The sequence below is a fragment of the Phaseolus vulgaris genome, chromosome 8 (assembly GCF_051622355.1).
Source record: "Phaseolus vulgaris cultivar YP4 chromosome 8, ASM5162235v1, whole genome shotgun sequence".
NCBI lineage: Eukaryota > Viridiplantae > Streptophyta > Magnoliopsida > Fabales > Fabaceae > Phaseolus > Phaseolus vulgaris.
The window spans coordinates 46,714,848-46,786,936 of record NC_143505.1 but is presented as its reverse complement, the minus strand read 5'-3'; the positions used below and the strand labels follow the sequence as shown (position 1 = coordinate 46,786,936).

The window sequence follows — 72,089 nt, the reverse complement described above, 5'->3', positions numbered from 1 at the left end:
GGTCAGTGGACCTTTTATACCTATGCAAGTTGTCAAAGAAGAAACTGTGAAGAAGCCTTGGTCTGAATGGAATGAAACTGAAAGGAAGAAGGCTCACTCCTTAGCCAAGAACATCATCACCTCTGCACTGAATATCGATGAATTCTTTAGAGTGTCCCAATGAAACTCAGCTAAGGAGATGTGGGAAGTACTGGAGGTAACTCATAAAGGCACAGATGATGTGAAACGAGCAAGGAAGCATTCACTCATTCAGGAATTCGAACTGTTCAGAATGCAATCAGAAGAGAGTATTGCAGATGTGTAGAAACGATTTACACATATTGTAAATCACCTCACCGGTCTTGGTAAATTCTTTGACAAGGAAGAGCTCAACATAAAGGTGCTGTAATGCCTTGATAGAAGCTGACAGCCTAAGGTAACAACAATCTCAGAATCCAGAGATTTATCCAAGATGTCCACTACGACACTCTTTGGAAAGCTGATGGAGCATGAACTAGAGCTGAAAAGATTGAAAGAACAAGAAACTGAGGAGAAGAGAGCCAAAGGAATTGCCTTGAAAACTACCATGGAACATGATACAAGTGAGGAAGAAGAGAATCCTGAACATGATGAGACATTGAGTCTGCTCACCAGAAAATTCAACAGATTTCTTAGAAAGAAAAACCGTGACAGAACTCAACAAAGAAAGAGGTATTCTAAATCAATGATTCAAACTCTTCTAATTACACTTGCTTTAGATGTGGTAAACCAGGTCATATAAAGGTTGATTGTCCAAACAATCAAAACAAAGAAAAATCAGCAAGCAAGAAGAGTGAAAGAAGCAAAGGCAAAAGAGTATACATATCTTGGGAAGAAAATGATGTATCCTCATCTAGTGATTCCTCAACCGAAAGTGAAGAAGCAAATCTGTGCTTCATGGTGAACGATGAAGAATCTAACTCTGATTCAGTAAGTGATTTTTCCACTGATTCTAAAAATTATGATCAGCTGTTAATTGCCTTTAAGGAAACACATGATGAAGCAAACAAATTAGCCGTCATTTGCAACAAATTGAATAGAGTAAATAGGGTACTTGAACCTAAGGTCAAAGCTCTTGAGGAAGAACTGCACAAAGCTAAAACTGAATTTGTTAGCCTTGAATTAACATGTTTGCATGCATCAATAAAAACCTATGATAATTGTAAGAAGCTGGAAAAACAGGTTGAATATTTGTTAAAAACACTATCAAATTTCACCAAAGGAAGAGAAAATCTTGAAACTTTATTAGGTTCACAGAATGCTGTTTTTAATAGAAATGGTATAGGATATAATCCTGAAATGAAAAGCAATGTGAAAAAGTTGTCCAGTTTTTTTGTTCCTTCCAAAACAGGTTTTTCTTCTTTTAGCTTTTCAAATACAATGCATTCCACAACTTGTTTTTACTGTATGAAGTCTGGACATATATCTAGAACATGTAAAACTAGAAGGTACCTTGTTCCTAAAGGATTGGCCAAATGGCTTCCTAAGGAAAGGTATTAATCATGTTGGACCCTAGACTAAAAGGGGTACCATATGTGCTAAATCTGTTTTGCAGAAGAATAGCAGGAAAAATCAGTGGTACCTGGACAGTAGGTGCTCGAAGCACATGACAGGTAATTTGACTCAATTCATAAGCCTAAAACTCAAAGCTGAAGGACATGTCACATATGGAGACAACAATAGAGGAAGAATTCTTGGAAGAGGAGATGTTGGTACTAAAGACTCGACCACTATTGATAATGTACTGTATGTTGAAGGGCTAAAGCATAGTCTTCTAAGCATTAGCCAACTGTGTGACAAGGGATACAAGGTTAATTTCGAAGCTAACACTTGTACAATCTCAAATGAAATTTCTGGTAAGGTACATTTCACAGGTATAAGGGTAAACAACATCTATCTCTTAGATATTATGAATAGCTGTTCTGAAAATGAGTGTTTGTTGTCTAAAAGTGATGATTCATGGCTATGGCATAAGAGGCTAGCTCATATCCATACAAATAATTTGAATAAGCTGAAATCTAAGGAACTTGTTTCTGGTTTACCAAACACAAAATTTCAAAATGACAGATTGTGTGATGCATGTGTAAAGGGCAAACAAATAAGAACCTCTTTTAAAACAAAGGATGTGATTTCTACAAATAATGTTTTGGATGTTCTGCATATGGATTTGTTTGGACCTTCTAGAACTGTTAGTTTGGCTGGAAACCTTTATGCTTTGGTAATTGTTGATGACTTCTCAAGATATACATGGAATTTGTTTCTTGCTTCTAAAAATGATGCATATAAAGCCTTTAAGAAACTAGCTAAGGTTCTGCATAATGAAAATGAAAATAGAATAAAACAGATTCGTAGTGATCATGGGTAGAGTTTCAAAATGCAATATTTGATAAGAATTGTGAAAAACATGGGATCACACATAGCTATTCTGCTCCTAGAACACCCCAACAAAATGGTGTAGTTGAAAGGAAGAATAGATCATTAGAGGAGTTAACTAGGACCATGTTAAATGAATCTGGTTTACCTAAATAGTTTTGGGCAGATTCAGTATACACTGCCTCTTATGTGCTTAACAGAACCTTGATTAGACCTATTCTTAAGAAAACTCCCTATGAATTGTATAAAGGTAGAAAGCCTAGCATTAGTCATCTTAGGGTTTTTGGTTGCAAATGCTTTGTTCTACATAATGGTAAAGATAATCTGGGGAAATTTGATCCTAAATCAGATGAAGGAATACATATTGGATATGCTATAAATGGACATGCTTATAGAGTGTATAACAAAAGATTGCTTGCAGTAGAAGAATCTATACATGTTGTATTTGATGAAACAGATTGTATTGTGCCTAAACCTGTTCTGGATGAACCTGGTGTGGATGATTTAAGAACCATCTTGCAAAAGAGTAAATCTAGTGAGTTTGGTGCAACTAATCCAAATACTGTCAAAGAATCTACTGTGAATGCAGGATTGCCTAAAGAATGGAAGACTCCAAGGGATCTCACACTTGACAATGTAATTGGAAAAATTGAGAAAGGAGTCTCAACAAGGAATTCACCTAATAATTTCTGCAGAACAGTGGCCTTTGTTTCACAGACTGAGCCTAAAAGTCTGGAAGAAGCACTACAAGATAGCAATTAGATAACAACAATGCAGGAAGAACTGAACAAGTTTTGAATACAATGAAGTATGGACCTTGGTTCCAAGAAGACATGAGATGAATATCATAGGAACCAAATGGGTGTACAAGAATAAGATGGATGAACATGGGGCTATCACTAGAAATAAAGCAAGGCTGGTTGCTAAAGGCTATAACCAAGAAGAGGGAATAGATTTTGGTGAAACCTATGCACCAGTAGCACGTCTTGAAGCTGTCAGATTACTCTTAGCATTTTCCAGCATACAAGGATTCAAGTTGTTTCAAATGGATGTTAAGAGTGCATTCTTGAATGGTTACATTAATGAAGAAGTGTTTGTATCTCAGCCTCCAAGGTTTGAAGACCACAAAAATCCAGAACATGTGTACAAGCTCAAGAAGGCTTTATATGGATTAAAACAGGTACCTAGACAATGGTGTGAGAGGCTAAGTGAATTTCTGCTCTCTCAAGGATACAATTGTGGCAATTCTGATAAAACTTTGTTCATAAAGAAGAAAAGAGAAGACATTATACTTGTGCAAGATTATGTGGATGATATCATCTTTGGATCCACAAATGAAGAAATGTGTGAAGCTTTTGTTGCTACAATGAAGAGTGAATTTGAGATGTCAATGTTAGGAGAGATGAATTTCTTCCTTGGACTACAAGTAAAACAACTCAAGGATGGAATCTTCATCAATCAAGCAAAGTACTACAAGGAGTTGCTTAAGAAATTTGATATTGATCAATGCAAAGCAATCAACACTCCTATTTCAACAAGCTGCCAGCTGGATCAAGATTGTGCAGGAAAATCAGTGGATCAATCAAAATACATAGGCTTAATTGGTTCCTTATTATACTTAACTGCTAGCAGGCCTGACATTATGTTTGCTGTATGTTTATGTGCTAGATACCAATCTGATCCAAAGGAATCACACTACAATGCAGCAAAGAGAATTCTGAAATACTTGCAAGGGTCTAAGGATGTTGGACTATGGTATCCTAACAATGTTTCCTTAAACTTAATTGGTTTTTCAGATTCTGACTTTGCAGGTTGCAAGGTTGATAGGAAAAGCACAAGTGGGACTTGTCACATGCTTGGATCAAGTCTAATATCTTGGCATTGCAAGAAACAAGCTTGTGTTGCTCTCTCTACAGTAGAGGCAGAATACATAGCTGCTGGAAGTTGTTGTGCTCAAACCTTATGGCTAAGGCAACAACTAAGTGACTTTGGGATTCTCTTAAACAAGATACCTATAAATTGTGATAACACTAGTGCTATAAATCTGCCTAAGATTCATGTCATGCATTCAAGAACTAAACATATTGAAATTAGACATCACTTTCTAAGAGAGCATATAGCTAATGGAACTTGTGATATCAAATTCATTGGCACTGAATTTCAATTGGCTGATCTTTTTACTAAACCTCTTGCTAAAGATAGGTTTTATTTTCTTCTAAATGAATTGGGCATCATTAGCTTAAATTGTCCTCTGTAGTAAAAATTTCAATCTGTTATTTTATATTTTAACGTGTTCTCTCTCTGTTTCAGAATCACAGCCGTGATTAGGAAAGAGAAAATATTTACTTTTCTCTCTCTCCTTGATCTTTGACTGCTTTTACGGTTATTAACCAACAGGTCTATGACAGTCATATGTGGATATTCTAACTGATTTGATATCTTAGATGTGCAACAGATTTGATTTGCTAAACTGAAATATGGTTTCAATATATTCTTGCGTCAATCAACACCTGCACTTGATGTACCGTACAAGAATAAAATCTGTAGTATATTTGATTGAATTGATTTTTTTTTTAAAACTCGTGATTCTTGAAATCTGATTTAAGCCCTATATAAATCTGGTATTGATCAATTGTTTTTCACTCTCTCTCATTCCTACTACAAGTTGTCCAGGTTCAAAACATTTACAATATTAATTTCTGTTTTCTTTGATCATGTGAATTGTTACGGATTCTCTCTCGCTGGGATTGTCTTTTGATAAACAGGTGCAGGTAACAACAGATAAAGCATGGCATCTTCGTCACACAGAAAGAAGAAGTCCAAAGAGCAACCTAACAGCAGCCAAGGCATTCTGGAAAATTGGTTTGCTGGTGATTCTGAAGCTATGACAAGGTTCATACATGAGACAAGCAGAAAGCAAGTAAATGTGCCCAAGGTGCTGGAATTCTCATGGTTGAAGGAAGAAAATCTGACTGAAGGGAAAACCCTGGTCAAGCATCAAAAACTGAAAAGCTTCTTGGAAATGACTGGAAATGTCTATCCAGATCTAGTGAAGGTGTTCTACAGCAACCTTATTCAAGATGGCAAGAATTTTGTTTCCCATGTTGAAGGAGTTCAGGAGCAGCTAGCTGAGCTCTACCACTATAACAAGTGATCCTTTCAAAGTCTTTATCCTTTATTTCTTGTTGAACAATTGGGTTTTCTGTGTTTGTTTTTCTTTTCTGCACTGGTTTCATTCTGTTTTGTTTTGTAATAGACCTATAAACTGGTTTTAGTTTGAACTATTATGCATGTCTATGGTGTGCTTCTTTTATTCCATGTTCTACTCTGTTTGATGAACCCAAAGGGGGAGAAGGATAGATGAAAGATTGCTCACATAAGTTGATGATTTGGTTCAATTTGCAGGGAGGTAGCACAAAACTCATATACTGCTATATTCTGGTTTTATTTCTAAATGTTGTTGTGCAGTTTTTTGGAAGCTAGTGCAGTGCAGGTTTTGATCATCAAAGTATGCAAAGCAAAGGGGTTTTTGTCTCCATCAAACAATGGGAGATTGTTGAAGATGGATGAAGCTCATCTCTACCTTGCCTTAGTGTGTTTGATGTAGTTTTTAGCTAGTTTGCTTTGAAGGTTGCAATGTGTCTTAGATGATCTTGTACTTTAGGTTTGTGTGTATTCAAGGTTGCCTTTTGTTGCATGACCCATCCTAGATGCCAAATCAAGGTAGTAAGATCAAGCACATAATGAGGTTAAATGGTTTTGGAAAAGTTTTTTAAAGTTTTCTTAAAAGGTTTGATTCAGTACAAAAATAAATCTGTTTACTTGCAAAACAATAGGTTTATTTTTGGTCTGTTGAAAGGTTTTTCGAAATTCAGTTAGGGCACCAAAGGTAAAGCTCAGTCCGTTATTTCAGTTAAGCTGAGCTGGCAGTTTTGTCAACATTTAACCTGTTGTTTTTAGAATCAATCTGTTGTTCTTATAACTGCTTTGAAACTGTTTTTTGAAAAGTGGTTAAGAACTGTTCTCTATAAAATAAAATGCCTTTCTCACATGTAGGTGTGCTGAGAAATCACAGTTTGAACGGAGATAAAACATTTCTTGTGTGAGAAAGAGAATTAAAAAGGTTTTGCAAAGGTTTTTCAATAGAAAAATAGATGTGTGCTTGTTCTTGAAGAACCTTGTGCTGGATGAAGGTGTTGGTACTGTCTTGGAGCAAATAGAACAACTGATTTATGTTCTTGCAACACAATTTCAGGTGTAATCTTTCCCTTATTCATTCTTGTAATAGGTATAAGTGTTAGTCACTCTTTGATAGTGTTTCTTGGAGTGCAAGGCGTGCTGAAATAGTGTTTTTCAGCCTTGCTTGTTGAAGTTCTTGAAGGGTTCAAGAACTGTTGTGTATGCTGTAATTGATTGTATCTGTTTTAGTGGATTCCACCTTGGAGTAAGGTGAATTGGACGTAGCTCTTGATGAGTGAACCAGTATAAAAATTCTCTTGTGTTTCTCTTCTCATCCCTGCAATTATTTCTGAGTTTTCACATAATCTGTCAAGAAAGGAATCTGTTCTTTTGAATCTAAATTTGTTAACTCTGGACATGATTAAATATGCCATTCCAGCTTGTTAATCAATCTTCAAAACATAAATGAAGCTGCTGTGTGAATCTGTAATATGGCTAAAGTGTGAATTGTTTTCCTTGACTGAACTGTGACATTTGTCCATTCCTCTAGAGGCTTTGTGTTAAGTAAAATTGATTAATCTTGTGATACAATCTGCAACTTTATAAGCTGTAAAAGTTAATCAATTTGTTTATGCTATTCCTGTTGGTTGATCTAAACCTTGTTGGTCAAGTTCTGTTTGTGCTAAAGTCATTTGTAAAAACAATCTGTTTCATTTAAAATCAATCTGTTCTTTTCACCTCTGTTACACCGTAAATCAGTTTCTTTTGCGAAAATTTGATAAGCTCAATTCACCCCTCCCCTCTTGAACTTAGACACTGTTTAACTCTAACAACTTGGACTTGGCTCCAGAAGGGATAGATCCAGAAGGGGCATTCAACTTGAAGTCAGTCGACGACCCAATCAACCGACGAGAACAATAAGTATAGATTATTAATATTATTCTTAATATACTAAAGGTATAATTACCTTATCCATCCTTACATTCTGGGGCAATAGTCAATTTAGTATAGTGGTTTTTAAAAGAATCAATTTTGTCCCTATGTTTGTTTAAATGTATGCAAAATGGTCCTTTCTGTTAAGTCGCACCAAACGACGTTAATTGTTGCTTATGTGGCAGAGAGAGGTGTTCACGTGCACTGTGAATTGAAAGACTCATCAAATTGGGTTTGTGTGAGGTGGCATGAAATTAGGTTAGGGTTTCTTGTGATTTTGGATGATGGACTATGTGATTTTAGTAGTAATAATCATTTTTTAAGTGTAAAAGAAAGTAGTGGCCGCTGTTTGCAGTCATCTTGCCCATATCATCTTACTGCCACTGCAGATGAGATTTCTCTCATTTTTCTCCAAACCAAACACTTCCTTCTCCTTACAAGCCCATTACCCTTCACTCTCTCCATAATTTTTCTGAAACATTTATGGATCTTCTCCGACACCGTCTTCGGCACGAGACACTATCCACCACCCTCGGGTGCCCACACACGTGCAAACCCCTTCTACGCACAAACTCTGCGTCCGATTTCGACTAAGACTCACGTACGTTGCACGCACGGATACACATGTGTCGCTCACAGTTTGATATGCACACATAACTCATCTTCTTCTTCTTATTATTTTTCTTCCTTTTCAATTCCTATGTGTAACAATGAAAAATAAAAAGGAAATGAGAAGGGTTGTACGAAACTAGATTCACATCTCGAAAGTTCTCAGATCTGGTATGGACCTAAGGCCTGGGACTGTTTCTTCCTTATCGCTCGAGTATTGCATCACCTTTACTTGGAAAAATAAATTGACTGTCTGCAAGGGTGAAGTGTGAATGAATCTCATTAATTAAAGGTGTGAGATGAGACTTTGTGGCGTTAGGCGAGGGTTAGATGGCCTAAAGAACACCTAGGCGTCTTCTTGCTGCCACCCTAATTTCAAGTCAAAAAACCCTAAATCTCCAATTGATTTTTCCTTAATCTCTTAACCCTGCTTATATTTTACAACTAAAAATTCATAACTCCCAATTCAAATTTCAGAAACCCTAATCCCAAATTCATTTTTCACTAAACTAATCTAACCATCCACGTCACTTGACACCTCACACTAAACCCAATCACACTTCTCTCTCCACATAAGCACCAGTTGATGCCGTTTGATGCAACTTAACAGAAAGAACCATTTTGCATACATTTAAACAAACATAGGGACGAAATTGATTCTTTTAAAAATCACTATACTAAATTGACTATTGTCCTAGAAAGTAGGGACGAATATGATAATTATACCTATACTAAATATTATTAATAATTTTAATATTATAGATATCATTATTCATCTATACCTATATATAAATGGGATTCCCTACTTTAACTGCTCTCAAATTTTTTTCTATTTTATCCTTAGATTAATATTTGATTTTATTTCAGTATTTTGAGCAATAGTCATTTCTTTTTAAAAAAAAAAATATTTGAAATAAATGGAACAACTGTTTTGAATTGAAAGAGATAATTTATTTTGAAAATTAATTACATAATGAGAGAGTGTATGTTTTATGAGAGAGAAATAAATTTAAAAAATATTTGAAATAAATGGAGCAACTGTTTTGAATTGAAAAAGATAATTTATTTTGAAAATTAAGGAGTGTCTGTTTTATGAGAGAGAAATAAATTTAAAAAAATATTTGAAATAAATGGAGCAACCGTTTTGAATTGAAAGAGATAATTTATTTTGAAAATTAATTGCATAATAAGAGGGAGTGTATGTTTGATGAGAGAGAAATAAATATCAAGAAACGTGAATAGTGGTCAAACGTGAGCAATTTGAAAATTCTTGAGTATATTGTCATTTTGTCATTTTCCATTATTACTGAGCGGTCGATTTTCAATCTGAAAAGGACCCATTACATCCACTTCCTTTTCTCTTTTATATGAAAACTCCAAAAAAAAATAAAAATGAAAGAGTAGTTTTCATCGGTTACATCCACTTCTTACGAAGGAGTAGTTTTCACGGGTTACATCCACTTCCTTTTCTCTTTTATATTTCGACTTCAAAGAAAAAAACGCTCATAAATTTTGACACATCTTGAACCCTCTTCCTTCACGCTCTATGTTCTTCTCCTACTCTCACCTGTCTCAGTCCCTCTTCAATCACCACTGTACAACAGCAACAACAACAGCAACAACAACCACCATTGCCTCCTCCTGCTCACACTTCCCAAAGCGTTCGAAGCAAAGACGCGTCTCATTTTTTAAGGCAACTAAGAGGAGAGGAAGACAATGAGAGATCCAGGACGCAAGGATGCACTGTGAGTTCGACATTTTTTAGACCAATAAAGAGATAATTCACACACACATATATATATATATACATATATATTATCATTTCATTGTCAACATGGAAGCAATCAAATTGAAACCACAAATACTCACCAAAGAGTTCAACAATGTCCCTCAGAGTCAGAGAACACCTAAAGTTAAAGATAAAGGAGAACCCAAAGAGAGAGGAACTATTAAAATAAATGGTTGCAAGTGCGAGAGAAAGAAAAAGGATATGAGCAAGTTATACCCGTTTTTTTGTTCATATTTAGTTACTTTTTAATTTTTATTATTTAAAAGTAATACTATTTAATAGAAGGTTGTTTCTGTTAGTCCCAATGCACATATCTGGAAGAGTGATTTACATGGGACACGTATCTGGAAGAGTTGAGTCGTTGATTGAATGAGGTGGATGCGAGAGAAGAAAGCGCATGGCATGAAATGAAGGTGGTTTGCGTGGTGCAATGTTTCGAAGGCATGGTGACAAGAATAGTGTGAGAGATTCTGGAGTATGCGAGGAAGAGAGAAAGGAGGATGTTATCAAAACAACACATATTCTTAGATCTTAAGTGCTTCAACGATTGATTATTGTCCCTAGACATCACGTATTTTACATCAAGATTTTTTTTTTATAAATGTGATACTATTTAAATAAAATTGTTTTTTTAAAAAAAAATTAGTTGTAAATACGGTTTTTGTATTAAAATTTCAAGTAAAATCCAATCTGTTTAAAGGAATCTTTCGTATATGTTTTTCATAATTTTATTATATTAAAGAATATATAACTTTAATATGCTATTTTTATAATTTAATTATTTTATGTTTTCACATTTTTGTTATATTAAAGTATATAAAACTTTAATATATGTTATTTATATCTCTATACCTATATATAAAAGGATTCATCTCTCAACTGATATTTTATTTTATTTCAATTTTATCCTTATATTTTATTATTTTAAAATATATGACAGGAGATATTTATTATTTTGTAATCGATTTTAATTTTATATCTTAAAGGGAGAACCGATAAAACTATTTTTAAATTTAAAACTAAACATTGCAAAGTGAGACTTGCTCTGATAATTACACAATTGCATCTTTTTTTTCTGTTCATCTTTATTTTTATCCCATCAAAGTATCGTTCCAGAGAAGTCTGCATGTGGGTGCACCGTCCATTCTTGAATTTTTCAAAGATTGAAAATACAAGGAGAGATATGAGGAGAATACCTGCGTTGTTGCAAACGTTGTTGGCGCCTATGTTTTCGCATTTTAATTAAAATAAAACTAAATTGAATAATCATTAAATTTACCATATATTACTACTATGGTAGTTATGTTTTGATAAAATTTATTTGTCTTTTTTTTATTAGAATGAACTGTAAATTTGTACTGATAATATAAGTGTGTGTGAATAATAATATAGTTTATTTAATTTTAATATTATACATAATTATATATAAATGATAAAAATAAAAAATGCGGATACACGGACACGTGACATGCCTGTGTTCTCGCTAGTATTAATAAAATTAATATATTAGTAAAATTTATCTATACCTATATATAAAAAGAAGATTCTTCTTTATAACCATTTTTTGGTATATACAAATTTTTTCTTATTCTACCCTTATTTTATATACCTCATTTTATTATAACAATGAAGTATTTTGTCATTTTATATTAATTACTTAAAAATGAAATTATTTTTAATTTTTAAATTAATGTTAAGGAAGAATTTTTATATTCAAACTAACTCCTCACTCTTTATTTAATTTCTTATTTTAAGACAACAAGAGAAATAAAGAAAGAGCATACTCCCACACCAAATCTCATATCAAATCAAATAACCTCCATTTCTAATCAGTTTCTCCATTCTATTTTTTGGTAAATTCATCATTCTTTTGTATCTACCATCAAATAAATTCTAACCTTATGTGAACATCATCACACTCTCTGATCCCAAAACCACCAATCGAAGAAGAGAAAAAACTTAAAGAAGAGACTCAAACTACATGAGAAAAATAAAAAGAGGTTGATTAATCAATTCATAATTTTTCTTTTACATGTTATTTTTCGCTTTTCAATTTTGACTAATCCAAAATTATTTATGTATGTTAAATTTCTATCATCGTGAAAGTTGAGAAGGAAAATGCACATACAGACGCAACAACACTTATGTTTTCACTAGTAATATATTAATATTATTCATTTAAGACAAAAATAATAATAACTTAAACTCATTTATCAATAAAAAAATAAAGAATATATTCAATTCCAAAATAGTGAAACATGATTAAATGTATATACAAATAAAAAATAACTAGAATAACATAAGAATCGTTTTTCAATACTTGCTGTAAAAGATAATGTTACCTCGAACACTACTACTTTTACTTTTACAAAGAAGAGATAAAAGAGTTATCATTATTCTCAAGCTTAAAACCCCTATTAATAGATTTGTAAGTCGTCACTATTAGTCACTTCCCCAAATTTTTTACTTTTATGCTAAGTTCAATCACATTGCTTAAGGTTTTTGTCAAAACTGGGGTTTTTGGGTCTCTGTTGGGCTTTTTTCCCTTTCCAGTTTTTCTATTATGTTTTTGTTGTTTGCAACCTTGTATTTAAATCCCTTTTAGGATTTTTTGTAACTGAACATAAGGTTTTACTACTCAATAATATTTTGTTCAGTTCTCTCATCTTCCATGTTCGTTTTCTCTTCTTATGATTATGTTCTTCACCAAAGATTCAACATTATCTATTGCTTCTGTAAATATTACAGAGCCTTGCCGGTTTTTCTAAGATGGTATCAGAGCTCTTCACCGTGAAGAGCTCTGTTGCGCGCTCTGAATTCGTTCCTTCGTTCTATCAAGATTTGTTATCTTTCGTTTTCTTTATTTTACGTTTTTCTATTTTTCCTTTTTGACAACTTTTTCTTTTTCCGCAGTTTGTGATTTTGTGCTTCAATGACTACTGAAAACCCTAATCAGATTGGAACTTCAATTTCTAATCAAAGCAAGAACGTTGCTCAAGGAGAAAATCCTACCCACAGTTTCTTGTATCTACATCCCAGTGAAACCCCCACAACTCCTATTGTGTCTTCTGTTCTTGATTGAACCTATTATCATTCTTGGAGCCGTTCGGTCATCACTGCATTAAGCGCAAAGAACAAAGTCGAGTTCATCGATGGTACTAATACCCAACCTCCTGAGACCGATCCTTCATTCTCATCCTGGACGCGTTGCAACAACATGGTGGCATCCTGGCTTGTGCATTCGATCTCTGTTCATATGCGCTAGAGCATCCTATGGATGGATAAAACACTAGACATTTGGAATGATCTCAAGCCTCGTTTCTCACAAGGGAATTTATCTCATATCTCTGATCTTCATATGAACACCTCCTCTCTCAATCAAGGCGATTTTTCTGTTTCTGACTATTTCACTAAACTTAGGATTATCTGGGATGAATTGGATAATTTTAGGCTTGATCTTGTATGTTCTTGCAATGTGCCTTCTATTACTGCTCAAAGAAAAAGAGAGGATCAGGCAATGCAATTTTTATGTGGCCTTAATGATCAATATAAACAATATAAAAGCTCATGTTCTTCTCATGGAACCTGTCCCTAATATTACCAAAATTTTTTCTCTAGTTATTCAACAAGAACGCCAGTTTAATAGTAATGTTCTTGTTGCTAATATTTGAAATGTTTCCTCTGTTACTCACACCAATAACACTACTTGTTCATTTTATGGTAAACTGGGTCACACCGAAAATGTTTGCTTTAAGAAAAATGGTTTTCCTAACCAAGATAACAAAGGACCAAAATTTGGCAATGGTAAAAGGTTTTGTACTTACTGCAATAGAATTGGTCATACTATTGATATTTGCTACAAGAAACATGGGTATCCTCCTGGATATAAATCCCAGTATGGTAAGGCTCCTCAATTCAACAACATCACCACTGGCATACAAGAAGAAAGTTCTGAAAATCAAGATCAGGATAAACAAAATAGTGGAGGAGATTTCCGCATCACTCAACATCAATATAAGATTCTCTCAGACCTTTTGAAAAATGTTAGCAGTTCCAACAATCAAGTGCAAGTGAACCAGGTTGGTTCCATCTCTGCTAATCATCAAGATCAAATTTCAGCCATCACAGGTAATATCCATAAACTCAAAAATTCCATTTTTAATGAATACACTTGGATACTAGATTCTGGAGCCACAAACCATGTTTGCTTCTCTCTGTCTAATTTTACATCATATAATCATATTAAACCTATTACTATTAAGCTTCCCAATGGGAATTGTGTTATTGCTTCTTGTTCTGGCACAATTTTCTTTAATGAAAAATTCATTCTTAAAAATGTTTTATGTGTACCAGACTTTACTTTTAATCTTATTTCCATATCCCAATTGACTGCATCTCTTAAATGTGAACTTATTTTTTCCCCTACTAAGTGTTTGATATAGAACTCCATGACCAAAGACAAGATTGGTACAATTGATATTGTTGATGGTTTATATGTTCTCAATAAGATTGATGGCAGTATTCTGAGTTGTACTGCAAGACAGAATAATATTTGACACTTCAGATTGGGACATCCTTCAGAAGAAAGGTTAAAAATTCTGCAAAACTATTATCCTAACATTCACATTGACAAGAATTATATTTGTGATGCATGTCATCAAGCAAAACAAAGAAAAATTCCTTTCTTTCCTAGTAATACTCAAACTGCTCATGCTTTTGAATTGCTGCATATTGATATTTGGGGCCCCTGTTTTGTTGTATCAATGCTTGGTTTTAAATACTTTCTTACTATAGTTAATGATTTTACTAGATATACTTGGCTCTTTCCCATGCATAACAAATCTGAAGTCAAGGCTAGTATTATTAGTTTTGTTGCATATGCTGAAAATCATTTTTCTATTAAAGTCAAAACCATTCGCACTGATAATGATATTGAATTTTTTATGCATGATTACTTTGCCTCTAAAGGGATTATTCACCAAACCACTTGTGTTGAGACCCTTGAGCAAAATGGCATTGTTGAAAGAAAGCACCAACACATTTTAAACATAACACGAACTCTCCTTTTTCAGTCTAAACTTCCTGCTATTTTTTGGTGCTTTGTTGTACAACATGTTTTCCTCATTAATTGTATGCCTACTCCGCTACTTAATAATGCCACTCCCTATGAAAAACTGCATAAAAAGCTTTGTGATATCTCTTCTATTTGTGTTTTTGGATGTTTGTGTTATTCTTCAACTATCCTTGCTCATAGAAAAAAACTGGACAACCGCGCTGTTCCAGGTGTTTTCCTTGGTTTTAAATCAAACACAAAAGGTTTTTTGTTTTTAAATCTTAATAACCATAAAATAGATGTATTAAGAAATGTTATCTTTTATGAAAACTCTTTCCCTTATCATTCAAAACTCATTCAAAGTAAAGATTCAAACCGTTTTTCTTTACCTATACCTCAAAATTATGGCCAGACTCATGATGATTTCTACATGCACACTGAAAATATTGATGATACTAACAACCCCTCTGATAATACTCTTGAGATTGATACTAATGTTGAGCAAAGTGAGACTATAACTGTCTCCCCTAGAAGATCTACCCACAACAGAAGGCCCCCTGTTTAGCTTCAAGATTTTGATGTACCTAATCTCAACAATAATACTGTAAGTACTAAACATTTCATTCATTCCTTTTCAAATTACAATTCCTTATCCAAGTATTTCAAAAATACAATAATGTTAATTACTTCTGCTGAGGAACCTCGAAATTATGAAGAAGCTGTCCTACACCCATCTTGGATCCAAGCTATGAAGGATGAACTGGACACATGGTCCTTAACCAGCCTTCCTTCTGGAAAAACAACAATTGGGTGTAAATGGGTCTATAAAGTCAAGCATCATGCAAATGACCCTATTGAACACTACAAAGCCCGCTTAGTAGCAAAAGGGTACAACCAAATTGAAGGACTGAACTTCTTAGATACCTTTGCTCCTGTAGCAAAGTTGACCACTTTACGACTTCTCATAGCTCTAGCAGCAACTCAAAATTGGGCACTCAAGCAACTAGATGTAAATAATGCCTTCCTACATGGAGATCTAGATGAAGAAGTTTACATGCAATTGCCTCCAGGCTTTCCAACCTCTTCTCCCAATCTTGTTTGCCGCCTCAAGAAATCTCTTTATGGGCTCAAACAAGGAGGTAGGCAATGGTATGCTAAACTCTCAAGTTTTTTACTTTCACATAATTACAAAATCTCCACTGCTGACCATTCTTTATTTCTGAAACATGATGGCAAACACACCACAACACTGCTGGTCTATGTGGATGACATCATTCTCACTGGGACTAATCCTATGGAGATTTCTATCATCACAAGTTTGTTACACAATTTTTTCCATATTAAAAATCTTGGTGATTTAACTTATTTTCTTGGTATTGAAGTGGCTCGTAATACCACTAACATTCACTTGAGTCAACAAAAGTACATTCTGGACCTGCTCAAAGATGTTGGCATGCTGGGATGTGCTCCTGCTCCCACACCAATGCTTCACAATACTAAACTCTCAGCCACAAAAGGCATTCCCCTTGGAGATGCAAAATCCACTGCTTACAGACGACTGATAGGACGTCTCATTTATCTTACCAACACCCATCCTGACATCTCATTCTTAGTAAATCACCTCAGTCAATTTGTCTCACACCCAACCAATGAGCATCACCAGGCAGCAATGCGCATTCTTCACTACCTTAAAAGAACTCCGGGCAGGTATATTCTTACACAGTAAATCTCCTATTCAATTAAAGGCATATAATGATTCTGATTGGGCTACATGCCCTGAAACTCGCAAATCCATAACTGGTTTTTCTGTATATTTGGGGGAGTCTCTTATATCTTGGAAGTCCAAGAAGCAACAAACCATATCCAGAAAAAGCTCATCTGAGGCAGAATACCGTGCCCTTGCTGCAACCACTTGTGAGATTCAATGTATAACATATTTGTTGCATGATTTACACATTCAACATCAGCAACCAGCCCTTCTCTATTGTGATAACCAAGCTGTTATCCAAATTATGCACAATCAGGTCTTCCACGAATGAACCAAACACATAGAGATCGATTGCCATGTTGTCAGGGAGAAACTCAACACAGGCCTTCTCAAACTTTTCCCCAAATTACAAGCTACTGCTCAATTCAACATTTTGTTTTCCAAGCTAGGAATGAAAGACATCTATTCCTAGCTTGAGGGGGGCTGTCAAAACTGGGGTTTTTGGACTTCTGTTGGGCTTTTTTCCCTTTCCAGTTTTTCTATTATGTTTCTGTTGTTTGCACCCTTTATTTAAATCCCTTTTAGGGTTTTCTGTAACTGAACATAAGGTTTTACTACTCAATAATATATTTTGTTCAGTTCTCTCATCTTCCATGTTCGTTTTCTCTTCTTACGATTTTGTTCTTCACAAAAGATTCAACATTCTCTAAGGCTTCTATAAATATTAAACCCTAAATCCTAAACCCTAAACCCTAAATATTACAGAGCCTTGCTGGTTTTTCTAAGAGTTTTCTTGTAACTATGATTATCAATGAAATCAATTATCTTAATATATCTCTTCAACCTTCTATACCTTCTCTCTTCAACCTTCTATCCCTTCTTTCTTCTTTCTTTTTACTCGAGGTCTTTTCTTTTCTTTTAATTTCTTTCATTCCTTACACTTATTTCTACTTCATAAAATTCATTTAATATTTATAGTTTTAATTGAAGATAAAATTGTTTACATCAATATAAATATAATCATTGCATGATAAAAAAAAATATACAATTTCAAAAATATTTATCAAGAAATAGTTAAAAATAAAAATAAAATCATAATTTGAAATTAATTACAAATTGCTAGCCATTGTTAGAATCCACTTTTTACATCAAATGCTATTGCATCCTCAACCTCTACTGCCACTAAGAGAATCAGGACATATGAGGTATTCGATTCTTCAGTGGTGTGACAATGTTTTGTTGGTATTGACATCTCTTCAACATGTGCAAGAGAAGGAAGATGGGTGGAATTGGTAAAAACTCGAGGTTAAATGCCTCTTGCAAAATGGCATCTGTATTGGCATTGAAATGTTTTCATTCGCAGAGCACATAAAAATTAAATACATAAAAAAAAAACAAGAATAAAATATTATATTTGTCGATGACCGAAAGAATTATATAGGAATAACAAACAAATTAATTAAAAACAATTTTGTATCCGAATAATTAACTGAAAAATACATTATCACCAATAATAAATATGACTAAGGCATATTGACATCAAATCGACATCAATTATTCAATAGATAAAGTAATTCTCAAATTGATTCCTAAAAGTAAGTGTATTTACTGAAAAACTTTTGATTGAAGTTTTTATATAAATTAATTATTTTAAAAAAATTATTTGTTTGCATATAAATCTTAGAGTATTTAATAATAGATACGTAAACTTGACTTATAAGTATATAACTAAGGCATTCATACGTATATATAAATAAAAAAAATTATATATTCATGTATTAAATGTCAAATACTCATAAATAAATTATATAAAAACAAATAAATATTTCAAGAACTAAATTAAAAAAATCTATGAGAGAGAATTTCCATATCTCGCTAGAGTACGAGAGAGAATTTTTTTCAATACAGTAACTTCATTATCCAAATAAAATGCACGTTCACTCTTTGAATTAAATTTATATTGCTGATTAGAAAAATTATCTGTTGGATACACACATAAAAAACACTTATGGATGAAGAACTTAAGAAAAAAAAATTATCTAAAAATTAAAACTAGCTGAAGTTAATTTGTAATTTGTTTTTACATTAAGTCAACAATTATATTATACGACAAGGTCAAACACATGCGATTATTCAATCAACAATTTTGCAAGACCTGACCTGACCAGTATCTAAGCTAATTAAACACCCTAACAAGATCATCCTAATCGAAGAGATTAGAGAGAAAAATCCGAAAACAACAAGAATCCCAATCGAAAACCCTAATTTCAAAAATAAAAAAACCAAAAAACTGCGAACCTTGAACTGTCTCTGCTCTTCCCTCTCCATGGCGACGTGGATTTCAAGGTGTGGCACCCCGAGAAGATGATACATATGCTTAAGGGAAGGAGTAGAAGCAGCAGAAGCAGCGACAACAGCGTGTGACGAAGGAGCAGCGGAACGAGCGGCGTGGAGGGTTAGGTACGGAAGTAGTTGTCTCCATAGAGATGGGTGAAGCGAAGCAAAGTTGAGGAAGAAGGAAAAGAGAATTGTGATAATGACGAAGAGAAAGGAAAGGGAATAAGCAGAGAAAAGCGGGTTCCAGTGGAATCAATGCTTGCTGATTTTTTTTTAGTTAAAATGGTTTCGGAGAAGCAGTTTGGTAGAGAGCTAAGGGAACACTTCCGTGTATTGGATAAAACGTGAAATATTTAATTCAAAAAATATTTATTAAATTTATGACAATTTTAATACGGTTTAAATACAATTTAAAAAAAATTATTAATTTTTTAAAAAATTAAATTTTATTATATAAATTATTATTATGATTATAAGAATAAGAAAAAAATCATTCTGAATTAGTCATAAAAAACATATTTTTCTCCAAAAAATAATTTTGAAGATACTTATGTACATAAATTTTTATTATTAATTTATATAATTTATAATTATATAATATATAGATTTGTTGTGTATTTTATATTTTAAATATTTTATGTATTTTCGTGTCCACGTATATAAGAGTATTTGTGCTACTACATAGGTTGAATTATGTAATTTAATATGTACTTGATAGTTTTAAATAAACAGTTTTTTAAAGTCTGGGCCAGAAGCGTTGAAGGCCCAAACGAAGCCTAAAAATGACGAAGTCCGAGGTAAAGTTGAGGTTGTTGTTTGTAAATGGCTTCGTCGTTGTCGTTTTGGGATTACACGGTGCTCTTCTTTCTGCGCCCCCTTTTCGCCATAGTCTTCGTTCTCTTCTTAATATCTTCTGGTAACTATTTCTTTCTCCTGATTTCTCTCTTCATCGTATTGATCTTTTGAGTTGAAAAGGGAATATGTGTGTGGTGGTGTAGGTTGGTTTGTGGCGTGGAAACTGGTGCTGGTTCACGTGCCTTTGGTGCAAGAGGTTTTCGGCCTTAGAAAGAAACCTGTCCGAGTGAAGCCCCCAATTGGTCGCTTCTCCAAAATTTACAGCACACTTCATGCCCAAAACCCACCTTCCACAGGGTAACTTCTAAAAAAAAGAAACCTTTTTGTTTTCCTTAAAGAATTGTTTTTTTTTAACTACAATAAGATTTAGTTGTGATAACAATATTGGATATAGACTTGTGTTTTGAGGACAGAGCTAGTTTGAGAGTGAGGGGGCAAAGGAAGTTTGTAATTGTGCAGACTTGTCTATTTATCTGTTGAAGTAGAAAGAGTCACAAAAGGGTGGATTGGAGTGGATATTAGATTGTAGGTTATACTGTTTGAAATTGGATGGAATGGAATGGATGCAGCGGTCCAATTCAATTCTTCTCATTCTGTTCTATTCAATTCGCCATTGTATGCCCAAATTTAGCTCAATTGTATTCACGTAATTGTTCATTCATTGTGTATCATTTTGTTTCCTCCGTGGCAAAGGAGATGAATTTCACTCAGATTCACCTCCCTTCCTATTAAATTCCAATGGTTGTTCAAAAGTTTCTGTTCAGGTTTTAGGTATGATATGCGTTTTTTGTTTTGCAATCTGATTTTCTAATTGGGCGGGTTTGTCTTTGCATAGTATAGAGGACAAGGAAAACTGAGGGTTATTGTAGGTGCATGGAAATAGAAAGGAGGAAAAGGTATCCTAATACATGTTGTGTTGCCTGAGTTCCATGTATTTTGACCTGATAATGTCTAATCTCTTCTGTTCAGTAGGTTTGATCCTGGTTTCATTCAGTCAAAATTTTGGAACACAATATAGTTTACAATATGTCACTGTTAACTTGAGATATAGAAATGATCATGAATTCTAATGGTTGATTTCATGTCATTGCAGATAAAATCATTAGATTGTGAAGTAACTTGTTGAGGATGGCAACATGGGGTCTTGGACAGTAGAACAGGCTGTGAATGAATGATTGGAATAAATGAATATATTCCAAGTAGGATTCAGGGCGTTTCAGAAACAGAGAGATTGTGATATTAAAACCTTGTATATAACATGACAAAACAAAGCCATGGATGGTCTTTCTGTGGAACTAGATTATAAGTTCTGAGTGATGATGATTTATGATGTTTTTTATGGTAGCTTTTATACAGGATGTTGAAACACCAATATTAATATAACATACTATTTAAATCGTGAAAGACTGGTTAGAACCAGTTGAGTAAGAAGCATGTGGCCATTTTTATGTCTTTTTTGTTGAAGGTAAGTGATGAGAGTAGTAATCATTACTGGTCTTACCCTTTTGAGTGATGGGTTTGCTGTATGTAATCGTGGTCTTTATGCAAATTTTTCTCCAAAATTATCAAATACGTGGTGAGTTTGAGTTTGCATGGTTCTCGCCCTCTCCTTTCTAACCTAAGTTCTGAAAATCAGTCATGAATATTCTCCCACCTATTTATTTACCTATCAAATTCCCCTCTTATGTTTATCTCTCCTCTACTATGCTTCCCTTTGTCTTGTGCCTTAGAGAGTAAGTAGACTTGCTACATTTTGGACTTGGGTATGTACGTGTACAAATACATGGTTAATAAAGAGAATAAAGAGAAGACAATTTTTCCCTTCACCTTCCGTGATGTGATTCCAATAGCAAAGAAGAGAATGATTCTTGACATTCTTAGGAATCAACTTGAGTTGGACAATAGTTAGGCACTTTTACTTAGAATTGGATCAATGTTCTAAGTCAAGAACTCACCAAAACTAGCACCAAATCCAAACTCATGGAAGTTCCTCATATTGTCAAATTGAACCAACAAAAAGAGGTAAAAATCAAAAGCACCGAATAGAATTGAATAAGAACAGCTTTGAACCGAACAAAATGAATTAAAAGGCAAGAAAACTGAAAAGGAGTGCTGGAAAATAACAACAGCCGAACCAAAAACTCAAGAACACAAGAACACCGAACAGAATTTCAAGGAAACAAGCTTAAACATGAACAATTGAAAGAGAAGGAAGGAAGGAGAGGAGAAACCTCATGAAGATGGATGTATGGTTGGATGATCACGCCACTAGAAGGATGGATGCTCCTAGATGAGTGTGCAAGCCGCCACTTGAGGTAACCATGGAACCATCAAGATAAGACTAGAGAAGAAGGCTCAAAGCTCTCCAATTGCTCTCTCAAAATTTGAGTATAGTTTGTCTAATTAAAATTCAAATCTAAAATGTACAGGGCAACACCTATATTTATAGCCTAAGGGTGCTGAAAATCAAACTAAGAGAATTCAAAATTCCCTCCTAAAAGAAGCTATAACAGGTGCCTAAAACAATGCATGAGAAGGTGTGATCCCTTCTCTCACTTTGACACCTCCTTATTTACTCCTACACCTATCTACTAACACACCCCCCTCCTAAAGCTCCTAACTAAAGACTAAAAGATGCTATAACAATAGAGGTTTCTAATGTTTCCCTCTAAGCACCTTCAACCAAATAAATTACAAAAAGAGAAAATAATTGTCCCCTAGCTCCTAAAGCTTTGAACATGCTTCTTGTAAGCCTTTGAGGTGGGCTTTGACCTCCATGGGCGTCCTCCATTTGCGCCTCTACCACTTCTTGATCTTGTTGATTGGCCTCCATGTCCACTTGAGTCTTGATCTCCATCATACTCCCCGAGTTGGAGAGAATTCGACCACGAATTCTGGAGACCTACAGAAAAAGGAGTTAGATCGCTGACATTAAAAGTATGACTACCTAAGAATGTATCAGGCATATCTAACTCATAAGCATTGTCATTAATCCTCTTGAGGATTTGGAAAGGTTCATCCCCTCGAGGCATTTACATTTATTAATTCACATATATTAATGGTGAAAAGTCAATTTTAATTCTTTTTTTAAATTTTTTTAACTAACTTTAAATAAAACATATTTTCACTTTTTAAAATAATTTCAGTTGCATTTTTACATCTCATCTTCGTTACGACTACATAGAGTTTGTGTGTGTGAGGATTCACAAGAAAACGTATAAAATCTTTGTAGATTCATATTTGTAAGGAGAACCCTTTATTTATAGAAAATGTGCCATATTTCCTTTGTTGGTGTTCCTACTAGGGAGATGAGACCTAGAAAACTATTGAAGTCTTCTTCTCTTTCCTTCGGTCAGGTTGCTGGGTGATGAACTGGGATTCCTCTCGTCCTCTTGCTTATGCTTCGACACTCGGTCTCGGGTGAACACTGGATGGTGGGGGTACCTGCGAAGGCACTCCGACGCTCAAGTCAGTAAAGCGGGTGGTCAACTCTCAGGTAGGTGAACAATAATAAATGACATACCTTACTCCTTGGGATGCATGCTATTTATATTATTCTAATAGGCCTATCTTGTTGGGCTCGTTTATCGAAGTGGATACCGCTTAGGGTTGCATTACCTAATTCTTAATGATGAGTTAACTTCACTGATCTTGGTTTGAGCGTTAACGATAATAGGGGTCGGCCGTCGGCCAAGTTCCCCTCGGTATGGGTTGCCATCGGCCAAATTCCCATAGTCTCGGTCGTTTCGGCCAAGTCTTCTAAGGTCTCGGCCAAGTCTTCTAAGGTCTCGACCAAGTGGGTCGTCAGCCTCGTCATCTCGGCCAAATCTCTCAAGTCTTCGCCAGGTTTCCTTGGTCTCGGTCAGGTAGACTCGGCCTCGGGCAGCCAGGTGGGTCTCGGCCTCGTCCATACCGGTACACTTGCCCCCCAGGCTCGAGGGCAGATATGTTAGATGTGCCTGATGAATTTTTGATGATGGCTGTCGGTCGGTCTCCCTTGACCATGCGGTTGTTTCTTTTCTCGAGGTATGACGTGACCTAGATGGCGTGACGTGACCCTAGGCGACGTGACATGATTGGCATTAATGAGGGGTTTTTTTGGACGGGAAGCATTGTGGGTCGCTGGATCCAAGAGATCTTAACGGTTAGGATTGATTTGACGCTTCGAATTCCGAGGCCCATGGGCCCAATAAATAGGGGTCTCCACAGTGCCGTGACGTTGTGTTTTCATTTGTGAGCCTGTCTGATAGTCGAGTGTTCTTCCGGCCCTAGCTCTCGCCCTCTTTTACTAGGTTCGGCCTCGTCCAATATTTACAAGGTTAGTGATGTTGACCGTGTCTTGGCCAACGTCTTCTTCGTCCGACCATTCTTCCCCCTCCCTCGGTCGCCCCTCCCCTACCCTTGGGCTTTCTTCCTCTTCTTCTTCTTCGTCAACCTCTTCTTTTTCATCTACCACCGATTCTTTGTCGGTTGGAGTGGCCGAGGCGCCACCCATGGTAGAGGTAGTTAGGGAGGACGACCCGGTTAATGCTGTTGACCGGTCGGACTCTCCCCCAGCTAACGTCGTCGACCAGTCGGATTCTCCCCCGGCCAACGTTTTCGGCCGGCCGGACTCTCCTCCGGCCAACGTTATCGACCGACCGGACTCTCCCCCGACGGCCATTCCGCTCGTGGATCTTAGTTGGGTGGTTCCTAGAGTTGTTGAGTTCTCGTTCACTTATGATGCCGAGAAGTCTGTGCCCAAGTTTTTGGCCAAGTACTCGGTGTTGAAGGCGGGCGAGGACTCCGACGATTCTAGGGATCCAGACTACTTTAGGATCTTGCCTTGCGGGTCAACCGAGAGGGAGTGTATGGACCAGGCTGGTGTCGGTCCTCCCTTTTTTACATGTACACTTGCTTCTTTTCAAATCTTCATGTGTCCCTCCCCTTCGATAAGTTCACAATGGGCGTCCTTCGGGCGCTCAACGTGGCACCCACCCAAGTGCATCCAAATACGTGGGCATCCCTTCAAGCGTTTCGCTTGTTGTATGACGCCATGCGGCTTCGCCCCACCCCTTCTTCTTTTCTTTACTATTATGGCTCTCATCCCGGTCGCCTTGCCTCTTGGCTTTTTAGCCGGTCGGCCAGGGCACGTCTTGTTCGACCCTTTTGCAGTCTCGTATAAGAGGTTTAAAGAAAGGTTCGTCAAGGTCGTCATTCAGCCCGAGGCGACGACCTTTTTCTTTGACCGAGCCGGTTGGTCTCGATTCCCCTTGCATTGGACCTCCAAACCCAAAGATTTTAAGTTTTGGCTGAGGCCGACGAGGAGTGAGGAGGAGGTGGAGATTCTCTCCTTCTTCGACGCACTCCCAAGGAAACTTCCTTGCCAATCACTGATCGGTGCATATACCGAGACAGCGCATTGGGCGACTATAAGGGGTATGGGCTCGTCCTTTGTTGTGTCGGTCGGCAATTTCCTTTTCGTTTTCTAACATATGTTTTTTGATTTGCAGCTATGATGGTTCAAGAGAAACCGGCCGGCACTAGCGTCCTCGACGAATATCGGAAGAGGGCAGCTGACCGAAAGGGAAGTCGAAGCATCAACGTTCTCCTTGTGAACGCCCCGGCCGCCCCTGGTGCTGAGAGGGACTCGACCGGCCCTTCCCGCATGTCCAAGAAGAGGACGAGGGATGGTGGTAACATTGCCACCACCACTCGTTCCCCCAGCTTTCTTCCGACGCCGCCTCCCCGTCGTGAGATGTTCGAGGCGGACTCTCTCTCTCCTCGGCACGCCCCTAGAGCTCATGTGTTGGTCCATTGTTCTTGTTGAGCACGGGATCGAAGGCCGTGACCGGCACGCCGAGGACCTTTCTCGGTTGGAGCAAAAGCTGACCGAGGCTCGCGAGAGCTTGAAGTGATCCTTGGCTGCCAATGATGACCTCTCGGCCAGCGCTGCCCGGGAGGCTGGTAAGAGGGAGCTCGCCGAGAAGGATGTTGCCGAGGCGAGGCGGCTTTTGGCCTTGGCGAAGGAGGAGGCTTCGAGGGCGGTAGTTGAAGCTGTCAAGGTGAAGAAGATGGCCGAGGAGAAGCTCTCGTCCTCGGCCGCTGAGTTGGCCGCCCTCCAAATTGCAAAGGAGCAAGTCGAGGCAGAGCTCGACCAAAACTACGAAGAGTCGGAGGAGCTACTTAAGCATTGCTTCGACCGAGCAGTGCGCCAAGCCCATGTTCTTTATGGGGGTTGCCGGCCACTGGTGAATGTAACATGGACTACGAGGTTCACCATGGTCGGTTGGTTCCGAGTGTCGAGGTGGGGGCTTTGGCGACACAGGAGGTTCCGTCGGCCGGGACCCATGAGGGGGAGGTCGGCCGTTTAATTTTGATGTTTAATCGAACAAGTAAAAATGGGTGGTCGGCCATTTAATTTTGATTTTTAATCGAGCAAGTAAGAAATGGGCGGTCGGCCATTTAATTGTGATTTTTTGATCGAACAACTATAAGATGGGCGACCGACCATTTATTTATGATGCTTAATCGAATAAGACTGGGCGGTCGACCATTTCTTGTGATGTTAATCGAGCAATTGTGATTGGCGGTCGACCATTACGATTGTTAAATCGAGCGGGTTGATTAGGGCGGTCAACCATTACTTGCAATGTTAATCGAGCAAGTGTGATTGGCGGTCGACCATTACTTGCGATGGTAATCGAGCAAGTATGTTTGGCGTTCGGCCATTACTTGCGATGGTAATCGAGCAAATGTGTTTGGTGGTCGGCCATCACTTGTGATTGTAATCGAGCAAGTCTGTTTGGCGGTCGACCATTACTTGCGATGTTAATCGAGCAAGTTTGGGTAGTCGGTCTCGGCAGGGTATGTCGGGTCAAGAAGTTGTAGAAGAATAGTGCCAACACTTTGATGAAAACGCCTCGTTAAAACCTTCCTGGTTGGGTGAGGAAAGAGTGCGTTATTTTATTAACTTTAGCTGTAATAGAACTTGAGGTGCGTGGCATTCCACGTCCTCGGTACAATTTTTCCTGAAAGCCATTCTAAATGATAAGCTCCCCCATGTGCGACTTCTCGGACTCGGAAAGGACCCTCCCAGTTGGACGAGAACTTCCCTTCATTCTTTTTCGCATCACTGCGCATTCTCCAGACGAGGTCGCCCTTCTGGAAACTTCTCGGTCGGACCTTTGTGTTGTACCGTCTGGACGCCCGGACTTTGCAGGCAGCCTCCCGAATCCTACTTTTGTCACGAAACTCACTCACCAGATCGAGGTTGATCGCTAGGCTTTCCTCGTTTAGGGTGAGATCGAACATCTGCCGTTGTATGGTGGGCTCGGCCACCTCAACTGGGATCATGGCCTCGGTCTCGTATGTCAGGCTGTAGGGTGTCTCTTGTGTGGTGGTTTGGGGGGTGCACCTGTACGCCCAAAGTACCTCGATCAGCTCCTCGGTCCATCGGCCCTTTGCTTTCCCCAACCGCTTCTTTAGCTCGTTGAGTATGACCTTGTTGGCGGCCTCGATCTGCCCATTGGTTTGCGGGTGTTCTACCGAGGTCGTAATGGACTTGATGCCCAAGTCGTCATAGAAGGACTGTAGGCCTCGGTCAATGAACTATCGGCCATTGTCAGTTATTATCGTGTGCGGGACGCCAAATCGATAGACAATGCTCCTCCACACAAAGTTTTGCACGTTTTTTTGCTGAAATGGAGGCAAGGGGCTCGGCCTCGATCCATTTGGTGAAGTAGTCGACTCCCACCAGGATGAACTTGGTCTGCCCTTTTCCCGGGGAGAAGGGGTCGATGATGTCCATCCCCCAAATGGCGAACGACCATGGGGAGGTGATGTTGTGCAGCTCTTCCGGCCTTGTGTGGTGGAGGGGGTCGAACTCTTGGTACTTGGTGCATTTCTTTACGTATTCGGCGCAGTCGCCTAGTATGGTCGGCTAGTAGTAGCCGACCCTCAGAACCTTGGCGGCCATCGTCCTCGCCCGGACGTGATTTCCGCAGATCCCCTCATGGATCTCGGCCAGAATGTACTCGGCCCGTTTGTTGGTGATGCATTTTAGCAGGGGGGTCGAGTAACCTCTTCGGTACAGATCTTCGTTGATCATGGTGTACCAGGCGCATTGTTGCTTCATCGCCTTTTCTTGGTCGGCCTTGCATGTGCCGTCCGTGAGGTACTGGATGATGGGTGTCATCCAGTTCTCGGTCTCGGCCTCTTCGATAGCCAGGCATTCAGCCTCGGCCTCAGTCACACTAGGGTGTCTCAGCCATATTTGTATGACTGACCTCTGGTGACTCTTTTTCTTGGTGACCGACAGCTTGGACAGGATGTCGGCCCTTTTGTTGTCCTCCCTCGGTATGTGCTCCAAGGGTGCCTTGTTGAAGCGGGCGATGCTGTTTTTGGCCGCGTGGTAGTATCGCTGCAGCAGAGGCTCTTTAACTTCGAACTCTCCATTGACCTGGCCGACCATCACCTGGGAGTCGCTTCTGCATGTAACTTCGCGTGCTCCCATGTCGTAGGCTAGGTTCAGCCCAGTTAGCAAGGCCTCGTACTCGACCTAGTTATTGGTCGCCCGAAATTCGAATTGGAGGGCTTGTTCCAGGAAGAGGTCGCCCAGCCCCTCTAGGACGACTCCCGCTCCACATGCTGTTTTATTTGAGGAGCTGAGTGTCCACCCGCCCGAGAGGGTGGGTAGTGGTGTCAGCTCGGTCGAGAAGTCGGCCAGGCATTGAGACTTGATGACGCCCCTCGGTTCGTAGCGTATGTCGAACTCGAAGAGTTCGACTGACCAACCTATCATCCTCCCTGCAAGGTCCCGCTTAGACAAAATTTTAAAAATAGGGTAATCGGTTCTTACAATTATCGAGTGATTTTGGAAGTAGGGGCACATCCGTCTTGCTATGAGGACAAGGGCGAGAGCCACCTTCTCTATCATTTGGTACCTGGTCTCGGCCGAGTGGAGGGTTCGGTTGACGAAGTACACCGGTCGCTCCTCGCCCCCGGTCTCCTGTACCAGGGCAGCGCTGACTGCTTCCTCTGAGACTGCCAAATATACAAGGATCGGGTGGTCGAGTCTCGACTTCTGGATGACGGCCGGGGATGTGAGGAATTCCTTGAATTGTTTGAAGATTTCCTCGCATCGGTCGTCCCAGGCAAATATTTTGCCCTTTCGGAGTAGCTGGACCATCGGCCTCGTCCTCTCGGCCAGGCAGGGGACGAACCGGGAGAGGGCGGTCAGCCGCCTTAGGAGCTGTTGTACCTCCTTCATGCTGTTCCGACTTCTCATGTTGAGTATGACCTGACATTTGTCGGGGTTGGCTCCTATCCCCCGGTGGGTGAGCATGAAGCCTAGGAACTTCCCTCCCTCGACCCCGAAGGTATATTTTTCGGGGTTGAGCTTCATGTTGACTCCCCTTAAGGCCTTGAAGACCTCGTCCAGGTCCTTCAGATGTTGATCGAATGAGTCGGACTTCACGACTATGTTGTCAACGTACACTTCTACTGCCCGGCCGATTAGGCCTTTGAAGATTTTGTCCATGAGGTGCTGGTAGGTCGCCCCTGCGTTCTTGAGGCCGAACGGCATGACCTCGTAATAGTAGTTGGCGTCGGCCGTCATGAAGGTCGTTTTCTCCTTGTCCCTCGGGTGCATGCTTATCTGGTTATAGCCAGAGTAAGCGTCCAAGAAGCTCATAATTTTGTGGCCAGCCATGTCGTGTATCGGGCCTCCCTTATGAACCCGGCCGACAGGAGCTTGCCGACCTCCTCCTTCCCCGCGAGTCGCTTTTCGTCGCCCAAGTCCCTCTTTTTTTGGGAGATCGGGCGGGCTTCCTTGAATATTGACAATCGATGGATGATGACATCCGGGCTCACCCCCGGCATGTCGGCTGGCGTCCATGTGAACATGTCGATATTCTTTTTCAACGCGGCGTGCATGATCTTGGCCTCGGCAGCTGCCAAGGCTGTTCGTACAGCCGTGTTGTGCTCTTCGTTGAGGAGGGGGACTCTCCTCAGCTCCTCTCTCGCCTCTAGCCTGTCCTCGGTCGCCCGGGGGTCGAGGTCTACCAACGTCACGGTTGGCTCGATCTTCCTCGGTCGGTCCTTCTTAGGGGAGCGGTCCTTTTGGGAGGACTTTCTCACCCTGATGGGAGAGGTGTCGGCCCTTAAAGACTCCACCCGGAGGCTCTCGGTGTAGCACTCTCGTGTTTCTTTCTGGTCTACGTGGACCGTGAGAATGTCCCCTGTCCTTGAAGGGAATTTCATTGCGAGGTGAGGGGTTGATACTATGGCCATTAGCCGGTTGATGGATGGTCGGCCAAGGAGGATGTTGTAGGAGGTGTTGGCGTCGATGACCAGGTATCAGATTTTGATGGTCATGGTGTTCTTCCCCTCTCCGAAGGTGGTGTACAACTCGATGTAACCCTTGGTACTCACCATCTCGTCCGAGAATCCTACCACGTGGTCGTCGTATGGCATCATCTCGGCCTCAGCTATCCTCATGGCCTTGAAAGTTTTCCAGTAGAGGATGTCTACCGAACTTCCTTGGTCCACAAGGGTCTTTCGTATGGTGAATCGGTCTATATCGACCGCTATCACCATCGGGTCGTCCTGCTGGCGGTAGTCTACGCCCTTAAAGTCCTCGTCCGTGAAAGTGATGGGTGGCATCCTTGGTCGGAATGACACTGCGTTTACCTAGTGTACCACCCGGAGGTGCTTATTCCGGGCGTTGTTCATGCTTCCTCCCCCGACGAAGCCACCGGCTATAACCTCTCGGTTGCCTCTCCTATCGGCCTCCCTTGGGGGGTCGTCCCTTCAGGGGGGGGGGGGGGGGGGTCGTCCCTCGCGGGTTGTCGGTCGCCTCTGTTATCTTGGTCATTTCGGCTGCGTTGAGGTGACCTCATCCGCCTCGGTGGATCCGCCCGGCAGGGTGGGTCTCGGCCATTCCTGACGAAACAGCGGAGATGTCTAGCCTGGATAAGTTCCTCGATCTTATCTTTAAGGGCCTGACACTCCTCGGTTGAGTGTCCGGTGTTTTGGTGGTACCGACAGTGCTTCCTCCTATCGACATTATTTAGGCTGGCCACCTTCCTTGGAGGAGGAATCAACTCGGCATTGAGGGCCTCGTCCAGAATCCTCCCCCTCTCGGTCGTCAGGGGTGTGTATCTTGAGAACCGGATTGGCCGGTCTCGATTGTCCCGGCGCAGTCATTTCCTTTACTCAGCCGCGCCTGGCGGTCCTTTTCTTCCCTGTTTTTCTCCCCACCCGGCCTCGGCACGGGCCTGGTTGCAGAATTCTCTTAGCTCTTCCAACTGCATGTACTTAGCAGCTCTCTTTCCCAGCTCGTCCAGGTTGTCGGCCGGCTGCATGCATATGTTGTCGGCAAAGGGTCCCGGACGCAGGGTCGTCAGTATGTGGTGCATGGCAACGTCCGGGCTCAGGTTCCGGATGCTCATTGCCACCTTACTGAACCTATCAACAAAGGTTCTCAGTGACTCTCCCTTCTCCTGGCGGATGCCTACCAGGGCAATGGAGGTTAGGTTGTGCGGCCGGCTGGTCGCAAACTGAGTTTCAAACTTTGCTACGAGCGTGGCAAAGCTATCGATGGAGTTGGGTGAGAGCTTGGTGAACCAACTAAGGGTTGCTCCCTTCAAGGATGTGGTAAATACTCGGCACAACACAGCGTCGTCCGAGGTGTAGAGACTCAAATGGGTGGTGTAGGCGTCCATATGCTCGTCCGGGTCGGTCGACCGTCATATCTGTCTCGGTTGAAACCCTTCCACTTCTCAGGCTGTGGGACTTCGATGATGGTGTTAGTGAAGGGATGTCGGCGGTTCAGGTCGGCTGTCAGGGTCGTCCGGGTGGACCTGATTAAGCGCGACTCGTCGCCCATCTCGGCCTCTCGGGGAGGGGTCGGCCTCTCATCCCCTCGACCACATCTGGGTCGGGGGGAGAGGTGTAGGACTTGTCGACAACGTTTGTCGGTATGACAGAGGGTCCTCCTTCTCCCAGCTTCTTTTTCATTTCTTCGTTCTCCCTACGGAGAACTTGCAACTCTTACTCATTTCTTTGAGCAGCCTCTTCGGTCTTCCTTCTCATCTCGGCCATCTCTCTTTGGAGAGACAACAACAACATCGTCTGGTCGGCTTCTGTCATTCTCTCCATGCTTCTAGTTGAGACCATATACTTTTTTCCTTCAGCTAGTTTCCCTCGGCCCCACGGTGGGTGCCAATTGTTCCTATTAGGGAGATGGGACCTAGAGAACTATTGAAGTCTTCTTCTCCTTCCTTCGGTCGGTCAGGTTGCTGGGTGATGAACTGGGATTCCTCTCGTCCTCCTGCTTCTCCTTCGGCACTCGGTCTCGGGTGAACACCGGATGGTGAGGGTACCTGCGAAGGCACTCCGACGCTCTAGTCAGTAAAGCGGGTTGTCAACTCTCAGGTAGGTGAACAGTAATAAATGACATACCTTACTCCTTGGGATGCGTGCTATTTATATTTTTCTAATGGGCCTACCTTGTTGGGCCCGTTTATCGGAGTGGATACCGCTTAGGGTTGCATTACCTAATTCTTAATGATGGGTTAACTTCACTGATCTTGGTTTGAGCGTTAACGATAATAGGGGTCGGCCGTCAGCCAAAGTTCCCCCCAGTATGGGTCCTCCATCGGCCAAATTCCCATAGTCTCGGTCGTTTCGACCAAGTCTTCTAAGGTCTCGACCAAGTGGGTCGTCGGCCTCGTCATCTCGGCCAAATATCTCAAGTCTTCGCCAGGTTTCCTTGGTCTCGGTCAGGTATACTCGGCCTCGGTTAGCCAGGTGGGTCTCAGCCTCGTCCATACCGGTACACTTGCCCCCCAGGCTCGAGGGCAGATATGTTAGATGTGCCTGATGAGTTTTTGATGATGGGTGTTGGTCGGTCTCCCTTGATCGTGCGGTTGTTCCTTTTCTCGAGGTATGACGTGACCTAGATGGCGTGACGTGACCCTAGGCGACGTGACATGATTGGCATTAATGAGGGTTTTTTTTGGACGGGAAGTGTTGTGGGTCGTTGGATCCAAGAGATCTTAACGGTTAGGATTGATTTGACGCTTCGAATTACAAGGCCCATGGGCCCTATAAATAGGGGTCTCCACAGTGCCGTGACATTGTGTTTTCATTTGTGAGCCTGTCTGATAGCCGGGTGTTCTTTCGCCCCTAGCTCTGAGATCTAAGTGACTTCTCGCCCTCTTTTACTAGGTTCGGCCTCGTCCAATATTTACAAGGTTAGTGATGTCGACCGTGTCTTGGCCAACGTCTTCTTCGTCCGACCATTCTTCCCCCTCCCTCAGTCGCCCCTCCCCTACCCTTGGGCTTTCTTCCTCTTCTTCTTCATCTACCACCGATTCCTTGCCGGTTGAAGTGGCCGAGGCGCCACCCATGGTAGAGGTAGTTAGGGAGGACGACCCGGTTAATGCTGTTGACCGGTCGGACTCTCCCCCAGCTAACGGCCGGATTCTCCCCCGGCCAACGTTGTCGACCGGCCGGACTCTTCTCCGGCTAACGTTATCGACCGGCCGGACTCTCCCCCGACGGCCATTCCGCTCGTGGATCTTAGTTGGGTGGATCCTAGAGTTGTTGAGTTCTCGTCCACTTATGATACCGAGAAGTCTGGGTGGACTTTCTTTAAACCATTTTGGGTGAGAACAGCTAACATCTGGACTCGCCAGATAGCAAAGCTAATTTTACCTTCAAATTTCTCAATATCCAATTTTGACATTATTGAACAACAAATCCTGGTTGAATTATCGAAAAGCTCTGATACCAATTTGTAGGGATATCGTGTGCGGAAGCGTAATAATTTCAACCAAAGATTATGAGAAATTAAAGTAACAAGTAAAGTGAGAATGATACCAGAATTGTTTGGGTTCAAAACCCCTTTAAATAGAGGTAAAAACCCATCGGCGAGAGAGCCAAAACTTCCACTATAATGGTATTGGGAGTACAATGAATTCCTCTCAGGCTAATAGATAAATAGCCCCAAAACAAATTCTCTCTATATGGGTTAAACATTTACACCCAAGAGAAAAAATAGAGAGTGTAGGAAAAGAGAGAGGAAGCAAGTGTGTTGCTGTTTGTTGTGTGTTACATTGCTTGAAGGAAGCCACTATATATAGTGGTTCTAGGAGACAACAATAATAAATACAATTAATGGTAATTAACCTCCCTTTGATGACAATTAATTGTAGTAAGAAACCTCCATTTGATGACAATTAATTGTGGCAAGTAACCTCCCAATTATGTCAAGAAAACGGAAAGGTAAGTTATAACCCACAAATCTCCACCTTGACTTGGCTTTGACTGGAGCACTCTTTCGCCATGAAGCCTTGATTAAGTATGGATAATACCAGCTAAGTTCAGGCAATGATCGAACTTAGCCGATGGAAGTGGCTTGGTTAACATGTCTGGAGGATTTTCAGCCGTATGAATTTTTTCAACAATTATATCTCCTGTATCACCAATGTCTCGGATAAAATGTGTTTAATTTCAATGTGCTTGGTCCTTGAGTGATACTTGTTGTTCCTGGTTAAGTGGACAGCAGTCTGACTATCACACAATATAACAAGAACATCTTGTTGAAGACCAAGTTCACTTACCAAGCCTTGAAGCCATATAGCCTCTTTCATACCTTCTGTAGCAGCAATATATTCTGCTTCATTGGTGGACAAAACCACAATGGCTTGAAGTGAAGAATACCAACTGATAGCAGACCCACATAGGGTAAAAATGTAGGTTGAAAGTGACCTTCTCCAATCTAAATCACCACCATAGTCAGCATCAACATAGCCAACTGCTCCTCCGGGATCGGCTCTATGTTGATCAAATACCAAACCAAGATCGGGAGAACCTTTCAGATAGCGAAGTATCCATTTAACGGCTTCCCAATGTGCCTTTCCTGGATTATGCATGAACTTGCTAGCAATGCTAACAACATAAACTAAATCAGGTCTATTACATACCATAGCATACATGAGACTTCCAATTGCATTTGAATACGGGACCTGTGACATGCGTCTTTTGTCCTCGTCTGATTTTGGACACTGATCTGATGACAACTTGAAGTGGGCGGCAATTGGAGTATTAATAGTTTTGCAATCTCGCATTCCAAATGTGTCAAGCATCTTAAGAACATACTTCTTTTGTGATAGAAAAAGTTTTCCAACTTGACGATCTCTATTGATCTCCATTCCCAAAATCTTGTTGGCAGGACCTAAGTCCTTCATATCAAATTCACTGCTAAGCTGGGCCTTTAACTTGTTAACTAAATATTTATCTCTTGCGGCAATCAACATGTCATCAACATATAACAACAAGTATATAAATGACCCATTAGATGTCTTTTGAAAATAAACACAGTTATCATAGCTACTTATGGAGTATCCATGTCCAATCATGAAAGAATCAAACCTCTTATACCATTGTCTTGGTGATTGCTTCAAGCCGTAGAGAGATTTCTTCAAACGACATACATGGTCCTCCTTTCCAGGAACAACGAACCCCTCAGGCTGCTGGATGTAAATCTCTTCCTCAAGATTACCATGAAGAAAAGCAGTTTTCACATCTAACTGTTCCAACTCCAAATCATACAAGGCAACTAAAGCAAGTAATATACGTATTGAAGTATGACGAACAATAGGAGAAAATACTTATTTAAAGTCAATACCTTTCTCTTGATCAAAACCTCTTACAACAAATCTTGCTTTATTCCTTCTACTCTCAACATCAGAGATCCCTTCTTTTCTCTTAAAGATCCACTTGCAACTAATGACTCGTTTTCCTTCTGGTAACTTCACCAATTCCCATGTTTCGTTTTTGAGAAGACTCTCAACTTCTTCTTGCATAGCAACAATCCACTTTGTTGAGTCGTCATTAGAGATAGCTTCAGAGTAATTCTTGGGTTCACCTTCTTCACCCATCTCTTGTGCAATAGTTAAAGCATAAGCAATGTTGGCAAATTCTACAATTAATCTTTGAGTTGGTTTTCTTGGTCTCTATTGTGGAAGTTCTTGAGCCATAGACCACGACTGTAGTAACCCTCGTCGTTTAGGTGGACATTGCTCATGTGGACTCAAATGTTCATTTGTACCATCAATACCAGTGACTTGATCATCTTGAGTACTGGAGGAATTGGGAACATTTTCCTCATGAGCAGGTGTTTTAATCTCAAACTCCACCTTCTCTCGAGCATCTTCCTGATCACCTGTATCAATTGAGGAAATGACAATATCTTTTACAAAAGAGAGCATAGCATTTTCATTAAAGGTCACATTCCGATTGTGAATTACTTTATGACATTCTGGGTCATACAAACGATAGCCTTTAACCTCTGAGCCATAACCCAAGAAAATGCACTTCTTAGCACGAGGTTCTAATTTTCCCTCGTTTACATAAGAATAAGCAGGGCAACCAAATATTTTAAGATTAGAATAATCAAAAGGGTTACCTGACCAAACTTCTTCTGGAATGTTGCAATCAATTGATCTGTTAGGAGAGCGGTTTATCAGATAACATGTCGTTGAAGCTGCTTCAGCCCAAAAAGATTTGCTCAAACCAGAATGGGAGAGCATGCCACGAACTCTCTCCAGGATAGTTCTATTCATTCTTTCTGCAACCCCGTTCTATTGTGGAGTACTTGGGATGGTGAAGTGTCTGGAAATGCCTTCCTTTTTGCAGAAATCATTGAATTCATTCGAACAAAACTCAAGGCCATTGTCTGTCCTTAACCTATTTATCTTCTTGCCAGTCTGATTCTCAATCAATAATTTCCACTCTTTAAAAGTGGAAAATGCTTCATTCTTATGTTTGAGAAAATACACCCACAATTTTCGTGAGAAATCATCAATAATTGTCATCATATAACGACATTTACCTTTGGAGGGAACTTTTGACGAACCCCAAATATCCGAATGAATATAATCCAAAGTACCTTTGGTTCTGTGTATGGCTTTAGAAAAACTAACATTTTTCTGCTTACCAAAAATGCAATGTTCACAGAAATCAACCTTTCCAGTACAGTGGTTACCAAGGTGACCCTTCTTCTTGAGAATTATAATTCCCTTCTCACTCATGTGGCCTAATCTCATATGCCACAACTTGGTGTTATCTTTTGTTGGGTGAGGCAACAGCTGCAGAGCCTGTAACAGTTGAACCCTGTAGCACATACAAACTATCACATCGAATTGTCTTTAGTAACACAAGAGTTCATTTAGACACTTTTAAAACTCCACCTTCAGCTGAGTATCTACACCCATGAGATTCAAGGGTGCCTAAGGAAATGAGATTTCGTTTCAACTTAGGGACATATCTGACACCTGTTAAAGTTCTAACAATTCCATCATGTGTCTTGATTTTTATTGTTCCTTCACCAACAACTTTGCATTGAGCATCGTTTCCCATCAAAACAAGACCATTATAAACTGGTTCATGTGTGGTAAACCAATCTCTATTGTAAGACATGTGAAAAGTACAACCAAAATCAAGAATCCATTCATATTTAGACCTTTGTTCAGTGTTGGAAGCTACAAAACAATCCCCATCAGATTCAGTTTCAACAATACTAGCTTCGGCAAATTTTTCTGGTTGTTTACCATTTCCCTTATCTTCTCTATCTTGCTTATTTTTCAATTTATAGCATTCAGAGATCTCGTGTCCCTTTTTCTTGCAATAACGACAATATTTGGAGTTCTTGCCTATAGATTTTGACCTAGATTTATACTTATTGTTCCTACGTTTCTCTTGGTTTCTCCCACTAACTACTAATCCTTCACCAGAACTTTCAGAATGAAAGTGAGTATCAAATTTTTCTTTGGCTAGTAAATTAGTCTTGACATCATCAAAGCGTAAGGTAAGATAATTACCATATAACATAATTTCTTTGAATTGTCGATGCGAGGGTGGTAGAGAAAAAATAAGTAGAACGGCTTTATCCTCATCATCAATTTTAACATCCAAATTTTCCAAATCAATTATGATGGAATTAAATTCATCAAGGTGAGATTGGTTGGGAGTACCTTCGGACATTCGGAGTGTAAAAACTCGCTCCTTTAACCAAAGTTTGTTTGCAAGACTTTTGGTCATGTATAGAGACTCCAATTTACTCCATATGCCTGCTGTAGTTTTCTCGTTGATGACCTCACGCAACACCTCACGGGACAAGCATAACTGGATTGCAGACAATGCCTTTTCATCCATCTCATCCCACTGCTCCTCTGTCATAGTGGTTGGTCTCATCATTTTACCTGTCAAAACTTTCTTTAAACCATTCTGGGTGAGAACAACTAGCATCTGAACTCGCCAGATAGCAAAGCTGATTTTACCATCAAATTTCTCAATATCCAATTTTGACATTATTGAACAACAAATCCTGGTTGAATTATCGAAAAGCTCTGATACCAATTTGTAGGGATATCGTGTGCGGAAGCGTAATAATTTCAACCAAAGATTATGAGAAATTAAAGTAACAAGTAAAGTGAGAATGATACCAGAATTGTTTAGGTGGAAAACCCCTTTAAATAGAGGTAAAAACCCACCGGCGAGAGAGCCAAAACTTCCACTATAATGGTATTGGGAGTACAATGAATTTCTCTCAGGCTAATAGATAAATAGCCCCAAAACAAATTCTCTCTATATGGGTTAAACACTTACACCCAAGAGAAGAAATAGAAAGTATAGGAAAAGAGAGAGGAAGCAAGTGTGTTTCTGTTTGTTGTGTGTTACATTGTTTGAAGGAAGCCACTATATATAGTGGTTCTAGGAGACAACAATAATAAATACAATTAATGGTAATTAACCTCCCTTTGATGACAATTAATTGTAGTAAGAAACCTCCATTTGATGACAATTAATTGTGGCAAGTAACCTCCCAATTATGTCAAGAATACAGAAAGGTGAGTCATAACCCACAGGGTACATAAACTTCATTTTATTACATGTTCTAAATTAGGTTGTTGAAGCTTGTGTATTGTAGCTTGTTCTTGTGTTAGATCCTTTTCAAAATATGTTTTGAATTTACGTTAGCATATTTTGTTGTTGTACTCAAATTTTTTGGAAAAGGACATTTTTTTTCTATGCTCCTTCACTTCTCTTCTGACAACACCATTTTGACCAAACAAAATCTGATGGTCTGTGCACTATGTCATAGTGATTCTATGAATATGTCCTAGATCACCTCTTATAACTCTTAAACGTCTTACATTTTGTAATGTATCTTGTGTTGAATACACGTGTATCATGTTTAAGGTTATTTACATTTTGCTCTTTTAAGTCTTCAACTAGATCATGTTCAGGTATTATCTACATCCTACATCTTTTGCAAACTCAATGCATTTTATTGTTCTCTTCATCTCCTGTGGATAAGCGTTTAATGCTTTAAGCTTATTGAGTCTAAAACTTCTATGACTATATCTGGTTTTTGTATCTTATGTGTGACACTTAGTTAAAAATTCATCTAATGCTTGTTTCAAATTAAGCCAAGTAGTTAAGCACACCAAAAACATGGTGTTTTGTATTATTATCAAAATCATGAATGTCTTAATTAAGCACGAATTTCAGATTAAGATTGTGTGTTATCATGTAAATATTCATCTATGCCTTAACACTTAATTGAATCAGGTTGCTAATTTCACACTCTCATATCATTACCACTAAATAGTCATTTTTTATACATACATACATGCATACATACATACTCACATACATATATATATATATATATATATATGTTCTCGTCGGTTTACCTTCGAGTTGACTGGATGGGCAAGCTCCGCTTCTAATATGCCTCCTCTTGGTGTACTGGAACAACACTTCGTTGAGATAGAGCGAGCTCTACCTGTTGATCACACTTCAACGATCAAGTCAGTGAGAGCATACAAAATAATAATCAGTTTCAGTCTCTAGTACTCAGAAACCGCATCCCTTTACCGAGGGTCTCAAACCCCTTTTATAGTTATTCCTCTAACAACTAGGGATTGGGGTTCATATTGGAAAAATAGGGATTGGGGTTCATATTTCTCACTCTTTTGTATTTTTATTAGCATGACAATATTGTGTGCTTTGATTGATATTGATACCCGTATAAAAATCATTTATATCGATTCCTCGCATATAAAATCATTAAGATGCTACCAAAATATCGATTCCTCGCATATTTATAAAAAAAACTTATCAGTCAGATCATACGTTGATAGCAATTAACATTTCAAATCTATTTCTAGCATTCAAATATGTTAAGCATTATCATTTGGGTTAGACACTTAGAAGTACTTTTCAGTCAAATCTAAATTTCGAGATCAAGGCGAACAAGCATTACTAACAAAATGATAATATCAATCATTAATCAAGAACAAAACATTATGTTTAGATATCACCTCAATACATAAGAGTTTGAACAGATTACTCCCAATCCCAAAGGGTAGAATTAGCCACACACGATGCCTGCAGGGAGAGCGAGAAAAGAAGATTCCAAATATTTCTCCTTGACAGCTACCTCCTCTAGGGTTTTCTAACACCTTTTATTCTCCCAATTGCATTACAATTCACTCAGTGGTGTTTTCTTCTCAATCTTGCACACTAGGATTGTGCCTTAAGCCTCTTATTTAACCTAATTTTATTGGGCTTAAGTGACTTCTCACTTGGGCGCTAAAATGTAAAAAGGCCTAACATTACTGGAGCAATCTCGCTCAAGTGAGAATGAGCTCGCTTGTGCAAGATCCACTGGTGGCGTCTTGGCTTTTTTGTGAGTTTGGGGCAACTTTGGAGATGCTGGTGCGTTCCAACTTCCCCTTTTAGTTTGGGGCAGTTATCTCCATTCTTTCCTAAAATAATGAAATTAACACAAAATTGAGAATAAATCGTTCTTATTTAAATTGAAATCATAAAATATGTAAAAAGGTATTATTTAATACATTAGGGGTTATTTTACACTTATTTTATCATTTAATACCCATGAGTGCCTGTATTTTATTATGAAATATTACTGAAATTTGACACTTATCACTAATTCTACCCTTTGAGATTGGGAGTAATCTATTCAAACTCTTATGGATTGAGGTGATATTTAAACATAATATTTTGTTCTTGATTGATGATTGATATTGTCATTTTATTCTCAATGCTTGATTTATCATGATTGTGATCCTTATTTGACTAGAAAGTACTTCTAAGCATTTCACCTATATGATAGTACTTAACATATTTGAATGCTAGGAATAGATTTGAAATGTTAATTGCTATCAACATCTATTCGTAACGATAAAAAGTTTTTATAAAAATGCAAAGAATTTATATTTAAGAGACTATCTTAATAATTTTATATGCGAGGAATTGATATAAATAAATTTTATATGGGCATCAATATGAATCAAAGATAGAATATTATATGATTTTCATAATACAAAAGAGTGAGAAGGATGAACCCCAATCCCGAATCAAATAAGTTTTTACTTTGCTTTATTTACATTTTTGCAATCTCATACATAACAAACTTCCAACAAACTTTTATATATTATTTTCTATTTAGTGAATATTATACTTGAGAATTCAGTTGTTTCTTGTGGGTTTGATATCCGTCCTTAGGAACAAAATATTACTTCTTACATGGTACACTTGCCGTAAAATAGTCATCAACAAGCTCCTTAGGCGACCCAGTCTTTATGTTCAATCTTTAGATAGATAACATATCCAAAGAGAACATTGAAAATAAATAATGTTGCATAAATAATACTATCATATGAAAAAGAAACACATAAGAACAAACTCTCGACAAACAAAGAATGTTTTAGGTAAAGCTCGCAAAAAGAACACATTAGATAAATGATCAGATGATATAATTGAGAATGATCACAATAGACGATCCTAGTATTGATGAACTTATTAGAAGCTCATAACAAAATAAACCCCTTAGGCAACACAAAGCAGATGCACAAGTTTACGAGCATCGTATGCATGCTGGAACTTATATATTGTTGGGTTCAATAGTGTCAAAGTTCAAGAGGGGGGTTGAATTGACCTTTTAAAACTTTTGCACAAATTCAAATTTTATTACAGTACACAAAAATAAATCGATTTATTTAGAAATGAACAAATTTATTTTTACACTGTTTATGTATGAAAACGTTTATATCAGCCAATAAATTCTTGAAGTTTTGCAAATTGATTTGCAAGCTATACACACACTGATTTTTAACAGGATATTATGAAAAAAAAAAATCAGTGACCTTCAATTTTTTAAGCAAGTGATAAAGGTTCAATTACTAGCTTGACAATCAATTGAGTAACCTATCACAATCAAACTGTTCCAGTTGTATTTAACAGTTCATATATCTTCTTAACAGAACCAAACTGATTTTCCAAAAAATAAAAACAGAATGAACAAGCCCATAAAGAACATATTTATTTTTAATTAAACAAATTCAATTTCTGACAGATTAACATATAAGCAATAACCGAGTGCAGGGATGAAGAGAAATTGAACACACAAAAATTATACTGGTTCGCTCAAATGAGCTACATCCAGTCTCACCTAATCCAAGGTGAAATCCACTAAACAAATGTACCAAACACACTTACACAACCACTGTTCTTGAACCCTACAAGAACCTTGCCATAGATTTCAAGAAACACTATCAAGAAGAGTTTACAATCACACTTTTACAAGAATTGGAAATATGAAACAAATACACCTGATGGAGAATGCAAAAATTTGCCTTAGACTAGTAGAACAGATTGCTCACACAGTAGCAGCACCTCTAACCAAGCCTTAGAGACAACCAAGAACAAGCACACTTTGTGATTTGGAAAATCTTTCAAGAACACATGCTAATTCTATAAAAATCCTTAGTTCTCTGTTGTAAAACTTGTTTTCTCAATTGTATGATCAACCTTTAAACGCAGGAACTAACTCTCCTTTTATAGAAAAGCATCTTATAACTGATTTTCAAGAAACAGTTAAAGTTGTTATAAAAAGAACAGATTGAAAATAAAATGAACTGATTTATTTTCAAAGGTAGTTAGAAAATCTGTTATGTGAAGGAGACTTAGTCAAACACCCTGGTGTAAGGATAAAACATAAAAAGCCTTTTAAGGTAAACATGGCACCAGATTAAAAAGAATCTATTCATTTACAGATGAACAGATTTATTTTCAAAATGATAACAAAAACTTCTTAACAAGTGAAACACAGTCGTTTTGATGGATTGAAGACTTAGACAAAATACATGATGCACAAAACATGATTTTTGAAAACATTTAATCAAAGCATCAACTTAAGAAAAGAATATATTCATTTAGAAAATAACATATTTATTTTCTATGCAGTAAAGGATGTTTTTGTAAAAACATGTGAAAAACAGGTTCATAAAACTTGTGCTTGCTCTTATCATATGGTCAGGGGTTAAAAGGTGAGTTACCTAGCAAAAAGCATACTCTAAACAACCTCTAAACTATACCTAAGACATTTTTAGAGCAAATGTAAATACAAATGAAATTTACACAAATGGCTTCATCAAACATATGTCTTGAAGGGGTAGCAACCATCTTCAACATATATATCAGACGATACAGACATCGTCCAAGCGTCAGGAAGAATACGATAACATGGAAGTGTCTATGCTTGATCTTTACATTCTTAGAATATTTTATGACAATGCGTTTATCACCTACGAATAAAGACTAGGAAATATGTTAACATAGTTTTGACATTCACGAGATGAGAGTGAAATAATATTTCCATGAATTTTATCACCTACTTGTCACATACAGTGAAGAAAAATGACTCAGTATGAGTAATATGGGATGAGTTAATGAAGACTATGCACATTCTACCTATGGAAGATAATGATATGCTTTCGGTAAAGCAAATAATTGGGTGAGAAAAGTGGTGAAGAGGTTATTGAACCAAGTGGTGTTCAAGCTTTGATGAATCCAAATCCTTTTAAGGATGTTGAAGCCTCTGTTGTGCTTGATGTTGTTGTGCTGGTTTAAGACTTGTTCTGGGGTAGTTTATATGTTGTAATCCACCCTATGATTAAATCTAAAGTATTAGCATTCTCAATCTTTGTGAAAACAAAATGATTTCAAACTAAGTAAAAACAACTGATTGTTTTGTCGAAACAACCGATTGTTTGTACTTAGGTCTATTGAGAAAAAGTTTGAAAACTGTTTTGAATGGTTAAACTGTTAAGTACCAAAACAACCGATTGATTCGAGGAAACAATTGATTGTTTGTTTTGGGACCATAACAGAAAAACTGTTTTCTTTGACTAAGCTTTAAATGATTTAACTGTTTACGCTCCAGTCATTAAATGCTTTGACCAATCTTTTAATGCAATTTAAGAGTTTGTTAAGATTTGATAACAAACTACATCTTTGAATATATTCAGAAAAACAGATTTAAGAATTAAGAATCTTTGACAAAGTTTTTCTAAGAGAGTTTTTCAAAGTGTTGAGATTGCTAAGTTGTTTGTGATTGATCAAAGTGTTGGAATAGGATTCTTCTTGTATTGATTTCAGATTATCTTTTGTAACAAGTGTAATCCTTGTACTCTGTTGAACAATTTCGTTTCTATGTTTGATGAGATTGGTGATATTGGGTATTGTAACTAATGTTAAGGAAGTTTGTGTTTGGTTGAGTTATTCTTATCTTTTAATAAGGGGGAGAATGAATCCTTTAGGACATGGTATTGAGTGGAGTGATATGGTGGTAGATCTTACTCTTAGTTCTAAGCAGAGGTCTCTAGTAATTGATGTTACATTCTTTCGAATATGAGAATATTATAGCTCGAAATTGAAGAACAAAATGAGTCAGTGATGTTGACACCCATATATGACCATTAGAAAGTAAAAGAGGTTTTCCCAATAAATATGGGAAGAATCCATTTTGATTTAGTTATATCTATATCAAGGTTTGATGGATTCCATTTCTTTGTAAATTGGTGTTGCCTATATTAGTATAAGCTTGGACTGGATATCATGAATGTTATTAGAGATATGCTTGCGGAGAGGTTGGTTTGAGATGTCTCTGAGAATACAACAAAGTCGTAGATCATAAAGGTAAGTCACATGAAAATCTCTTAGGCAATTTGACAAGAACCTTTGAGCAAGAATATTGCAAAATACTCAAAGATAATGGGGTTGGCCTAGATAATCTATTTGAGATGGAGGAAAAATACATCAAAGCATTCATTGATATGAACCATGAGGAAGTTAGTCAAGCAAATAAAAAATAAACTCACCGTATTTTTTCATCTCTTCAGTTATCAACAACTGTGAGCCAAATCTTGAAAACTATGATGATTGAAGACATCTTCGATCAGGAAAACATCTGATGTAGATAAATGAAGAAGACCTTTAGATTTCCCTATGGATGATCACAATTTTCTGAAGTTACGTCATTCATTGGTGTAAGGAGAGCAATCATATCTAAGAATGACTCTAAAGTTCATAGGTCCTTATTAGATTCGCAAGAGAATAGGTTTTACTGCTTATCAACTTGTTTTGTCTCTTCCGTTAACTAACATCCATTATGTCTTTCATACATCATAACTAAGGAAATATATATAATTGGTCATAATCACATTCTAGTGTCTGATTTAGTTAAATAAAAGATCTCTCTTTTAAAGTGGAGTCAGTTAAAATTTTGGGTTCTCAAGTAAGGTAACTTCATGGTAGAAATATCAATATAGTTAAAGTATTGTGAAATATCATATGATGTAATTTCACTTGAAAAATAAAAGAAAAGATAAGATAATCATATTCTTATCTTTCTTGATAAGCTAATTTCCGAGGACAAGATTTTTTGAAGGTGGGGATACGTAAAAAAACAAGGAACTGAACCCCCCCCCCCCCCCCCCCCGTCGTCCTCACCTTCTTTCTTTTTCTCTTTCCCTCTCCCTTCTCTCTTAAATTTCTCTCCCAAGCCTCATCTATTCCAAAATCTGATCACACCATGTTGTAGCTGAGGAGTCAGGGTACATTTCTACCTAATCAGATTTTCAAATAGAGTAAGTTCAGTTTTACTCTAAAGATCCCTTATTCTTTGTTTTCCTCTATGATTTAGTCATCAATCTTAGTCACCAATTGAGAAAAATGTTTCTCTCAAGCTCATACTAAAATTCGGTAATGTTTGGATAACTTGCTCTAGGTTCCTAAATTTTGGAGTGGTTCCATCAAAATAAGGAATTTCAGGTAAAGGAAACTAACTTTAATTTTTAATAGCACCCTAGGCTAGAAAATCTTGATGTGGAGGGGACATGGTCCTAATATTCAATTTCTCTTGTAGGGATGTTGTGTGTATATATATATATTGTGTTGTTTGTTTATATATTATTTAAACTTGTAGAAATATTAGATTTTGATGGTTTAGTATTTAAGTGTCGTTTTTTTATGTTAAATAGAGTTTTGAATGTTGTGGATCACATTTTGAATGATATTGTGTGATGATGGTATGAAATTGAATTCATACATTTGGGATAAAGTATGGATTGATGATTGTTTGTGTATTAAGTATTGATGCCTATGTGGTAACAATATATATATACACACAACATCCCTAGGGATGTTGTGTTTATATATATATTGTGTTGTTTGTTTATATATTATTTAAACTTGTAGAAATATTAGATTTTGATGGTTTAGTATTTAAGTGTCGTTTTTTTTTATGTTAAATAGAGTTTTGAATGTTGTGGATCACATTTTGAATGATATTGTGTGATGATGGTATGAAATTGAATTCATACATTTGGGATAAAGTATGGATTGATGATTGTTTGTGTATTAAGTATTGATGCCTATGTGGTAACAAAGATCTCTGAGCTTCACTGATGATCTAAGTCACATAGACTAAGATATCAGGTGGTGAGAAGCTGATGGAGGAGTTCATGCACATCGTGACATATGAGATGCACAACTTGGGTTGTATTGAACTTACCTTGATCCATTCTCTTAGATTCATTGGTAATCTTTGGATCAGGTGTTAGTCTGTAGTAGGACTTACTTAATACGATTCTTCTGAAAGGTGTTAGTTATTATTATGTTTGTTGAATATCCTAGATGTGTAGATCCATGCAATATCTATGTGATTGTTTTATGTTGGGATTTGAAGAAGATTGAATAATTGAGAAATTGATCCATGTAATTTGGTTATCTCTTTTGATATAATTGTGTATATTATAAAAATTTATTTTCACTAGCTTACCCTTGTTTTTCTTGTTGTGTTGTGAACTTCGATGACTGTACTATGTACACGAGCAGATGATCGTACAAATGTCAGAGGTTCTGAAGGGCTTTAGGATATTATTTTGAACTTTACATTGTTAATATTTGTATTTCTATAAATCATAATCTTGTAATAGAAATATTTTGAAAAACTTCAAGTTTGTATAGAAATCAATAAACTTGTATTGTAATAGTTCGATGTATTTTCGGGGTGTTACATTTGTGATGAAAAAATAGATTTTATTAATTTCATACATTAACATTACATTTAAAATAATTAATTTTATTCATTTTTAATCATCATTATGAAAAATTATAAAAAATACTAATACAAAAACCTCTTCAGTAAATCTTTAATTTTAATTTAATTAAATTGATCAATTTTAAAATATTAGATTCAATGAAATACAATTTTGTAGAGCATCTAACTGAAAAAAAAAATTCTAACAAAAATATATTCCAACTAAGTGTGTATAAGATAGGAATATTATGTTGGGTATATTAGTGTCTAAGTTCAAGAGGGGAGGAGTGAATTGAAGTTATAAAATTTTCGCAAACACAAATTGGTTTACAATTATTCTGAAGAAAAAGAACAGATTGATATTGAAAAGAACAGATTTATTATTTAGCACACTTTATCAAAACCAAAGATGATTCAGATTAGTATTGAGATCAAACAAAGAAATTATTTAGAACCAATTGAATTATTTTTACAGCAGCTATAAGAACAGGATTTATACCAAGTGATCAACACAAGTTCTTTTAAAACAATTATTTAAAGATAATGAATCTTTAACAAGGTTATAATAAAGAAAATGTTTGTTCTTAAACCAGTCAACACTCATAAACAGAAAGCTTATTTGTGATTAACAGATTTCTCCAGTTCAAAGAAGAACAATATGATCAAGCCTAGAAATAACAGATTCAATTTTAAATGAATAGATTGATTTCCTGATAGATTATCCAATTAAGCATAAAAGAGTGCAGAGATGAGAAGAATGATGTAAGCACAGTTATACTGGTTCACTCATAACGAGCTACATCCAGTTTCACCTCACACCAAGAATTCAATTCAAATACAACACCTTGCAATTCTTGAACCCTACAACAAAGCTGAAAAACCCTATTTCAGCACTACTTGCACTTCAAGAAACCCTATCAAGAAGTGACTTACACAAACACCTTTACACAAGAATGAATAAAGGCAGGAAAACACCTAAAAGAAGATGCAAGAACCCAGATTGCAGCACATCAGTAAAAACACCTCCACCAAGATCAAGGCACACTAGGATTAAGCACTCTTGAAGATCTTTTTGAAAACCTTTAAAAAAAAACTCATTCAAATCCTCACAGAAAACTCTTGATCTCTGTTTACAACGTGATTTCTCAACAACATTTCATGTGAGAAGAGTCTCCCTTTATATAGAAAACAGCTTCTAACAACTTTTCAAAAAGCAGTTAAAAAGATGTTATAAAAAGAACAGGTTAAATTCAAAACAAACAGATTGTTTTTCTAAAAAACAACTAGTTCATCTTAACAGAAATAACGGCTCAACAAACTATTTGGTGCCCTAACAGAATTTTGAAAACATTTGAGCATTCCAAAAATAAATCTATTGCTTTGAAAAAAACAGATTTATTTTTGTGCAGAACCTGATTTTCTGAGGAAACTTAAAGAGCTTTTAGGAAAACATTGAATCACTTCTTGTGCTTGATCTTGCCACCTTAATTAGACATAAAGAGTAAATCATGAAGCAAAAGGAAACCTAAAACATACTCTACCTAATATACAAGATCATCTAATTACATCACTATAACCTTCAAAGCAAACTTGTTATTTTCTTCATCAAACACACACAAGGTTAGCAGATAAGTAGCTTCATCAATCTTCAACAATCTCCCCCTATTTGATGGAGACAAATCCTCATTGATTTGCACAACATTGAAGGAAGGTCATGATATACACATTTGTATTGCACTAGATTCCAGAATATACACATAAAACCTTAAAGGCAAAACAAAACATATTGGAGAAGTGTTATACCTCCCTACAACTTAAATCCTGAACTTGCAGCAACTTACATGAACTATTCTTCAACTAATCAACAACCTCTATGAGCTATTCTTCTCCCCCCTTTGGATTCATCAAACAGAATGAGAGCATAAAGTAAAAGGAAACACACAATAGCCATACATGACAGTTCAAATAAAAAACATCATAAAGTGTTATTACATTCCAGAAATTAAAACATAACCAGTGCAGAAAATCCACAATCAAATTGTTCAACAAGACATATATGTGAAAGACTTAAAAATAATCACTTGTGCTTGTAGTAAAGTTCAACTAGTTGCTCCTGAACCCCTTCAATTTGATAGTCTAGGTGTTGAAACCTAGCTTGAGTCATTTCAAAATAGGTCTTTTGACCATCTGTGAGTGTATCAAGCATGTTAAGAACCTATCTTTCAAACATTGATAAATGTTCACCTCTATATTCAGGTTATTGGTATGCAACCAGTGCATTGTAATTTGTGGCAGCAACATCTTCATTCATGAATGAATGAACTGGTGATTCCTCTCTATGATGCATAGATGGTTGAGTTGGTGATTCCACTATGTGTGATGATAAATTATGCATCATATAACATGATGCCTCTGCACCCTGCACAGTTTCATCTTCCATAGGCACTCCAACATCCTCTTCCTCTACATCTCCATGATTGGAGGCTCCATGCTCAACTCTGTGAGCAACATTCCTTATAAAAACCCAATTGTCTTCCTCCTTATGAAAATCCATTTTCATGAGAGTAGAATTGTCTATCTCACTTGTTGCTTTGATAGTGTCATTTCTTTCATTTGTAGTATCCACTTCAAAATAGTTAATTAGTTTGGATACAAATATTGCATATGGAAAGTGATGATCAGGGAGCCTTGTTGATTTGAGCGTATGCTCCTTCATAGTACTCACCCAATTTACCTTGAGTTGATTCATTATGCAGTAAAGCAATATCAAGTCTTCCTCATGAAGAACAACATGATTGCTACCTCTAGGATTGAGTTGCCATGTAATAATGTGAGCTAAAAGTCTTGGAATCATAGTCAAATTACCTGCATGAAATCTAATTACTGGTTCAGTAGGATTCCTCACACAGCTTCTATAAAACTGCATCTTGTTGAACTCTTGAATCCCAACAGTATTCCCTTTGCTCACTTTCATTCCTGAGTACTTAATTCCACCAGTGTTGCTCCATACCTCTCTTGTGATTTTCAGCTTCACTCCTTTCACATAGGAAACAAGATTCTTGCCATCTTGAACAAGATTACTATAGAACACCTTCACTAGGTCTGCATAAACATTTCCAGACATTTCTAGGAAGTGTTTCTGCTTTTGATGCTTGAGAAAGGTTTTAGCTTTTGTCAGATTTTCACTCCTCAGCCATGAAAATTCCAACACCTTGGGTACATTGATTTGCTTCCTGCTTGTCTCATGTATGAACTTTGTCATAGCTTCAGAATCTCCAACAAACCAGTTTTCCAGAATGCATTGGTTGTTGTCAGGTTGCTCTTTGGATTTCTTCCTTCTATGTGAAGAAGAAGCCATTGCTTAATCTGTTTTATCTGCACCTATTCAGCAAGAGAGATAGTTCCAGCTAGAAGGAATGTTAGTGCAAAATTCATATGATGAAAGATAAAAAAATGATGGAGTAGAAGATGTGAATCTGGACAACTTGTAGCAAAGAAGGAAAAGTGTGAGATAATATTGTTTTAAACCAGATTTATATAGAACACCAAATCATATTTTAGGAATCACGGGTTTGAAAGCAAAATCAAGAAAACAAATGTAGTATAAATTTGATTCTATGTAGTAGAGAAGGGTATAGTTTTGGATGATGCAAGAATATATTGGAAACATGTTTCTACTAACAAATCAAATTTGTTGCAAAATAAATGTATCAAATCAGTTAGGATTTCCACACATAAATGTCATAAACCTGCTAGTCAATAACCATAAAAGCAGTCAATGGTCAAAGAGAGAGAAGAAAGTAATTATTTCTCTTTCCTAGTCATAGTTGTGATTCTGAAACAGGAAAATCAACACATTAAAGTAGGAGATAACATATTTGAATTCTTAGTGAAGTGGACAGTTTAAGCTAATAATACCCAATTCATTTAATAGAAAGTAAAACCTATCTTTAGCAAGAGGTTTAGTAAACAAGTCAGCCAATTGAAATTCAGTACCAATGAATTTGATATCACATGCTCCATTAGCTATATGTTCTCTTAGAAAATGATGTCTAATTTCAATATGTTTAGTTCTTGAATGCATAATTGGATTCTTAGACAAATTTATGGCACTAGTGTTATCACAGTTGATAGGTATTTTATTTAAAAGAATTTCAAAATCACTTAGTTGTTGCCTTAGCCATAGTGTTTAAGCACAAAAACTTCCATCTGCTATGTATTCTGCCTCTGCTATAGAAAGAACAACACATGTTTGTTTCTTGCAGTGCCAAGAGATTAAACTTGATCCAAGCATGTGGCAAGTTCCACTTGTGCTTTTCCTATCAATCTTGCAACCTGTAAAATCTGAATCTGAAAAACCAGTTAAATTCAGGGAAACATTGTTTGGATACCATAGTCCAACATCTTTGGTTCCTTGCAAGTATTTTAGGATTCTCTTAGCTGCATTGTGGTGTGATTCCTTTGGATCTTATTGATATCTGGCACATAAACATAGAACAAACATAATATCAGGCCTGCTAGCAGTTAAGTATAATAAAGAACCAATTAATCCCCTGTATTTTGATTGATCTACTGATTTTCCTGCATGATCCTGATCCAGTTGACAGCTTGTTGAGATTGGAGTGTTGATTGTGTTGAACCAAGTGGTGTTCAAGCTTTAAAGAATCCAAACCCTTTGAAGGATGATGAAGCCTTTGCAGTGCTTGGTGTTGCTGTGCTGGTTTAGTATAGTTCCGGGGTAGTTTGAATATTGTAATCCACCCCTTGATCGAATCTAAAGCATAAGCATCTCAATCTTTGTGAAAGTAAAATGTTTTCAAACTAAGTTAAAACAATTGATTGTTTTATCGAAACAACCGATTGTTTATACTTAGATGTTTTTAGACAAGATTGAAAACTGTTTTTAAAATGGTTGAACTGTTAAGAACCAAAACAACCGATTGATACGAAGAAACAACCGATTGTTTGTTTTGGGACCATAACATAAAAACTGTTTTATCTTTGACTAAGCATTAAATGATTTAACTGCTTGCGCTCCAGACATTAAATGCTTTGACCAATCTTTTAATGCAATTTAAGAGTTTGTTAAGATTTGATAACAAACTACATCTTTGAATAAATTCAGAAAAACAAATTTGACAATTAATCTTTGACAAGTTTTTGCTAAGAGTTTTTGAGTTTTTCAAAGAAGTTGAGATTGTTGAAAGTTTGTGATTGATCAAAGTTGTGGAATAGGATTCTGCTTGTATTGATTTCAGATTATCTTCTGTAACAAGTTTAATCCTTTTACTCTGTGAAACAAGTTTCGTTTCTGTGTTTGCTGAGATTGGTTGTGTGTTCTTGAGGGGATCAAGATCAGCAATCTTAGTGTTGGTGTGTTGGCCAAGGAGAGTGTGTGTCTTGAGGTGTTCAAGGTCATTCTCTTGGTTGTTGTGTAAGTGATCAAGTTGTGATTGCTTAGTGGATTTCCTCAGGGTTTCTGAGAAGACTGGATGTAGCTCTAGGTTTGGAGTGAACCAGTATAAACATCTGTGTACAATCTCTCTATCCCTATCTCTTTAAATTCAGTTTTGTTTGTTGTTTAGTGGTATAAACAACCGATTGTTTTTCTGGTACTGCTATTTTGTTTGTTGTTTTTGGTAAACTGAATTTCTTATCAATTATTTCCTGAGATAAATTCATTCTTGTTTCCAAATTTTGCGAAAATCTTCTTTAAACAATTCACCCCCCCCCCTTTAGTTTAAAGCCATCCATTCTAACAGATTGCTTTACATTTGTCCATCTCAAACTTCCTAAGCAATTCCTTGTAGTACTTTGCTTGATTTATAAAAATTCCATCATTGAGTTGTTTAACTTGCAATCCAAGAAAGTAATTCATTTCTTCCAACATTGACATCTCAAAAATACTTTTCATTGCTTCTACAAATGCTTCACACATCTCTTCATTTGTAGATCAAAAGATGATGTCATCCATATAGACTTGTACAAGTATAATGTCTTCTCTTTTTTTCTTTATGAACAAGGTTCTATCATAGGTGCCACGATTATAACCTTGAGAAACAAAAATTCACTTAGCCTCTCATACCATTGTCTAGGTGCCTACTTAAGTCCATAGAGTGCCTTCTTGAGCTTGTACACGTGCTCTGGATGTTTATAGTCTTCAAATCCTGGAGGCTGAGAAACAAACACTTCTTCATTAATATAACCACTTAAGAATGCACTCTTTACATCCATTTGGAATAACCTGAATCCTTTTATGCTGGAAAATGCTAAGAGAAGTCTAACAGCTTCTAGTCGTGCCACTGGTGCATAAGTCTCATCAAAATCTATTCCCTCTTCTTGGTTGTAGCCCTTAGCAGCCAACCTTGCTTTGTTTCTGGTGATAGCCCCATGTTCATCCACCTTATTTCTGTACACCCATTTGGTTCCTATGATGTTCGTCTCAGATGTTCTTGGAACTAAAAACCATACTTCATTGTATTCAAACTGGTTTAGCTCTTCCTGCATAGTTGTTATCCAGTTGTTGTCCAGTAGAGCTTCCTCCATATTTTTAGACTCAACTTGTGAAACAAATGCCATTGTCTTACAGAAATTGTTAAGAGAATTCCTTTTTTAGACTCCTTTTTTCAATCTTTCCAATCACATTGTCAAGTGTGAGACCCTGGGAGTTTTCCACTCTTTAGGCAATCCTGCATTCACAATAGGTTCTTTGACATCACATGTATCAGTAGCATCAAAATCAATAGATTGATTCTTTTGAAGAATGGTTCTTAAATCATCTAACACCAGGTTCATCCAGAACAGATTTAGGCAAATAACAATCAGATTCATCAAACACCACATGCATAGATTCTTCCACAGTAAGCAATCTTTTGTTATACACCCTGTAAGCATGTCCATTAATAGCATAGCCAATATGAATTCCTTCATCAGATTTAGGATCAAATTTTCCCAGATTATCTTTGCCATTTTTTTAGAATAAAGCATTTGCAACCAAACACCCTAAAATGACTAATGTTAGGCTTTCTACCTCTATAGAGTTCATAGGGAGTTTTCTTAAGAATAGGTCTAATCAAAGTTCTGTTAAGCACATAAGAAGTAGTGTATACTGCATCTGCCCAAAAATATTTAGGTAGGTTAGATTCTTTTAACATGGTCCTAGCTAATTCCTCAATAGATTTATTCTTCCTTTCAACTACATCATTCTATTGGGGTGTCCTAGGGGATGAATAGTTATGTATTATCCCATGTTTTTTCACAAAACCTATCAAACTTAGCATTTTGAAACTCTCCCCCATGATCACTCTGAATCTGTTTTATGCTATTATCATTTTCATTTTGCAAAAACCTTAGCCAGTTTCTTAAAAGCTTTATATGCATCATTTTTAGAAGCAAGAAAGAGAGTTCATGTATATCTTGAGAAGTCATCAATAATTACCAAAGCATAGAAATTTCCAGCTAAACTAGCATTTCTAGAAGGTCCAAACAAATCCATATGCACAACATCCAAAGCCTTATTTGTAGAAATCACATCCTTTGTTTTGAAATAAGTTCTTGTTTGTTTACCCTTTACACATGCATCACACAATCTGTTATCTTGAAACTTTATATTTGGTAAACCAGAAAAATGATCCTTAGATTTCAATTTATTCAAGTGATTTGTATAGATATGAGCTAACCTCTTATGCCACAGCCAAGACTCATCACTTTTTTATAAGAGACATTCATTTTCAGAGCAATTGTTCATGATATCTAAGAGATAGATGTTATTTACCCCTCTACCTGTAAACAACACCTTACCAGAAGTTTCATATGAAATTGTGCAGGTGTTTGCTTCAAAATTAACCTGGTAGCCCTTGTCACATAATTGGCTAATAGTTAGAAGACTATGCTTTAGTTCTTCCACATATAAGACATTCTCAATTGTGATTGAACAACATTTCCTCTTCCAAGAATCCTTCCTCTGTTATTGTCTCCTCTGTTATTGTCTCCATATGTGACATGCCCTTCAGCTTTACGTTTTAGACTTGTGAATTGAGCCAAATCACCAGTCATATGCTTTGAACATCCATTGTCCAAGTACCACTGGTTTTTCCTGTTGTTTTTCTAATCAGAGATTGATCCTTCATCATTCACCATGAAGCACAAATTTGCTTCTTCACTTCCAGTTGAGGAGTCACTTGTTGAGGAGACTTCATTTTCTTTCCAAGAGATATATGCTCTTTTTCCTCTGCCTCTTTCACTCTTCTTGTTGGCTGGTTTTTCTTTATTTTGATTGTTTGGACAATCAATCTTTATGTGACCTGGTTTACCACAACCAAAGCAAGTATAACTAGAATAATTTGAATCATTGGATTTAGAGTACCTTTTTCTTTGTTGAGTTCTGTCTCAGTTTTTGTTTTTTAGAAATCTGCTAAATTTTCTGGTGAGCAAACTCAAAGTCTCATCATGTTCAGGATTCTCCTCTTCCTCACTTGTATCATGTTCTATGGTAGTCTTCAAGGCAATTCCTTTGGCTCTTTTCTCCACTGTTTCTTGTTCTTTCAATCTTTTGAGTTTTAGCTCATGCTCTATCAATTTTTCAAGCAATACAGCAGTGAACATCTTGGATAAATCTCTGGATTCAGAGATTGTTGTTACCTTAGGCTGCCAACTCCTGTCAAGGAATTTCAACACCTTTATGTTGAGCTTTTCCTTGTCAAAGACCTTACCAAGTCCAATGAGATGATTTACAATATGTGTAAATCGTTTCTACACATCTGCAATGCTTTCAGCACATTTGCAATGTTTTCTTCTGATTGCATCTTGAAAAGTTCATATTCTTAAATGAGTGAGTGCTTCCTTGCTTGTTTCACATCATTCGTGCCCTCATGGGTTACTTCTAGTACTTCCCACATCTCCTTAGCCGAGTTGCATTGAGACACTCGAAAGAATTCATGATGTTCTTGGCTAGGGAGTCATATTGAGCCTTCTTCCTTTCACTTTCACTCCAATCAGACCAAGGTTTCTTCACTGTTTCTTCTTTGACAACCTGCATAGGTACAAAAGGTCCATTAACCACTACATCCCAAATTCCCATGTTAAAAGATTCCATGAAGATTATCATTCTAATTTTCCAGAATGCATAACTCACACCACCAAATATAGGAGGTCTATTAATATACGCACCTTCAGCAAAAGGCATTTTAAACTCAGACATAATGCACAAACTTGAGTAAAATACAAGTCCTAACTCTTGATACCAATTGTTGGGTCTATTAGTGTCTAAGTTCTAGAGGGAGGGGTGAATTGAAGTTATAAAATTTTCACAAACACAAACTGGTTTCAAATTGTTCTGAAGAAAAAGAACAAATTGATATTGAAAAGAACGGATTTATTGTTCATCACACTTTATCAAAACCAGAACTGATTCAGATTAGTATTGAGATCAAACAAAGAAATTATCCAAAACCAGTTGAATTATTTTTACAACTACCAAGTGATCAACACAAGTTCTTTTAAAACAATTCTTTAAAGATAATGAATCTTTAACAATGTTATTATAAAGAAAATGTTTGTTCTTAAACCATTCAGCACTTAGAAACAAAAAGCATATTTGTGATTAAAAGATTTCCCTAGTTTAAAGAAGAACAGTATGATCAAGCCCAAAAATAACATATTCAATTTTAAATGAACAAATTGATTTCCTGACAAATTATCCAATTAAGCATAAAAAGAGTGCAGAGATGAGAAGAATGATGCAAACACAGTTTATACTGGTTCATTCATAACGAGCTACATCCAGTTTCACCACACACCAAGGTGAAATTCACTAAAAACAATTCAATTCAAATACAACACCTTGCAATTCTTGAACTCTACAAGAGCAAGGCACACAAAGCTTAAAAATCCCTATTTCAACATTACTTGCACTTTAAGAAACCCTATCAAGAAGTGTCTTACACAAACACCATTACACAAGAATGAATAAAGGAAGGAAAACACCTGAAAGAAGATGCAAGAACCTAGATTGCAGCACACCAGTAAAAACACCTCCACCAAGATCAAGGCACACTAGGATCAAGCACTCTTGAAGATCTTTTTGAAAACCTTTAAAAAAAAACTCATTCAAATCCTCACAGAAAACTCTTTTGTTTACAACGTGATTTCTCAACAACATTTCATGTGAGAAGAGTCTCCCTTTATATAGAAAATAGTTTCTAACAACTTTTCAAAAGCAGTTAAAAAGTTGTTATAAAAAGAACAGGTTAAATTCAAAATAAACAGATTGTTTTTCTAAAAGACAACTACCTTATCTTAACAGAAATAACGGCTCAACAAATTGTTTGGTGCCCTAACAGAATTTTGAAAACATTTGAACAATTCAAAAATAAATCTATTACTTTGAAAAAAACATATTTATTTTTGTGTAGAACCATATTTTCTAAGAAAACTTAAAAAGCTTTTAGGAAAACATTGAATCACTTCTTGTGTTTCATCTTACCACCTTGATTAGGCATAAAGGGTAGGTCATGAAGCAAAAGGCAACCTAAAACATACTCTACCTAATATACAAGATCACATAATTACATCACTACAACCTTCAAAGCAAACTTGTTATTTTCTTCATCAAACACACACAAGAACAACATATAAGAAGCTTCATCCATTTTCAACACATTAAGTACTATATTTAAAGTATTTTTCATTTTATAGTTTAATGTATGTCATAATTTTGTCCATCAAAAACATTTATATATATATATCCTCAATTTCAACTAACGAAATTTTGCATGTTTGAAACACCAAGATAATTTAAATATTATTCCGTCCCCTAAAACACCTTTTAAAGAAAAAAAAAACGTTTATACACTTGAGATAGGACTCTAACAACAGTATTATAAGCCCTAAATCGGAACAAAATGCAAGTTACAAATTTTCTCCAATACACTTATAGTACAACCTGTTAACTTATTTTACAAAGTAGTAATAAAATTAACAATGACTTTTAAAATTATTTTGTTTCCAGTATTAATAAAAGTTATATGAAAAATAAAAGAAATCAAAGTACAGTAGGACTACTTCTCAATCCAGAATGACAAAAAATAACAGTGTGGCTGACTAAGATTTAACTAGTGCTCGACTGTTACCATGGAAATTACCCTGCATAAGAATTTTACTCATCAAAGATTAATTTTAAAATAATTCATTACCAATACATTGAGATGTACAGAACGAATTCCACAGAACTCCAAATATATTTTCTATATTTATTATTAGAACTTCAAATACTTTTAAGTTAAATATTCTATAGTAATGTTTAATAATCGGAGATTCAATTATCTTTAAATATTTCTATATAAATATATTAAATCTAAATTCAACACATTTTTAGTGACTACGAGGATCGGTAATGTATAAACGCTTAGATGTCACGCACATTTAGAAACTAAAAAAAACCATTGCAATACTAAAATTGGTAAAGTGAATTTCTAACTTTAGCCATATTAATTTATTTATTTTATGTTGAAAAATGAGTTTCTATTTGTTCAGATCTCTTGAGCTATGTCACTTATTTAAGTAACTCCTGCAATGCACGGTCACTTGCTCCAACAGAAAAACTTAAGTAACGTTGTTTAACTCAATCAACTCACATAAATACCTGTGGTAGATAAGTTCTAAGGCCATTTAAACCAAAATTTCAATGAGGGAATCTTCAATCCTTTTGTCCCATTATCGAACAGGAGGAAAAACGAGCATGTATTTAAAATATACACACAATATGGCAAATATTAATATCATACAATTGATCGAATATTATGAAGTTAGTTTCATCATTCAAGTTGTAGCAATACCAAACATAAAGATAGCTCGGAAACATTAGTTTTACCACCACAAGGCCCAAAGAATGGACAGCTTCTTATCAGCCTGCCTTGATTGCCTGCATTAGAGGCCATCACATATGAGCACAAATTTCTTTATACATGAATTTTAGTAGCATAACCATCAATGAATCAAACAATAAATCAAGCTAGCCAGGATAAGCTATTCAGTAATATACAAAGACAGCTATCATTTTGAAAACAGATAATTCTCATTTTGGCAATTGAAGTCAATGCAACTAGAAGCTGCACCTTATACACACAATGAACTACACTACTTCCAGCAACATGATCCATTACACTTAAAAAAATCATTTACAGAGGAAAATATTATTATAAACGGGCCTAAAACCATATTTTCAACTCAGACATCCAAAAATGAACTAATTCACAATGATAATGAGTTTGTATTATGCATAATGAAGCAACGACTATCATCATGATCTAAACAAGATAAACTTCATCATGCTTTCCAGTCAATAATATTTGCAAGTATAGGATGAATTATGACCAAGGTTTGACACATTAGATCAAAATGTTAAGATCAAATGTTTAATATCGAGAAATTGTAAAAGATGATCCAGTTAAAGCAAACAAAAGAATTATTAATTGAAGTCAACTTAAATTTTAACTACTTTAAATATATAACACGATTACAGGGAAATATAAGATCTATGTCATCAATAAATCAAATTGCAAGAGTGTTTGAGGAATCATTTTACCTAGAACTTAGTCAGAAATCAGAACTACCCCTCCACCAGACTATAAGGGATACCTCAACCAGGAGTTGAGACAGTTTAATAAAAGGCATAGAGATAAATAATCCATTTCTTCAATACAAACTTTGTCAATAAAAGCAAAAGTAGCTGATTATGTCATTGAATTAGTGACAAAATTCAATCAGATATATTAGCATACCTGTACATGTATTTATCTGTTGCATAACTATTTTCACAAATAGCATGCTTCAACTGTCTTCAGTTTCTTTGTTGCCCCTGCTGCCATCACGTTCCATGTAATCAGCAGCATCATGCAAATGAGTTTCAGCAGGCTGTATGATCTTACCAAATAGCAGGATTGAACCAGAACCAACTTTGGTGTTGCACTGCCGGGTCCCAGTAAACTCTGTGTCAAAGGAATGTAAACTACTCTGGCTATGTGGTGACAGGTCATCTGATTGAGAACTGCTCATGTTTAGCTCTGTTGAAACAATTCCCAAACTTTGCACTGTATTGTTCCCAAAGGAAGTACTACCCATGTACATATAAGAGTTATCGTTTAAAAAGTTGGAAAAACTAGATGCAGAAAATAGATCATGCCTGGCTCCCTGCATGCCAGCAGGAAAAGTATCATAACTCAACAATCTTTTATCCATGTTTCCCATTGTTGAGTTAGGGAAACCTGTCATAGGAAAGAAGGGGTCTCCCTCCCTATCACTTAACAGTCCAGAACCCTGGTCAGCTCTAAACCTTTTTGAAGGGGAAAAGGCGGGATGGGGTGCAAGTGAGGGGGAAACAAGTTCAACCTGCCAAGGACTGACTCGCTTTGCATTCTGCAAGACTTCAGGTTCATCCCAGTTAACCTATGATATTGAGATCATAAAAAATGGTAAGAAGCCGATAGCAGCTATTTGTGATAGATAAGAAATCATAAAACTAAATTTTCCAAGACAAAGGTTTCTTATCAATTAAAAGAGTATGTCATCACAAATCACAAATAACATAATACTAGGATCCGTTGATACAATATTACAGGAGAGAAAGAACTTTACCCAAGTCGTAGTAAAAACACAGATATAATATATCTTAAGAAACTTTAAGTACAGCGGGTCTTCCATTTTCTCAGCTCAATCTATTAGTGAATAAGGTAAATATAAAGTATCCAAATGTTAGGTAATATCACGTTTCCATTCTCTCTTTTCATTAATACTGAAGGGCGAATATTTTCTGTATTGCCCTTATTCTAAAACTGTCCTCTTGTAGCCACGATGCGCTATTATTCAGAATCGATCATATGATAAGATGTAACTTCCTTACCCTCTAGAATCATCCCCACATGCATTGAGCGAGACTAATCCCATTGGATATAAAGCAAAACAATTAACCCTCTCCAACTTTTTTAAAGAAAAACTCGTAAGTCCATTCCAAACATTAAGTTATCACGATCCCAAGATTTCATTTTACTTTTATACTTCATAAACCATATATACTTTGAGAGCACATTAAAATATACCACTTTTAAATACTATTAAGGCTAAAAATAGTAACTATTAAATACTTTTTCATATTTGTTGTATAATAAACGCATGTTTTCTAACATAAACTTTCCAATTTTAGTTTTCCAAATAAGGACCAGTTGCTACCATTTAGCAAGACTTCGAGAGCACATTGCATAATCCCATCCTTTCTTTCAGCACAAGAAAGACCCTGTTTGGATCAACTTCTGACCTAAGGAAACCTATTAGTTGAGATAAGTATTTGATTACTAACTTAACAAGTTTATAGGTGTACATTGATAAGTTAGTTCACATGAATGAGCTTCCAAAAATGCTCGAGTGCCCAAGTTAAATTTTAACTCACAAAAACATTTAATTCATGCTATTTCCTTGATTATTTATTTTCTTCTCCAACAAATTTATCGAAATTGGCTCAATCACACATTTAATTCATGCAATTCCTCAATCACCAAGCACGATGCAAACAAAGTATACCTGAAGCATGCGCCAAGGTCCATTATCAGAGGCATACGCAGAAGTCACCGTCCCTTGAAACCACGTCATCCTAGAAGAATCCTCGGTCTCCATTCCTATCTTCACTCTCATTCCACCAACCCACGCGCACTTCATCGCGTCCTCCACAACCTCAGCACTCACCACAAAATCCGCAAAACCCGCCTTCGGATAATACACAACTTCAAACGGCGCGTTCCGCGCCACGCACTCCGCCGCGGCCGCCACCGCCTTCGGCGATACTCTCCCGGTAGCGCTTCGCGAAAAGCCCTCCCCCTGCGCCGGCGGCTGCTCCGCCTCCACAAGAGAGGAAGAGGAGACGAAGCGCGTAGCACGGCGGATCCCGACTGAGACGTTCCCGTCGGAGTCCTTGACGAAGACGACGGAATCTCCGGCGATGAGCTTCTTGTGGTTGACGAACTTGCTCCAGCCGGTGGTGAAGAGGTGCCGACGTGGAGTGCCACGGTAGATGTGGCGGAACCGCCACGCGACGCCGTGGACGTCGGTGACGGAGAGAAGCTGGACGGGAGGATCGGCGCGGAAATCTAGCGGAGGGAAGACGGAGTCCGCACAGAAGCGCGGCACGGAGAATCCCCCGCCGTTGTTGGCGTCGGAGGGCGTGAGGATTTTGGAGAACGAAACGACGCCGTTTTGGCAGTCGCGGTCGTCTTCGTCCTCGTTTTGGCTGTTGCTGTCGTCGTTCTGGTTGTGGTGGAAGGGGTGAGGGAGGGGAGTGAGGAGGAGCTTGGCGAAGACCTCGTCGGAGAATGGATCAGCGAGCAAATCACGGGAGGACACGTGGCAAAGAACAAAGGGAGGGGAACGGTAGGCAGGGGAGAGCGAATGTGAGGGAGAGGCGTGCTCCATGTGTCCCTGAGGGAAGTAGTAAACCCTAGAATGCAGCTTCGGGATGTGCACAGCGGCGCCGGCGCATGCCCTCCAGATTTTGGGGTCGACGCGACGAGGCTGCGGCGGAGGCATGTTGAATTGAACTAGAGAGAAAGAGAAAGAGAAAGAGAAAGTGAGGTCGGAGTAGGGTTTAACTTTTGATACATGAGAAGGGGAATGAGAAAGTGAGGGAGTGTGCCACTGCCACTGCCAATATTGCAACTGTCTGCACTTTTCTCTCTCTCCCTCTCTCTCAAGCAGTTGTTGTCGAACGAACCATTCTCGGTAGTCGGTTATGTTTTCATTTATTACACTAAATAAATCAAAGTGCACTGTACTATTGCCTTCTAATTTCCCTCTTTTTACTTTCTTATATACTATATAAATTCATTTATCTGCAAGCTAAATATTTTTTTAAATGGAAAAACATATTTGAAATCGATTTATGTTTATCCCAAAAAATTATCATACTTAAAACCAATTAACAGATACTTGTTAAATTACAGCATTTGAAACCATTATAGTTACTGTAATTAATATAAAAATAACAATTTTTATAGGATTTGAGTTAATTGCACATTTCTTTATTGAATCTTGACATTTTGCATATTTTAGTATTGAAGGTTTTACTTCCGGAATTTTGGTATTGATGCTTTCAATTTCTAATACATTACACGTCAGAAAAACATATTTTTTATAAGAAAAAATATTTTTTGTTGAAAACAAAAACATATAAGTACAAAATTAATATTTAATAACGGTTGTTATTATTTATCTAGATAATAAATCTATAAATAAAGTAATATTTTCTTTATATATATATATTATTTTCTACGGATGAAAATTGCACTTTTTTATGTAAATTTTAAATTTAACTTATATAAAGAGTTTTATCTAGGTTAAACATACGATTTTATTTTTTATTTTTTTTCTTCTGTCTTGTATTTCATTTGTCTGCATTTATGTTCTCCATTTTATATTTTTTTTATCAGAACAATACCATAACCATCATCACTAGTGCAATATACTTAATTTTTGAACTATGTAAGGAGAAAAAATAAAAAATAAATAAACAAAACAAAATATTTTAAAAAAATCAACTTCTTAGGTCAATTATGATAACCCACATAAAAAAATATAACTCACTATGCTTATTATTTAATTTCTATGTTATTTATCAGTTTTCTAACCAACATAAAGTTCTTTAAGAATCAACATAAAAATTCATAGTAGTAATGAATGTATTGAAGGAAACAATGTCGTTCCACTTAATAGAATAGTATTCTAGATTACAAAATGATGTTAATTTCATTTTCTTAATGTTGATTTGACAAATTAATTAGTTATGTTCTCGGAAGATCGAGTAAACATCTTAATATTGTGTTTGCCTCTTAAGTATCTAGTTGTTCTAATCTTTTAGGGGTTGTAATATGATCTAGACAGGATTTATATAATTTTGAATTTTTTTTAACTTTCATTATGTTTTTTTTAATTAAGGGATTGAATTTCATATGGGAAGATAAAGAATCATAAGATATGATAAACCCTTTATATTCTCATGGTGGGAAAACATTAGGCCTAACATGAAATTAAGAGAATAATAGTGAGATTTAATTGCTCGTGGACATTGGAGACATTCTTATGGTGGAAAAACAATAGGCGTAACATGAAATTAAGACAATAATAGTGAGATTTAATTGTTAGTGGACATTAGAGACCACTTAGTGAGAATTAATGTGAAATTCAATTAGTTTTATTGTGGTTTCTGTACTGGCAAGCAAGAAATGCTTGTGATTTCGGTCCAAGAGTTTAGGTATGGTCAGTTTGGTTGTGTGAGTTATGTCTAGCTCAGTTTGGTTGTGTGAGTTATGTCTAGCTCAGTTTGGGTCGGGCATGGGTCCAAAAGTTCGTTAAAAGGTCAGTCTAGGTTTTTTAGTAAATTTATGTGGAAAAGATAATTAATTAAATGTAAGAATAATTGAATTAGTTATAGAATATTATTAAATACAAGTAAAAGCGGTTAAGAATGTTGGTATCCGAAAGTAACAGGTACACGGTAAAACAGATTATTGTTGAATGATATTATTGTTGTTGAAGATTATATTATGGATGTTGAGATTATATTTTCATTGATGAAAATTATTGAAGGAATGTCTATAAAAGGGGTTTGAGACCCCGAGTAAAGGTACGCTTTTCTGAATACTTTAGACTGAAACAAATTTTATAGTTTGAATGCTCTCATTGACTTGATCGTCAAAGTATGATCAATAGGTATAGCCCTCTTTGTCCTAGTGGAGCAGTATCTTGAAGCACCAATTGGAGACAAGTAAGAAGTGAAGCTCGCCCATTCAATCCAACCGAGGTCGTGCTCAAGAAAAATGAAGGCTCACGGTCGAAGCAACCCAAACACAAGGAAAACAGTCGAGACCGTTCCAGCAGAAGCAATGAAGCCTCCACCGAGAAGAGAACGGATCTGAGGTATGTCCCATACGTTGCTAAGAAGGAGGAGCCCGAGACAAGGGCCAGAGAGGAGACGATGATCAGGCCCAGATTCCGAGTATCATGCAAAGAGCTCTTAAGCATGTTGGGGGTAGCGGATAAGCTGAAGTTTCCCCAAAATACAGACCGATTTTTGGGTTCACGAAGGGATGCCTGATGCGAGTTTCACAGGGCATTTGGGCATAGTGTCAAATGATGCATAGCCTTAAGTTATCAACTAGTCGAGGCTAACCAGGAGAAACTAAGAGAAAAAGTTGCAACCGGAGATTAAATGCAAGAAACTCCAATCCATGGGGAGTTGAGCACTATCACATGAGGGTTCTCTAGAGGAGGAAACTCGACCTCAAAGTGAAAATGATATGCACGAGCAGTAATGTCCTTGGATACGAGGAGGTCTAACCGCCCTACAGAGCCATCCCTCTGTTTCATAGGTTCCGACCTGGAGGATGTGTTTTCCCATGAGGATGATCCAGTGGTGATATATGTTGTTACTGTAGGACAAAAGGTGCACAAAGTCTTGATCGACCAAGGAAGTTCGGTCGATGTAATGTTCTGGGGGACGTTTACAAGTTTGCAAATATCCCCTGACCAGTTAAGGCCTTATGATGGTTGTCTGGTCGGCTTTGCAGGAGACCAAGTACCTTCATTCCTTTATTTTTTTTGCTTTTAAGTCTTTATGATACATAGGATTTTTATCTTTTCTTTCCTTTAGTAGATCTTCCTTTGATCTTAAGTTCATTTTTGTATTTACACACCTACCCCTGTTTTTAAAATTGTTTTGAAGTTGTTTGAGGGACCTTATGTTGAGGACTATCTGGGGTAAGGTCTAGCTAGGAAAGTTTGGTACTTAAGTAGTCCATTGTGACTCACCTCACTTTTCCAAGAGTGAATTTAGAGAAAACGCATACTTGATTCCTTGATTTACTTCAGCAAAATTGAAAATCTTTTATCACTCAAGTTGAATTTTAAATCTTTGTGAATTCAACTTTTGTTTAAATTCAACAAACCACCATCCTCATTGATCCATTGTAACTTATAAGGTTTGGTAGGGGTTGTGGTTGGAAGATTTAACTTGAGGATCAATCTTTCACTACAACAGTTAGAACATGTAACTAAAGAACATGTTTTGTCCAAAACTTTTGCATCTTGTTCGGAATATATTCTTCTGTTGTGATTGTTCCAGATTATTATAATGGTTACCAAGTAGTCTTGTGATCATTAAATATTTTTTTGGAGGGAAAGATAGAAGAGGATCCGCAAAAGAAATTTTCTTTCTAGATTTATCTTTAGATTTTGAAATGAACGTATGTATTATGCTATGATCATCCAATGTTGAATTTAAAACAAAAAAATGTTTTAAAAAAATCAACCCAACTTGAGTGAAAAAATGTTTTAAAAAATATTTTTATTGGTGAATTTTCTTCAAGTTCACTCTTAGGATAGTGAGGTAAGTCACAATAGACTACTTAAGTACCAAAACTTTCCTAGTTTGAGCTTACCTTAGATAGTCCTCACAAAAGTTCCTTAAAAAAACTTCAAAACAATTTTTAGAAATGAAGGTGAGTGTATGAATGCAAAAATGAACTTAAGATCAAAGAAAGATCTACTAATAAAAAGACAATAAAATCCTATGTATCACAGAGACTTAAAAACAAAAACATAAAGGAAGGAAAATGAAAGAAAAAAATAAAGGGAAGAAAGTAAATGCTAGTGAAAGTACACTAGTTGAATCCTAAGGTGAAAGTGTTGTTGACACTAAGAGCCCATTGTCACACTTCTACCACTAATGCACATGTAAACTATTTAAAAATTTATTGGAATTGCTTTTGGAGCAAATTCCCAATCAACTCAAAAGTAAAATTACACAAAGGTTATGTGATACAAAAATTCTAGAAAAAATAAAACACAAACTTGAGGAATTCCTTTAGTGATTGAAGCTTCTTTATGTGGAAGATGTATTGAAGTTATCCTTTAAAATTTCTAGTCTCCTTATCTTCCTTTACAGATTCTATTTATGCAAAGTTTCATCTCAAAGAAGAAGTCCAAGAATCCACTTCCTTAACACCAAAATGTTGAAACACCAAAGCCTTTCAACAAAGTATTAGTCCAAGAACAAAAACAAGAAAAGCTAAATTTGGAAAGCTAACCCAAAAGAAATTTAATGAGACAAAGAGCAAAAGAAAATGATGCAGAACTAGGTTGGTTTGGCTTCTTCTTTGTTGTAATTTTGTATGTTGCAGAATAATGGACTTGAAAGTGATATCAATGGCTGAATTGAAATGTGGAGAAGATGAAATGAAGAAGAGAAGTAGAAGCTTAGAAGAGGTGTGGCCAACTTCTAAGAAGATTCAAGCAAAACACTAATAGAAGTACAAACTTGAGAGTGAAAATTCGAAGATGAATGAGCTAGCAATTTGGGTAGCATTTCATTATCAATTCAAATATGAAAATTACACGTCTAAGCACCTCTATTTATAGCCTAAACTGGTGCCAAAAATCTGATTATACTCTCCAATTAAATCTTGACAAATGTCACTCTATAATTGGACCAAATCCTCTCCATTCATAGTGAGACAAGTGGCGGTTTGTAAGTGGAGAGGAATTCCCTAAAATGAGGTGCAACCATGTGTCACTTATACTTTCCATGTGTTGGTCTAGCTGACCATTCACACTTTCCTTGCCATGTAAGTATCATCCATGCCTCCTTAGAATGTTCTCCAAAACCCTAAATTGTCTAGGTTTTATTTTGGGCCAAAAGAAGCCCAAATGTGACTCTCTCTAGATTTTTCTATCCTATTTACATCTTATTCTACTAGGCCCAATACGTGGCCCAAATAAATCCTACACTACTCTTTAAAAAATTTACAAGACTAAGAAGAAGAAAAAGAATTTACAATATCTTCAGTAAGTCTCAATATTCGTTTATCTTCTTAGCCGAAAGTTTCGAGGCCGTATGGTTTTCATCATAAAACCAAAGAAATGACAAACAACAATTAAAGTAAAGAAGAAAAGTTAGCACAAACAAATGGAACCTAAGAATAACTCTAGAATGGATTACAAAACAAAAATCTAGAGTAATATGGTGTTGACCAGTCCAAAATTTATGAAACTTTTTCTAGAAAGAATTTGTTGATGAATTTTCTTAACCAAGAAACTCAACACAATTTTTGGTTAAACACAAAAAAATTTAGGTCAAATAGATGAGTATTCAATTAGAAACAAATAAAATCGTTTGACATACAACAAAGTATTAGGTCACAAAAATGAACCTATCTTTCAACGCTGGCAAAGATGAATCAAAACTTTATTGCAAATTTAGTATAACAAGTTTTATTAGCAAAAACTCATCAACACAATAAGAAATGTCTAGTAAAAGTTTTAGATCAAAATACTCAAAGAATAAGGCGCAATAAGTCTCAGACCGAGAGTAAACAACACTGTGAAACTTATTTTTCTGAACCCAAAATGTCTTGGCTTTTGTTGTTTATAAATTTTTTTTCTATTTTGTTCTTGGACGTGCCTTTTTAACTAGGTACAAACAACATATCAAAGTGTTTGTGTAATGTTTTTTCATGATTTTCAATGAAAAATGAACTCGGAATAAAATTTCCAAACTAGGGTAAAAAAAATTCACAAATATGGACAAAAAGAAACCTAGGAATCTAATGGAATTAAGAACAAAAATAACAAGTCACAATGGAAATAAATGTAATGGAGTGCACTAATGAACAAGTAGTAACACTAGAACTGAAAGATTACAAAAAAAAAAGGTTCAAAGCTTATACTATTGTTTTATGACACAAACAAAAGTAAAGTACATGGTGTGCATTCTAAGAGGCATTTTATCAAACACATATGTATGGACTGAAAACTATAATTATATGACAAAATGAAACAAAATTCAGACAATAATATTGACATACAAGGATTAAAACACAAAACAACACCTAATAGCACACCTATCTTAAATAAAAAACAATTAAAACCAAGAATAAAACTCAAAACAAAATAAAACCGAGAACAACACTTTTCTTTTATGAATTTTGGTGTGGAATAGTTATGGACACAAATGGAACAAGAAAACTTGAAAATAATTAAAACCAAAGTGATTAGTGTGACAACATAGAAAAATAAACGGTATAAAATATCAAGAAACAAAGAATAAACTAATTAAAGTAAAGAAAAGTCAAGAACATAAAAAACAATGAAGAACATGTGGTGTAACTTGATTTTAATCCATTAAAGAACAAAAGTAAATGGCGGAAAAGATGTTTAACCTATGGAAGCACAAGAATAAACGATGGGAATGAAAGAAAATTGAAGAACACATGAAAAAAAAATACAAGAACATAATTCGGCAAACTCAAGAACACAACCGAAACAATTATGAGACTAAGGCTTATGTGAATCATGTTTCCTTGCTTTGATCCACATGATTCACTTTGGTCTTAAGTTTTGGGAGGATTTGATGGACGCAGTAGAAGGCTTGGAGGTTTATGAAGGAAGCACTGAAAATGGGTTGGAGAAGAAGATGAATAGGTGTGGTGTGTTTAGGTGTAAAGGCTAAGGAAGTGGTTAGACCAACTTCCTTGAGTTTCTACTAGGATAGGGAGTGTCTAGTAAAGAGAAACTTGGAGAGAAATATGTAGAAAAATCAAAAACACAATTCAATATATCATTCAAGTCTAAAGAATATAAGAGAGGATTCACTTATTTATAGACTCAAGTGTTCAAAAACTATGCCTCTTGGATGCCTTCACCTTAGTTAAGTGAAACTTAACTATGGTGAAGGTTAAAGCTCAAAATCATGTAGCTCTCCTCAAGATGCTTCTAGAAATCTTTGCTTAAATGTTAAGTGAATAAAAATTCATAAAAGACTATTCTAAAAGTTTGGCTCAAAAATACAAATCCATAAAAGACTATTCTACTATATACAATTTTATACAAGGCTAAGAGATAGAATATATTATGTAAAGCTTTATAATCTTCTTTACTCTTAGCTTGAGTTGTGGTGGCTACATATGTTGGGATGATCCTCCATCACTTTACATTGAGAGAATCGATACAGGAGTTTTCAATGCCTATTCTAACTCAGTGGTTGAGTTCATCTCAGCGAAAGCTTGTGATGACTCAAAAAGAGTTTATGTGAAACCACTACTGAACCACTAGCTCTTATCCAACTTCATCCAAATAGTTGTGCCTTTCTAAAGACTTTTCAAGTACTCTGCCATTACTTTTATATAAGTCCTACTATAAACAAATTTATGTATTTTTTATCAATTGAAGCACGATTTTAAGGTTGGTTGGGTGTTGTTGAATAAAGCTCAACATGGTGCTCTTTTCACCATCTACACTTTCTAATTCAAAAATTTCAAATATAAAATTTTCAAGTTGAAATTATTTTCCTAAGACCCTCAGAAACAAATTTTTTTTCACCCAAATTTCCTTTGGATTAGCAAAGGTCGGATAGGTTTAGATCTTGGATTAAGTACCTTCTTACGACCAAGGGCAATATAGACATAGAAATTATAAATATCCTTCCTCGTCTTATAAGTAGCAAAGGTCTCCTTATTGTACCCCTCATTGAGGATCCTAGTTTCTTGTTTTGGGGCAAGGTTCACTTTCTTTTATCCTATTAAATGTTATGTTATTCTAGCTTTTAATTTCTTCCTTTGGTTTAGGTTGTGCAGATATCATAAACAAAGATTTTGATTACAAGAAACTTTGCACTAAGGTTGAACTTCCTCCACTAAAGAAAAGTATTATCGCCGACATTGAAAATCCATCCAAGAAGAAAAAGAGTGAAACAATAAAAGGAGTCAAAACTTCATCAACCGCTACTTCAAAAATAATGCCACCATCTTCGTCGATTGAGACAACAGTTCAAAATGTCTAATGACGCCTCAAGAGATAAGTTTACTCCAAACGTACCTTGTCATATTAAAGTAATGTCGGGCATTTGTCACTTATTTTGAAGTCATCGAGAAGATAAGTAAGTCATTGTAATTGTGGAAGTTAAGGCTCTATACTCAGCCTCATAAGAGCTTCTTGAAATAATATATTTCTTTTTAGAATTCCAAGATATGGGATAATTACCAAGGTAGATGATGTATCAAGTCATAGATTTTTTTGTATCAATACATCCTTCCTAATCAGAATCGTTAATCCTTTTAGTTGAGTTTCACTATTTGCATTAAGAAATATACCTTTCCTAGGAGTTTGCTTTAAATATTGAAGAACACGCATATCAACTTGATGATGATCATTAGATGGAGCATAAACAAATTGACTAAGAGGATGGACTACTTGGGTTATATTTGGTCTAGTGTTGGTTAGGTATATGAGACTTCCAATGATGTGAGTTGATTTTAGAGTTGTCCATTTTAATGGTGACACTTTGTTTATGATTTGAATTTAAACAATTAAGGGGTGAGACCTAGAGAAGATTCCCACTGAACACGAACTTAACCAAGTGTGAAAGTCCACTTCTAAAGGCAAAAGGAAAAACATACAATATGGTGATAATGATGTGTTGCGGAATTGAAAGACTTAAAATGAAACAATAAAGATGAAGGAGACCGAATGTAAAAAGAAGCAAAACAAGAACACAAACACAAGATAAATGGTGAAATGAAAAAATGAGTGAAAAGGATGAAGGATAGGAAAGCTTATGGATATTGGTATGAAGGAACACGCCACTTGGAGTGTGTGGGATCTCCAAGATAAGTGATGAGGGTCGCCACTTGAAGAGATCTCACTCTCATAAGATAAGACCAATGAAGAGAGCACACAAGTC

The 72,089-nt window shown here is 36.8% G+C and overlaps 2 protein-coding genes and 2 long non-coding RNA genes across 4 annotated transcripts; 2 read left to right on the top strand and 2 right to left on the bottom strand.

Moving 5' to 3' along the window:
• Window positions 1-17,661: 17,661 nt before the first annotated feature.
• On the bottom strand, window positions 17,662-19,099 carry LOC137824032 (uncharacterized). The gene is made up of 2 exons (XR_011083205.2): window positions 18,961-19,099; window positions 17,662-17,993 (listed from the first exon to the last, which is right to left on the bottom strand). It is a non-coding gene; the product is annotated as an uncharacterized LOC137824032 (long non-coding RNA).
• On the top strand, window positions 18,872-21,282 carry LOC137824031 (uncharacterized). Its single transcript, XM_068629455.2, has 3 exons — window positions 18,872-19,915; window positions 19,998-20,151; window positions 20,948-21,282. The coding sequence occupies exons 1-3, from the start codon at window positions 19,822-19,824 to the stop codon at window positions 20,949-20,951; spliced, it is 252 nt and encodes an 83-aa protein (XP_068485556.1). The 5' UTR covers window positions 18,872-19,821; the 3' UTR covers window positions 20,952-21,282.
• Window positions 21,283-23,210: 1,928 nt separating this feature from the next.
• LOC150025616 (uncharacterized) lies at window positions 23,211-47,323 on the top strand. The gene is made up of 2 exons (XR_016514751.1): window positions 23,211-23,350; window positions 47,113-47,323. It is a non-coding gene; the product is annotated as an uncharacterized LOC150025616 (long non-coding RNA).
• Window positions 47,324-59,079: 11,756 nt separating this feature from the next.
• Window positions 59,080-63,138, bottom strand: LOC137826067 (auxin response factor 17). Its single transcript, XM_068631909.2, has 3 exons — window positions 61,889-63,138; window positions 60,097-60,760; window positions 59,080-59,237 (listed from the first exon to the last, which is right to left on the bottom strand). Exons 1-2 carry the CDS (start codon window positions 62,885-62,887, stop codon window positions 60,146-60,148), a joined length of 1,614 nt encoding a protein of 537 aa, XP_068488010.1. The 5' UTR covers window positions 62,888-63,138; the 3' UTR covers window positions 59,080-59,237; window positions 60,097-60,145.
• Window positions 63,139-72,089: the final 8,951 nt, after the last annotated feature.

Excerpts from the sequence above, each read along its gene's own strand:
- LOC137826067 (XM_068631909.2), bottom strand. The coding sequence starts at position 62,887 with ATGCCTCCGCCGCAGCCTCGTCGCGTCGACCCCAAAATCTGGAGGGCA. Across the intron at positions 60,761-61,888 it reads GACCTTGGCGCATGCTTCAG|GTTAACTGGGATGAACCTGA; the intron begins GTATACTTTGTT and ends TCAATATCATAG.
- LOC137824031 (XM_068629455.2), top strand. The coding sequence starts at position 19,822 with ATGGCTTCGTCGTTGTCGTTTTGGGATTACACGGTGCTCTTCTTTCTG. Across the intron at positions 19,916-19,997 it reads TCTCTTCTTAATATCTTCTG|GTTGGTTTGTGGCGTGGAAA; the intron begins GTAACTATTTCT and ends GTGGTGGTGTAG.